This window comes from Octopus sinensis, linkage group LG6 (assembly GCF_006345805.1).
Source record: "Octopus sinensis linkage group LG6, ASM634580v1, whole genome shotgun sequence".
In the NCBI taxonomy this organism is placed as follows: domain Eukaryota; kingdom Metazoa; phylum Mollusca; class Cephalopoda; order Octopoda; family Octopodidae; genus Octopus; species Octopus sinensis.
The window spans coordinates 72,804,373-72,876,461 of record NC_043002.1 but is presented as its reverse complement, the minus strand read 5'-3'; the positions used below and the strand labels follow the sequence as shown (position 1 = coordinate 72,876,461).

The 72,089-nt window shown below is 36.3% G+C and overlaps 2 protein-coding genes and 1 pseudogene across 8 annotated transcripts in view; 2 read left to right on the top strand and 1 right to left on the bottom strand.

The window, feature by feature from the left end:
* The window catches only part of LOC115212918 (bromodomain-containing protein 7), a 29,254-nt gene extending 18,210 nt beyond the window's left edge, over positions 1 to 11,044 (top strand). For both annotated transcript variants that reach the window (XM_029781743.2, XM_036503998.1), the window contains exons 11-16: positions 1,275 to 1,386; positions 1,974 to 2,063; positions 3,728 to 3,809; positions 5,420 to 5,578; positions 7,048 to 7,088; positions 8,390 to 11,044. In XM_029781743.2, the coding sequence (XP_029637603.1) occupies positions 1,275 to 1,386; positions 1,974 to 2,063; positions 3,728 to 3,809; positions 5,420 to 5,578; positions 7,048 to 7,088; positions 8,390 to 8,662 (757 nt within the window). In that variant the 3' untranslated portion in view covers positions 8,663 to 11,044. The remainder of the gene's footprint in view (positions 1 to 1,274; positions 1,387 to 1,973; positions 2,064 to 3,727; positions 3,810 to 5,419; positions 5,579 to 7,047; positions 7,089 to 8,389) is intronic.
* On the top strand, positions 1,575 to 1,692 carry LOC115213633 (annotated as a pseudogene).
* An 8,421-nt stretch (positions 11,045 to 19,465) lies between the features above and the next one.
* Positions 19,466 to 68,550, bottom strand: LOC115213380 (probable E3 ubiquitin-protein ligase MID2). Of its 6 annotated transcripts, none has more exons than XR_004999728.1 (9): positions 49,869 to 50,280; positions 44,418 to 44,465; positions 39,986 to 40,138; positions 37,417 to 37,955; positions 27,952 to 28,047; positions 25,300 to 25,598; positions 23,230 to 23,351; positions 22,709 to 22,857; positions 20,476 to 20,602 (listed from the first exon to the last, which is right to left on the bottom strand). XR_004999728.1 is itself a non-coding variant. In XM_029782323.2 (8 exons), the coding sequence occupies exons 1-8, from the start codon at positions 68,406 to 68,408 to the stop codon at positions 20,043 to 20,045; spliced, it is 1,851 nt and encodes a 616-aa protein (XP_029638183.1). In that variant the 5' UTR covers positions 68,409 to 68,550; the 3' UTR covers positions 19,466 to 20,042. The 6 variants fall into 6 exon arrangements, 4 of the variants coding, with proteins under 4 accessions (XP_029638183.1, XP_036359890.1, XP_036359888.1 ...); XR_004999729.1 differs by having other exon boundaries at positions 20,507 to 20,602; positions 22,714 to 22,857; XM_029782323.2 differs by lacking the exons at positions 22,709 to 22,857; positions 49,869 to 50,280 and adding an exon at positions 68,375 to 68,550 and having other exon boundaries at positions 19,466 to 20,602.
* Positions 68,551 to 72,089: the final 3,539 nt, after the last annotated feature.

Genomic DNA, 72,089 nt, shown 5'->3' with positions numbered 1-72,089 from the left:
CTGAGGGAAATGAAAGAAGAGATATACGAAGCAACGTACTTCATGATTTCATTTTCTGCAGTTTGATAAAACAGTAGCTGAATTTATACAAATGACTTTAATAGAAGAATATTTATGACATAATGCCATCAAGCCATCAAGTAGTTACATGACTTTATCAGACTCTAATTATTTTGGTAATCACAAAAGTGTTTTTACTGAGGGCAGTCATTATTGAAGCTGTTTAAAAAAATAGATTAATGTTAACTTGTTAATGAGATGAAATCAACATAAAAAATATATCAATATTTTGCTTGATAGTTTTGATTGAACATAGATAACATAGAATAATTTTTATGTGGAGTTTTAATGAGAAAATGAAAATATTTCAGTACTTACTCTGAGAAAGCCTCTCATATAAGTATCTAGTATATAAAAACAGATATTAATAGCAGTCAAGAATTGTTAAACACCAGTGGCAGAACTGTTGTATCATGTGATTTCAGCATGTTATGTACTTCATCAGCAACAGGTATATTTTTCAGATAGAATTAAATATATTTAGTATTACTGTAAAATTAAATTAAAAATTTGCAAAGTTATTATTTTATTGTCTCATTAACAAAAAAAAATATGAAAAAATACAGTACATGACTTATAAAATGGCTGGAAAACATGTAATAAAAATCTTTAGCATAGATGAAGGTTGATTGAAAATATCTGTTAAATAGATGATATGAAGTCTTAGATTAATAGACTTGTAAAGTTAAGCTTAAGAATTTTTGTAGCAAGATGGCCAAGCCTAATTTATGGAAAGAAATTACTTGATTAAGACTACAAGATTAATTTCCTAATTAAATGTTCCTGTGTAATAGTTGCTTATCTTCTTGAAATCGTAAAAGTATCTTTTATATTTAGTTTTATGATAATTAAAGATTGTAGAGGTTTTTTTTTTTGTTTTTACTCTTTAGCATTTAAACCAGTCATATCCAGCCCAAATATTTTGGCCATTTTATGTTTAAACTGACCAGATTATGATAAAGCATGATTAATGAAGACAATGTGAATAAATGAGTATTACATTTGAGGAAGGACATCCAGCCGTAGAAACCATGCCGCAACAGACAAATGAAGTCTGGACAGCTCTATGTCAAACCGTCCAACCCATGCCAGCATGGAAAGCAGAAATTAAATGATGATGATGATTTAAATGCTAAAGGGTTAAACTTATATTTTTCATCATTAAAATAATTGATTCATATAGTATTCAAATCTCTTTCTCTTTTTTGTTTTAGTATAATGGCCTTTGCAGATTCTACAGGGGATTACACTATTAAAATGGTTGACAATCTATTAGATGTTCTAACAAACGGAGAACACAGCCGTGTGCAAGGACAAATTGACCAAGTAAGGGAGTGTAGTTGTACTTTTCTTTAACCTATTCAATTCATTTCATTTTTCTCATTAAAGTCTTTCATATGATGAAAGGTATACACTTGAATTTAATAAAGAATGGTATTCATGCAAAGATGATTCCTTGCAGTCAGTGAATCTGTAGCACCAGAAACAATTTTTTAGAACAAGAAACATATCTGAATTGTATATATGCACTTTGAAAGCACCGGTTCTCATCCGATCACCAAAGTTAAGCAACGTCGAGCCTAGTTAGTACTTAGATGGGTGACCGCTTTGAAAACCTAGGTGCTGTAAGTGTCACACATTTAAAGGCAGTGCTCCAGCATTGCCACAGTCAAATGACTGAAACAAGTAAAAGAGCAAAAGCGTATAGGGAAAAGTATTATAAACACAAGGTGCAGTTTATACCATTTATTCCCCATATACGTTTTGCCATTGTAGCTATTTCATCCTCTGCACTAGCTGTTCATAGTGCAGTTGAATGCTGGTTCACAACAGTTCTTCTGAGGAACACTTTATTACATTATGTTATATGTATGCGTTGTGTGTGTCTACTTATGTATCTAATTTTATTGTAGCGGAAGAAAGAAGAAAGTAAGAAACAAGCTCAAGCTGCAGCTGAACTTGACCAAGCAATGGCTGCTGCTAGTGCAGATACAAGCTCACAGGTAATTAAAGCTTTCAAATTAATTACCTTTATCAATTATTATTATTGTTTCCAAGATAAGAAAATCTTTCTAATCTAATTCATCCCGTAATCTGTACCAGTAATATTCTCATGCAAATTTGTCTGATCTCTAGTGGTTAAGCTGTTTATTATTATTATTATTATTAGTAGTAGTATTAGTATTAGTATTATCCCTTTGATCCCCAGTCGTCAATTTGTTTATTATTATTATTTTCAGCTTCGCCTCGTATTGCATATTATGTATAATTTATTAGTTATCGTTGACCATCGGTTCCAGCCTCATGTCTCGCTAAATACAGAATAGATATTTAAGTTTCTCCATACAGGGGTTTTCAATGGCGGCCGATTTTCGCGGGGTTCCACTATTCCCTTTCTCTCTCTCCCTCTTTTACGTTGTCTGCCCTCCCCCTCTTCCTTCCCCCTTCCATTGCTAAGAGCATTTTTAAGCCAACCCGTCAAGTAACGTGCCTCATTTCTTGATTGTTTTTATCTATCTATCTATTTTATCTACTTACTAATTACTAATACGCTTAAGCAGTTGTCATTGTATTCCCTAATTCCTCTCATCATTATGTGCCGATAATTTCTCCATTTCTCCACCATCCCTTTATTAATTTTGCCCGTCCAAGTCCTCGCTCTCTCGTCTTTCAACCTTCGCGTATTCGCGGTGCACCCGCCCTTGCCCACCACCAGTACCGGATATCTCTATATTTTTGCTCCATCTATACCGGATGTCGCTTCTCCCACCACCATTATAGGTGTCTACTCTTCGAACCCCCCTCTTCAATACGCTATTTCACCATGCATTACCCCTCGTGATATCCTACGTTCTACTTGTCTAGAACCTGTCATCGTTTCTCCGAACACCCTTCCCCACTGGTGCTCCCCTATATTTCTGCACCCCCACACACACACACACATAAAAAGCACCATCCGAACGTGGCCGATGCCAGCACCGCCCCGACTGGCTTCTGTGCAGGTGGCACATAAAAAGCACCAACTGACCGTGGCCGATGCCAGACCCCTCTGGCACCTGTGCAGGTGGCACGTAAAAAGCACCCACTACACTCGCGGAGTGGTTGGCGTTAGGAAGGGCATCCAGCTGTAGAAACACTGCCAGACCAGACTGGAGCCTGGGGCAGCCCCTGGCTCCCCAGACCCCGGTCGAAACCGTCCAACCCGTGCTAGCGTGGAAAACGGATGTTAAACGATGATGATGATGATGGTGACCTCCACTTTAGCAAAGGCAAGGCTATTGTTTTCAGTCACGTTTGTTTGTCCGTGGACAAGATATCGCAAGAACCGCTGGATGGATTCAGATGAAAGTTTCAGGGATGTTTGGCATTCTGACTGACATGAACTGATTAGATTTTGGGATTGATTGGGTACCTGACAAGGATTCAGGATTATTTTTCCTGGTTTTTTTTTTACTCAAGTTTTGAGAGCAGTTGGATTCATTTTTAGTATTCTCGTTTGTGAGAGCAGTCGAGTTTTATTTCAGATATTCTCATTTTAAAAATCATCTCTGGCTAATCATTGAGAGGACGTTGGTGTTGCCTTGGCAAAGATTTGCGCTCTCTGAGTGCTCTTATTATTATTATTATTATTATTATATCTAATGCTTTGTTTGATTATTTTCATTAGGACCCATACGATGTTGACTTCGAATCTCTGAAAACTTTGTCAAGTGACCTTGGAATGGATCTGTCATTCCTGGATCATTTTGGTAAGTTCCCAAATGAGTTGTTATCTTTCAAACTTTTAACCCTTTAGCATTTAATCTGGCCATATCCGACCAAAATATTCTACCTGCATTATATCCAAACTGGCCAGATCTGACATCTCACACCTATCCTAGAATGTCATTTCATACATGAACAATCCCATCATCGATATCTCAGGGTTACAAGATAATGCTGGGTAAATACAAAACAATGTGAATAAACAAGCATTACATTAGACAGAGTAATCTGAAGGTGAACAGATTAAGGAATCAACATGAGTGTGCTTTTCTCTGACATAGGTACATGACAACAAATCTGAAGGCAATAGTTTTACCTTTTACATCAGTCCAGTACTTGCTTGCTTAATTTTTATCTACCCTATAAAAACATAAGGCAGAGTTGAACCTGATGAGATTTGAACTCCTTTATTGTTGTAAGGAGGATAAATAAATAATATTGCAAGACAATTTTTCTATTTACTGATTTTGCTAATCCACTGTCCTGATTTAAAATTTATGTATTAACACTAATTTTTAAGCTCCTACAAGCTCAATGAGGGAACTTCAACCGTGAGACTCAAACTACTAGAAGTAGCAGCCAAATCTCTATTATTTCACCTCTCTCATTAAGTTCCTCAAAAACATTGGGATTTAAAGACATTTTTATATCACATTATTAAATTCTTGTTGAGTTTATATATGTTTGTGTGTGTATATATATATGTATATATGTATGTAATGGATCTTGCAGGCATGAAGTGGATTCAATCCACCATAGCCAAATTCCAAGTAACAGTTCAATAGAACTTTTTTCACGGTGGAACAATGGTTTTTCTTTGACAGTAGTTTTACATTTGCCAGATTGCCTTAGCTAGACCAAAATAATGTTCACCACTTGACCTTTCTAGCCTCTCCTAGACTACAAAAGCTCAAAATTAACATAACAAATACCACCAACTAAATTCATTGTTCTAAGTGATATGTCTATCCTTCTGGATAGTTATAAAAGCAAGAACCCCAAGCAAAAATCAGTTAGTTGGCTCATGACAACTCAGTCAGTTAATGAATGACAACTCGAGTCAGAGACTGCTACCATCAGTTAGGGAGCGGAACGCTAGAATCATGATCACAAGCAAGGCAGCTACTAAAGATAATGGTCAAATGGAGAAATTAAATTTACTGTCAGCAGCTATGAGACCCAACTTCCCACCCTCTCTCACTTTCACTAACTCACTTTGTCTACTCTGCACATTACCATATCTCTCTCTATGGTTTACTACTACAATAAGAACACACAGGCCAAAATTAACTTTTTTACTACTTTGCACGCTCTAGGATTTTATCGCCTGCCTGTTGAGGCAAGGTATATTCGATGTAATGGTAAATAAATATTTTCTTCATAACTTCAATCACTGTTCTTTCATCTTTACATAATGGCAATCAACGAAGAATCAATCCTTTACAAACAGATTACATTCCATCCTACTGTGTATCAACTATCATTTACCACACTATCGTCCTCTCATGCTAATGTTTACAAATATCAATCGTTACATATATATACTTAAAAAAATAAATGGTATACTTTGAAGTAATTTTGTAATCTTTTACAGAAAAGGAAATCAGCAAAGAGAAGGAATTACAGCAAAAGTTGGACTACACTGCAGGTCTTATTCAAGATCTTCATTCCACACAACATGATCGTCTCAGTGCTAAACCACCAGTTCATCTAGCCTTTGTTCCTGGGCCTTCACAAAAGGAAGCACAACTTGGTGAGTAAACTAATTCTGTAAATAAAAACCAGAATCCATAGAAACTAGGAGTGCCACTTCATTGGCAATAGTTATTTAATAAGGTTTACAAATTTGGGTAAGTTTGTATATTGTAAATTGATTCTCCCCAACCAAATAAAGATAGATTCTACAAAATCCAGACACTGCTCCAAACATGACATGCATGCAAACTTTGCTAAAGTATGTATTCAGCACCTAACATGGCTTGAACCTATGATATGGGCTGACTAGTTAGGCATCTTAACTACTCAGTCTTTCATTTCATAGTAGAATTTTTTTGTTTGGTCTCTATTTAAAGAATATTGGGGTCTTAATTCTTTGTGGCTTAATTTTGTAACATACCATGGTTTGTTCGCTATTCATCATCAGGTTCCACATGATGTACAGGGTGTCCACAAAATCTGGGTACATGGAGTAAATAAAATCATAACATAAACAATTAAATATAAGAAATAATAATTTCTTAAAGTATGTGTTAATCTCCATGTACCTAGACTTTGTGGACACCCTGTATAATGAAGAATAAAAAGTAAACTGAAATACGGTGTCTGAAAAACTATTTTTAAAAAATTAACTTAACAGTCCTTCCAAAAGCACTAATAATGATTTATCTTTAAAAAAAACTTTCAGGTACAATTTGTCTTCATGAGGCATTAAGTCTGAATGTTTATACAATGTGAATGTGTAGTGCTTCAACCCAAGAATTGAAACATGATCAAACATGGACTGAGCATTGCGTCTTTCTCTCTCTCGTTAATTACATATTTTTTTTTAATATATAAAAGGTAGAACAGCATGCTGGCACCACATAGAAAGCATCCAGCACACCTTGTAAAATGGTTGGCATTAGGAAGGGCATCCAGCGATAGAAACCATGCCAAAACAGACAACTAGGGCCTGGTACAGCCCTCCAGCCTACCAGCTCCTGTCAAACCACCTAACTCATGCCAGCATACAAAATGGACATTAGATGATGATGAAGGAATGTCTATACTTTATCAAGCATTAAATATATCTTCTAACAACAATATCTGAAATGTTATTTTGTTAAATAAGATATCACTGGACAGAAATGTAGTATTTCTTTGTACACATTTTGTTCAAGCACCATCCAAACATGGTTCCATGTAAAAAGCACTATCCGAACATGATTGATGCCTGGCCGGCCTGACTGGCTCCTGTGCCGGTGGCACGTAAAAAGCACCCTCTACACTCTTGGAGTGGTTGGTGTTAGGAAGGGCATCCAGCTGTAGAAACGTTGCCAGATCAGATTGGAGCTTGGTGCAGCCGCTGGCTTTCCAGACCTCAGTCAAACTGTCCAACCCATGTCAGCATGGAAAACGAATGTTAAATGATGATGATGATCAATTAAGAATCCTGTTGATGTATATTAGCAACATCAAAAGCTGTTAAATAATCTTTAATTATTTTTTTTTTCCATTTTGCAGCCAATAAAGTAACTCAAGAACTACGAGAATTAGCCAAACAGGTAAACTATTTTATTATATTCACCTTCATCTCTAGTGTCCTTCAGTAAGACTCTTTATTTCTCCTTGTTGTAGTTCACTCAGCTGGCAAAAATATGTTGTACCTGTAATTGAATGAGCCAGCCTTGTTACATTCGGTGTCACACTGAATCTCCCTGAGAACTACATTAAGGGTACACATATCTGTGGAGTGCTTAACCACTTGCACATTAATTCCCCAAGCAGGCTGCTCTGTTAATCAGAAAAACTGGAATGCTTCTCATCATAACCGACAGAGAGCCAGGCCATTCTATTATCATTGTCTGCTACCAAACATAAACTTATTTTTACCAATGAAATTTTCTTGTAAGAAAATATAATGAATTTAGTGCTTTTTTTAAAAATAGAAGCTTGTGTGTTAATTTGATATTATTCTTACAACTTATGGTGGTGAGCTGGCAGGACCATTAGTATGCCTAGCAAAATGGTTGACTTTGCCTTTCATCCTTTTGGGGTCAATAAAATAAGGACCAGTTGAACACTGGGGATCAATGTAATCAACTAGTCCCCTCCCTCAAAATTTCAAGCCTTGTGATTTTAGTAGAAAGAATTATTATTAGTATTGTTATTATTATTAAGACAGCGAGCTGGCAGAATCATTAGCATGCCAGGCGAAATGCTTAGCGGTATTTCATCTGTCTTCATGTTCAGAGTTCAAATGCCACTGAGGTCAACTTTGCCTTTCATCTTTACAGAGTCGATAAATTAAGTACCAGTGAAACACTGGGGTTGATGTTATCAACTAGTCCCCTAAATTTCAGGCTTTGTACCTGTGGTAAAAAGTATTATTATTATTATTAATATTATATTTAGGATGTTGAGCTGGCAGAATCATTAGTACGCCTGGTGAAATGCTTAGCGATATTTCGTCTATCCTTACGTTCTGTGTTCAAATTCCGCTGAGGTCAGCTTTGCTTTTCGATAAATTAAGTACCAGTTACGCACTGGGATCGATGTAATCGACTTAATATCTTTGTCTGTCCTTGTTTGTCCCCTCTATGTTTAGCCCCTTGTGGGCAATAAAGAAATAAAAATTGTTAGCATGCTAGGCAAAATGCTTTGTGGTATTCATCATTATTCTGAGTTTAAATTCCATCAAGGTTAACTTTGCTTTTCATCCTTTCTTGGGTCAATAAAATAAGTATCAGTTGGGTAGTAGGACCAATGTAAATTGACTTACCCGCTAGCCCAAAATTGCTGGCCTTGTGCCAAAATTTGAAAGCAATATTATTTTGATGACATATATTTTTTATGAATTTTTCAGGCTAATCCAGGTGCTGTTGTCAGTGTCAAAGCTCTACGTAATGCCATGGGGATTTCAAATAACCCCATTGATGATCTCCTAGATCCTTACAATCTGGATGATGATGATAACGGTCAAGCTTTGTTGTCTGCTGTTGGACAAGGGGAAGAGTCTGCTTTACCAATGGACATAGAACAAGAGCTTAACGAATTTCTTGAACAGGGTTCCTTGTTGAAGCCTAGCCAGTCACCCAAAGATACCAAAGTTGGTTTGGATCAGAACACTGCTCTTTAAGTTGACTGAATTAATTATTTTGATTTTAAGAAGAGTGACAAACCATAAACGAATATACAAACAAACACAAAAAACATTCATATTTGATTGCCTATTATTTTAGTATTCCACCACAGTTTATCATAAATTTTTTTTTGTTTTTGTTTTTTAAACCATTCCCATTGTTGTATCAATATATTTGGAACTCATTTGTTTTTATATACAGATATTGATATATTTCTCTCAATGATTATCTTTCCAACATTTACACATGTATTTTCATATTCCACATGTACTTTCTCTTCCTCTTCCTTCTTTCAGAAGTTATTAGTCAAGTTACCCAATTTACACATATTGTTTATTTCCTCATCCTATTTAATCCCGAGCCATTAAGACCAGCTAAAGTTCAAAATCTGTTCATCATTTGTCACACTCACTCACCAACAGGGTATGAGACGTTTTGGCACAGCTGTTTTGGCATCTCTGGTTCAATGCTGACTTACTTGACATCGGCTGTTTTAATGTTTCTCTCCTTTTGATTTTACTCTCACCTCCCCTCTCTCTCTGTAAATGTATTGAAGAGAGGGGGAAGTGCTTAAGTCACTTGCATTCAATTAATGAATTCTTCTCTCTCTCTCTATATATATATATATATATTTTATAATTCTGTACATGTGTGTGTGTGCATGTATGTTTACCTCCAGCACCATAAAGTACCATCAGCAAAGCAGACTGAATGTCCAGTCAGCTGTGTCAAACCATCAGCGCCCAAGCAGCTGCACCCAATCGTCTCACTCCATCTCCAACACCTATTTGTTATGCATCACCAAAATTAGCATTATTCAAACAGCCGACACTTCATTAATGTCGCAATTAGTGCTCGAATCTTCATTTGGACCTTATCAACTTGGATATATATATATATATATTCTACTTTTCTCATCACTCATCAGCAAGTTCTTAATTTTTTTTTTTCCTCCTTCATTCAAACAATTTTGAAAGAAGAATCTTCTCTGTCTTCTAATCTTTTTAAAATTTTATTCTTTCTTAAGAACTACATCGTTGATGAACCCTTACAGAAAACACTTCACCTTTCATCTGTTGTTAATATTGTACATCTATTTATTGGTGGTTGTTTCATTTAGTATTCATTGCTGCATTTTTCATTTATTTTTTTAACGAAAGAAAAATTATATCAAACTTATGTACAGAATAGAAGTAAACTGAAATTATTATCATTATTTTTTTTTTTTACATTTTACTTCTGAAGAATTGTAGTAGCAATAGAAATAATGCAGATGGTAGCAGGCCAAATGCAGAGGGTAGCAAGCCAGTACAGTACAGAGGGCAGCAGGCCTAATCAGATTCCTTCTTGTATCTTGTTCAGTGGCTCATAGTTTTTAAAACATGGATAGCTTTTGATCCATTGATTCAATTATACTCTATCTGCTTCTGTTAATGGCCATGTGACTAGCTAAAACAAAACAAAAACAAAAATGAAAATAAGTGTAAAAAAAGAATACACTGATTTCTTTTTAACTTTCTATTCTTTGATTGTTTAACAAAAACAAAAAAATTATCTTGCACAAGTGTGATAAATAGGACCAATTGCTTAACTTTTCCTGATCAGATATATTTCTTAATCCCTGTTGATTTCAGGGGAGATAAGGAAGGATGGCTTCTTGCCATCTGGGACAGGAGGATTTCAAGTCTACATTTGCAAGCAATTGAAACCTCTATCAACTTATTGCTGCTGCTTATAATGAAATGTACCACCTCTTGGAGTCTATTTATGAATAGGAGGGTCATTGATACCTGAGACTCAACTATGAAAACCTTCAGCTTTCCACTGAAAATCCACTGAAACTTTTAGATACCTGGGGTTGTAAACCTTTCTTCTTAAAGGTCAGAAAGGCTGTGAGCTGGCAGAATTGTTAATATCAGAAAAAATGCTTTGTGGCATTCATTCCTGTTCTTAACATTCTGAGTTCAAATCTTTGCCTTTCATTCCTCTAAGGTCAATAAAATAAGGTACCAGTCAAGTACTGGGGTTAATGTTATTGACTAATTCCCCCCTTCCCCTGAAAATTGCTGGCCTTGTGCCAAAAATTAGAATTCTTTCTTAAATGTCAGAAGTCTGAAACTTTAAAATTTTATCACTTACAAATTAATATTTTCACTTTAAGAATTACCATTATCAATCATATTAATTAAAAGCATCATCAACATTTTTCTTTAACCAAAGTTCAAACTTTGGGAGAGATTAACCACTTTGATACTGTCTATCAATTCAAAAACTGATTTACTATTAGTTTCAGTTTACACAAAAAAAAAAGAAAAAAGCAAATGAAGTCTCTATTACCAATTTGAATTAAATATTTTGCTTAATTAATAAAAACAAAATCTTTCCAATAATCATTTGTTTATTCTTCAAAAGTGATTTTTAAAGTTTTTTTAATGTATTCTTTTCAGGTTTATTTTAAACAAAACTTGAATTTCATTCAGTTTCAAGATTTGTTTGTTGTCATTATACTGGAGCAGGTGTAGCTGTGTGGTGAGAACTTTGGTTCCCAGCCACAGGGTTTTGGGTTCAGTCCCACTGTACAATAACCCAAGCAAGTGCCTTCTGCTACTACACACACACATATATATATATATATATGTGTGTGTGTGTGTATAATGGAGTGTTAAAAAGTTCCTGGCTTAAAGGTATCACAAAAGCCTAGTTGGAGGCTCAATCTTCCAATTTCTTTTATAGGGTTTAGGAAAATTTAAGGACTGCTGCAATAAGTGTGTAAATCTGTGAGAGAAATATGTAGAAAAAAATCATAATTAACCCCTTGCAGACGGGAAACGGTACTGACCACATCAAAACACTGTGTGTGAGCAATGCAATGTCTCGTTCTGTGTGGCACTCATCATCATCATCGTTTAGCGTCCGTTTTCCATGCTAGCATGGGTTGGACGGTTCTACTGGGGTCTGTGAAGCCAGAAGGCTTCATCAGGCCCAGTCAAATCTGGCAGTGTTTCTACGGCTGGATGCCCTTCCTAACGCCAACTACTCCGTGAGTGTAGTGGGTGCTTTTTACGTGCCACCTGCACAGGTGCCAGACAGAGCTGGCAAACAGCCACGAATGGATGGTGCTTTTTATGTGCCACCGGCACAAGGGCGAGGCGAGGCTGGCAACGGACACGAACAGATGGTGCTGGCAACAGTCGCGAAACGGAAGGTTCTCTTACATGCCACCGGCACTGGTAACACATCTGCAATTTCCATTGATCGATTTCGATTCTGATCCTCACTTGCCTCAACAGGTCTTCACAAGTAGAGTTTTGTGTCCCAAGAAGGGAAGGTATGCATACGTAGGCTGGCTCCATCCCATGTAGAAGGCCACGGGTTATGGACTCACTTGACCTGCCGGGTCTTCTCGCGCACAGCACACTTCCAGAGGTCTCGGTCTCTAGTCATTTCCTCAGTGAGACCTAAAGTTCGAAGGTCGTGCTTCACCACCTCGTCCCAGGTTTTCCTGGGTCTGCCTCTTCCGCAGGTTCCCTCAACAGCTAGGGTGTGGCACTTTTTCACACAACTATCTTGTGTTTTCAAATAAACCACACTAAGAAAAATCTGTAAATACACTGTAAAATTACTTGTATGAAAAGTTATGTAGTTACTGAATACCCTAATACCAGTATATAGCACAGTGTCAGTACTAAATCCGTCTGCAAGGGGTTAACTAAACTTCCTGTATTTTCTTGTACCCAAAGCCAGGAACGTTTCAGTACCCACTCATGTATGTGTGTGTGTATATGAGGCAATGACCGAGATCCATCAAGCTGAGCCAAATCACAGTCATGGCAGATACTGGTGGCACATAAAAGCACTCGTTACACTCTTGGAGTGGTTGCCATTAGGAAGGGCATCCATCCATAGAAAACCATGCCAAATCAGACTGGAGTCTGGTGCAGCTTACCAGCCCCAATCAAGCCATATCAGCATGGACAACGGACACTAAATGATGACAATGATATATTTGTCACAAAAAGGTGGTGAACTGGCAGAAATGTTAGCATGCCAGGCGAAATGCTTAGCGGTATTTCATCTGCCTCAAATCCTCAACTAAAACCAGACTAGCATGAAAAAGCAAAAAGTAAAATATATATGTATTTGTGCAAATAATGAACATTTTTAATTCAAACACATTGTATTCAGCACACAACTGTGTTCAAATTTGAACTTTTTTATCAAGGATTTTTCATATTTCCTTATTAGTTGCTTTATATTTAATTTCAAGAGATAGCTTTCCTGAATCCTTTGGTCCATTAACATTTTAAATCTTGCTCTGCTCATCATCAGAACAAAGTGATGGTAATAATGGTGTGTCATTCGCAAGTTTTGGAATAGGTTGCAAAGAAGCATTGCAATACTATTTAAAATAATAAAAGCTCACAATTTTAACTTAGAATGAGGTGTGGTTGTGTAATTAAGAAGTTTACTTCACAACTTAGTACTTTGAGATTGTCCCACTGCATGTGTCTTCTTCGGTAAGCGTCCACAATGTCCTCACGCAATCAATGCTTTTATGATTGAGTTTGATAGATGGAAACTGCACAAAGCCATTTGTATGTGTTTCTCTTTCTCCAGGGGTGGACCGAAGGTGGGGGCCTGATGGGGTATGGTCACCCCTCAAGAAAAGTCCATCCTTCTAAATAATGTTATTGTGCCCTTTTCTCCTGGAATTGTATGCCCTTCTGAACTTGTGCCCTCCCTTCGAAGAATTCCTGGGACCGGCCCTACTTTCTCTCTCACATTTATATGAGAGAGAGATCGGTATAATCTGCACAGATGAAAAAAAGAAAGTCACGGTGACATCAACAAACATCTTTGGTAGCCGACTTCCCTGTCAGAAAACTGGCTGATGATTCTATGCTTTCAAGAATGAGTGGAAAGCAGTTATTAGGGGCACTAGCGACAGCAGGCTGTAAAAAAAATTTTTAAAAAAAAAACAATATTTTGATGTCTTCTGGTAACCCGTGCTAGCACAAAATAAAGGACGTAAAAGGAGCGAATGAAATGAAAACATCCATTAGATCCAGTTCAGCTCTGATCGAGCAGGTGTATAACTAAAATGTTCTAACCGTGACCATCTCGCCTTTTTGTATATCAGGGTCGATATTGTCTAATAACACATTGCGACAAAATACAAAGTAGAGCTTTTCTTTTTGGGAAGAAAAAAAAAGGGGGCGAATTCCGATCAAAAGGGATCGTGAAAAGAAGGGAAAAAAGATAGACAGATGTATATATGTAACGGTGGCAAGAAATTTGCCTATTTATATCGTCAAACGTAGGTTCATAAAAAAAAAAAATGAACGAATTCAAGGGAAGTAACTGAATTTTATAATTTCTTATTTAGTGTTGTGTCCCTTGTTAACTCAGTAAAATATTTCTAAACTAAACACCGTATAAGTCTGTAAAGTTTAATAATTCTTATTAATAAAAAATAAGGGAATCTGACCATTGAAATTTCGGAATTTTAAAAGAGTTTGATTAACTTTTTAACATTTAATTAGACCCAAATATTCTACCTGTTTTATGTTAATACTGGCTAGATCTAGCCTCTCACACCCACCCTACAACATCATTCTAAAAAGTAAGGGAATCAAACCATTGAAATTTCAAAGTTATTTGATAATGCATGATTAATTTAAAACAATGTGAGTAAATAAGCAATACATTTGATAGAATAGTCTGAATACTAAAGGGTTACCTAATTGTTCATATTAATTTTCTTTTTTTTTTTTCATATTCTTGTTTGCATTTCATTTAATGATTATCTACTTGCAGATGGGCTGCTCAGAGGAACATTTATTTTTTAAATGAGCAGACTGTGAAGATAATATTGTGGGTGAGGTGTCAAATGAATTTATACTTGTACTTTTTTCTAAAAATACAAAAAAAAAAAAGCAACAAAATAGGAGTTATTTAAATATACGTATAATTTTATTAAAATTTTTGTAAATAGTTGTAAAATAATTTTTAGGTTTTGCTTTATTAGAATTAAACATTACAAAAATCTGGACAAGTATTTAGTATACACTGTCACAATCGTCTGCACATGAAGCAACAGCTACTCAATAAAACAGCTTCCGTCACATACCAAACTTTACAAATAAAATTTATATCATTCATGCGTACCTTTATGCAGTCACTTGATCAAATATTCAACTCGCATCCTACCACCATCAAAAAAAAAAATGCAAGGACACATTCACCAATGCAGTCCTTGTTATACAATAAATAAGCTGGATATTCATGGTTGGAATGCTTTTGATGTCAATTATAACCAATATGGTGCTAATCAACAATGCAGTTGAATTCCAAGTTTACCATTGCTGCTCTTCGAAAAACCACCTCTCAAGTATACTGCATAAACATTTAGTAATGGAACCAAATATGCTATGATTATAATAGTTAGTTTAAATTATAATCAAAGTTGAAGGTTCTACATTTCAAATTACCACAGAGTTTCATTTCTATATTTTCCATCCATTGGCATATTTACATCAACTGACTAGTAAAATTTGATTTCAAACAATCGCACAGCCACAAATTTTCTGGGATGGATACAGTTGATTATATTGACAATATCTCATTGGTATTTATTTTACAAACACAAAAAGACCAGACAATAATATCGTTGGCAGCAGGGTTTGAGCTCAAAACTAGATACTCTGCATTGTTTTGTCTGATATTCAACCAATCCTTTGCACTTGTTTGACCACAAATATCGAAATATATTTTAATTAATATCTTATTTCCTATCATTTAGAAAAAATTTTCTAACAGATATCCCTACATCTATCATGCTTCTTTGTAAGATATAGTTTAGCTATCTCTCACAGGTGTTTCAATAAGCCTTATACATGGAATGCAGGTACAAATGTGTGGTTCAAAAGTTTGCTTTACAACTACATTTGTCTGGGTTTGATCCCACTGGGGGCAACACTTTGGGAAAATGACTTCTACCAAAGTATCTAGTTGATCAATGTCTTGAAATTAAAAACTATGCAAAAGCATAGTTTATCATTGAGTATGTTGCAAACATGCACTATATATATATATATATAGGGTCATCCCATAAAAATGCGTTTTTTTTATACTTTTATTTTTCTAAATTAAGATAAACAAAGTTTCTTTTAAATCTAAAATATACTCTCCTTCATTTTCCACAATGCTCTTCCATTTATCTGGTAGACTTGCATGGCCCCTCTTCCAAAATTCACTTGTCTGTAATGAAAAATACTCTTCCAGTACTGTCCTGACCTCATCTACAGAATAAATTATAATCAGATGGGGCAATGTTTGGCAAATATGGTGGGTGAGGCATCATTTCCCATTCAAACTGCTCCATCCTTTGGAATGTCATCCGCACTGTATGTGGCCAAGCATTATCCTGATGGTAGAACACCTTTTGTCTTGAAACCAAAGATGGTTGTTTTTCTTCTAGCGCTGACTTAAGCCACTCAAGCTGCTTGCAGTAGATCTTTGTTATCACTTGGTTTGGGTTTAAAAGTTCAAAGTGGGCTAAACTTTTCATATCCTACCAAACAAATAATAACACCTTACATGGGTGAAGACCTTCTTTAGCTTGGGGTGTTCCAGTCTTCAGCACTTGACAATTTTCATAGAGAACTCATTTCTTGTCACCAGTCCCTATTTGGTTCAAAAATGGTTTATTCGTGAGGTATGACAGCAAAGAAGAGCACACATTCCCTTTCTGTACATAATTAGACTCAGAAAGTTTGTGAGGAACCCATTGACCCAATTTGCTGACTTTTCTGATGGCATGCAGGTGTTGATGAATGGTTGAATGACCAAATCAAAGTTTCTCTGCTAGTTCCTCAACAGTTATGTGATTTTATGCCACCAGGGTTTGCAGGACCTCCTTGTCAAGCTCTACAGATCTTCCAGGATGAGGCTCGTTTTCTAGGCTGTAGTTTCCGGCTTGGAATTCCTGGAATTACCATTGACACTGGCTTACACTGATTGTCCGATCCCCATATACTGCAATAATATTCCTTGCATTGTTGCCTTTATTGAACTCATAAAGCAAAATATACTCCTTTGTCACTTCCATTATAGCTTTGACAAATAACTTAAAATCGAACCACACTCTTCAAAACTTGCACTAAGAATAAGTATAAGGTAAAATTACTACCAGCTTTTATAGCAAGTTGGTGCAGGTAGTTTTTCCTGTCCCCCTCCAGCTTTTAGTTCATGCAATTGAAAAAACTGCATTATTAATAGGATGATCATATATATATATATATATATATATGTGGAGGTGCAATGGCCCAGTGGTTAGGGCAGCAGACTCGTGGTTGTAGGATTGTGGTTTTTCAATTCCGAGATCAAGGCTCCGGCAGGGGTTGGTGGCAATCCCTGCTGTACTCTTTCGCCACAACTTCCTCTCACTCTTTCTTCTGTTGGCCTGCTTGCTTAGACAGTAGGGTAGTGTCATTTGAAGGCTAAAACAATGTGAAGCACATTGTGACCAGCGATGTGTAGCAACATCTGATAGCCTGGTTGGTCACGGTGATATATAAAACATGTATGTATAGTATGAAGGCATGTGGCTTAGTGGTTAGGGCATTCAGTGTACGATCCTTAGGTCGTGAGTTTGATTCTTGGTTGTGCATTGTGTTCTTGAGCAAGACACTTTGTTTCTCATTGCTCCAGTCCACTCAGCTGACAAAAACGAGTTGTACCTGTAATTTCAAAAGGCCAGCTTTGTCACATTGTGTGTCACGCTGAATCTCTCCGAGAACTATGTTAAGGTTACATGTGTCTGGAGTATTCAGCCACTTTCACATTAATTTCATGAGCAGGCTGTATTTTTTTGATCAGATCAACAGGAACCCTCATTGTCATAACCGACAGAGTGTCAGTATGTATAGCAGTGACACTTATACATAATGGAGAAAAAAAACAAAAAAACAATAAGATATGTCAACCAAAAATAATTTATGGTATACATTCTGTCTATCAGATTCTCTTGACACTTTCACCATTATAAATGCAACAAACCATTGACTGACTCGTTAGAAAACTACAACCATTAAAACTGTTGTGCATATAAAAATAAAAACATGTAGTTTTTGATACAATTAACTTGTCTTTATTCTGGTTTCATTTAGCTCAAGAGATGATTTTATTTTTTCTTTGGCTTCAAAAGGAAAGGGAACTAGATAACCTTTCTACTGTCATCCACTCCAATGTGAAGTAGGAATGGAACCATTATATATATATATATATATATATATATATATATACACATGAGCAAAACACACCCACCCCCCGTCCATGGACAGTGCTGAGTTGTCAAACATTTAAACCAAATTTTCTCAAAACAACTTGTCCGACTGTCCCATAGGCCTCCCCTTTGAGAAACACTGATTTAACCTAAATTTGAGACACCAGCAAAAGAAGAAATAAAGATAGACTTTTTTTCTATTCCAAGAAAAACGATTTTACACATGTACATTCCCACGGATTTATCGATTGCATTCTCATCCGGAATCGATTTTTGTAATTTTTTCAAGACTTATACATGCCCTGATACCGTCGGTATCTACATATCAAATTTGAGTGCAATCGGATGGAGGATGCCCAAGATCCTAGAAGGCGCACACACACACACACACACACACACACACAGAAAGGATTTTATATGATAGATATATACACGTGTGTGTGTGTGTGTGTGTGTGTGTGTGTAGAAATGTGGCCCAGTGGTTGAGTGTGTTACACTCAGGATCATGAGGTCATGGTTTTGATTCCCAAGTTGGCTGCACATTGTGTTCTGAGCAAAACACTTCATTTCATGTTGCTCCAGTCTACTCAGCTGTAAATGGGTAACCATGTGACAGAAACACCTTTTGATCAGGGGGAAAGTTGGCCTGCTCACCACTGTTATTGTTGGCTACAGGATATTCGGGATATTAAGATAGTAAGATGTAATTTGCCTTTTACTAGAATTGTTCTTAATATTTCAAATATAGCACTGTGTAGATTTCCTTTCTTGGCTCGATTTTATTCAAAAGATTTGATTATTGAAGCATTTGAAAACTAAAAGGATGCAAAGTGCATTGTGACCAGCACGGTATAACAAATCTGATAGTCTGGTCAATCACATAGTTATATATATATCATCATGTATATATATATATCATGATATATATATCTTATACATAATTATCATGTATATATATATCATGATATATATATCTTATACATAATTATCATGTATATATATATCATGATATATATATCTTATACATAATTATCATGTATATATATCTCATGATATATATATCTTATACATAATATCATGTATATATATATATATATAATATATATATATATATATATATATATATCTCATGATATATATATCTTATACATAATTATCATGTATATATATATATTATATATATATATATATTATAGATAATTATCACGTGTATATATATATATATTATATATATATATATATATATATTATAGATAATTATCACGTGTATATATATATATATATATATATAGATATATATATATATAGATATCTTATACATAATCATCATATATATACACATTGGCCAAACTAGTTTGGGATTTTATACTGACTTGCAAAATCCACACAAACAAATTAGAGAGAAGTGTGGACATTTACTCTATGTTGGTGAAGCAGCATCCTTGATCTGAGTCAGTCCACTCAGATTAGCAAGGAGGATGCATGTGATATTCAGAAGTCTGTTTTTTTTTTCTTTTCTTTTCTTTGACAGCCAGGTGAGAAAGCAGTGGCCATGACCTTTACGAGGCAAGAAGTTATCTTGACTGAGACTAAGAAATGATAATTAATGGCCGTTCTAATTAATGATGCAAACAATGCAGATATTCTTTTCTACTCTAGGCACAAGGCCCAAATTTTTGGGGAGGGGGCCAGTCAATTAGATTGACACCAGTATGCAACTGGTACTTGATTTATCGACCCTTAAAGGATGAAAGGCAAAGTTGACCTCGGTGGAATTTGAACTTAGAATGTAAAGGCAGACAAAATACCGCTAAGCATTTTGCCTGGCATGCTAGTGTTTCTGCCAGCTCACCACCTTAAACAATCCAGATATTCTTTACATATTAAAATATGTGACGCATAAGAAACAGGTATTCATTGATGACTTAAAATTTTATGTGTGTGTGTGTGTGTGTGTGTGTGTGTGTGTGTGTGTGTGTGTGTGTGTGTGTGTGTGTGTGTGTGTGTGTGTGTAAGATATAAAACCAGCAGTTTATAACAGATATCATTAAGAAGATAAGAGATTAAATATATATTAAAAATATCAATGGTCAAACATCTCTAGAAAAAGTCATCTTCACTTTTTGACTAACCGTAAATACAGGATAAAGATTTTCAGCAGTTGAAAGATCTTTTATAAGCTTTTTCCCTGACAAAATATTACCCCAGCTGCTATTAGCTAATTTGTATCCAAAGACAATCAGGTTTTCATAATCAAAACGTATAAAAATTGTAATTGTTAGTGGAGGTTTTTGTAATGCCATGAGAAACTCTGAGGTTCCATTCTTGCAGAATTGGAGAGAGCCAGAGCTACAAATTATGCCAATGGACTTCTCATGAAGTCCCACTTGGTCTTTGTAAGATAAGCGTTCGGATGCTATTCCAACTCCAAATATGTAGTTTGACACAAGATCACCCATATGAGAAGAATTACATTCCAAGTTTACCGACCAAAATGCATTACCATTTAGCGCTTCTGCAGTGAACGTTGTAGAATTAAATCCCCATGTCATTAGGCACTTATTCTGCACTCGAACACCACTTAGTTTGCTTGGGGTTGGTGATGCCTGCATCATAGGTACAATATGGTCACATTTGTTTTTATCATCATCTGAAAAATGCAAAAATAATTAGAATCAGCTACATGTGTATGAACGTGTGAGTATATATATGAATGAATGAATGAATGTGTGTGTGTGACTATATATATATATGAATAATGTGTATGAGTATATGTGCATGCATGCATGAGAGTGAGAGTGAGAAAGAAAATGTGAGCGTGTGCATGACTGCTTTACTGTTCTTCTTAAAATGTAAAGAGAATTACTCAAAGAATGCTATATCCAATTACATAACATATTACTTTTTCATTCTAAAATAGACTAATAGAAGACTATATATTTAAGGCTATCAGTATCGCTAAGATACAGTAACCATTCAGCTAATATTCACCTACAAATGCTATTAACAGAAATTCGATATAATTGTTAGCCACCATATCTTAAATAATTCAATTGAACTGAAGTAGATTTTCTTTCAAAAACAAAACTGATATCAACAGGTCTTGGAAAGTAATGCTACAATTAGCATTATTACTGCAATGCCAAACTCTTCTTTTAGATATCTTTAGCTCTTAAATTTAGAACTAAATTGTAAACTGTTAACACTTTTGAAGAGGACTGGTTCCTAGCTACATTTTGGCATAAAAAATTGAGATTTGGTCCAATAGAAAAAAGTTTACATCGAAATTTGTAACTATGTTATAGGAAATTAAGTAATGCCTCCAATCAAGTTTAGATCTATATGCATTTTAGCTTCAATGATAGAAGAAAGCATGAGGTATTTTCTAGTTTTAGTCTCATGCAACAAAAGTTTGTATCAAGAAAGTTGTGAGGTAAAATATGAAAAAAAATATAAGTAAGGCAAAAAATTAGATTTAAGTATAATTAACTTTTATTTTAAAAACAAACTATACTTTAATTGAGCTTAAATGATAGAGCTCAATTCGAGGAATTTCATGGCATCAGTCTCATGCAAAGAATTTTTAAAAGGAAAAAGTTATGAGTGTTTGTTTCCCAAATTTGAACGTGATAATATAGTTCTATACCCTTTTTATGAATACAGTTCTATAAGGGGACTTTTAATATGTCACCGGCATCATTGAGGTAAGGAAAAAAATGATCAACGACACCACTAATTTGCAATTAATTTAATTAGGTCATCTATACTAATGCAATTATATCATATAAAGTCCCATAATATCTGAGACAAGATAGAACTTTTTAAAGAAAAAGTTATGAGTGTTTGTTTCTCAAATTTGAGTTTAATAATATAGTTCTATACATTTTTATGAATATAGTTCTATAAGGGAACTTTTAATATATGTCACTAGTATCATTGAGATAATTTTAAATAAGATAAAATCTTAAACTATTAATTGACACATTATTAATCATCATAATAGCATAGCCCAGAAAAAATATGGATTACATGGAAAAATGCAAGCAAGAGAAACAATATTCTTAAGATTATAAACCTGGAAAAGTAAAGGACAAGTTATTACACATGGCAAAGTTCAGGACAAGTTATTACCTCTAGTAAACAAGAAAATTTTTACTTAAAATATTCCAGCTAAGGATAAAATTTGAATATCAAAAATTACTTGATTTTAATTTACAAAGTAACACTAATTAAAAAAGGTATCATTTTGTTAAAATATTGACATACTAGAATACTTAAAAAATGAGAGCCAGAAATACCAATGTAGATAAAGTTTTATGCAAAGCAGAATAGTATATGTGGTAGGCAAATGTATTACGTAAAAAAATAGGCTTTGGGTCAAGACTAAAAATGTGAAGACTTGGCAATAACATTTTATTGTGAACTTGTTGTTATAGGTAGATTTTACTATAATATATAACTAATTTTTGTATTATTTTATTTATTGTACTGACTAATTATGTACTACTATTATTTTCAAATTTCTAATTATTAATTGATAATTTAAAAAATGAAATCTTTTTAAGTGCAAAAAACATTTTAATTGAGCTATTTTTTTTATTTTTAATAGAAGTAACAAGTAATAACAAATAGAGGTAATAACTTGTAATAAAAGTGTTAGTTTTAATAAAAGTTAATATTTTCTGAATCTAAATATTTTATTTGAAATTTTATCCTTAGCTGCAATATTTTAAGTAAAACTTTTCTTGTTCCGTACTTTACCAGATGTAATAACTTGTCCTGTACTTTTCCAGGTTTATAATCTTCAGAACATTATTTCTCTAGCTAGCATTTTTCCTTGTAATTTTAAATGGTTTCACAGCTGTTTAAACGCGATATCCCACAGAAAGTACTCGATACACGATTCTGTAAAGAGATTAGAGGTGCACATTGACAAGAACAAATATTAGTTTCAAATTTTGGCACAGGGCCAGCAGTTTTTGAGGGGAGGGGGAAGTTGATAACATTGAACCCAGTATATGGCTGGTACTTATTTTGTCAAGCCTGAAGGATGAAAGGCAAAGTTGACCTCAGCATAATTTGAGCTCATAACATAAAGCCAGAAGAGAACTATTAAGCATTTTATTCAATGTGTCAATGGCTTTGCCAGCTTACTGCCTTTACAAGAACAAATAATAGCCTATTCTAAAGGCAAAAATTCTTCAGAATTACCTAGCTGGCAGGGTGTAATTAAACAAAAATAAAGATTTTAAAATGACCATTTTGAAATATACATACCAAGAAAAATGATCAAATCATCAAAGGTTGTTTTTCGAAAGCGAGTTACAACAGATCGGAGGCATTGCTGAGCAGACTTTTCAACGATTAGCTCCTGGTAAAAAGATTCCATCTGTTTCAACCTAATAAAGACAATAATTTCTTTAGAAGACTCATTTTAGGACAGATGTCATCACCAAGCTAGATATTTTCCCATGGCCAGACATGTTTTTGCAGAATACTGAAAATTAATGACACTGCTTGTATGTCAGTGACACTCAATTTACAACTACAATGAGATGTCATGACAAAATACAAACATACATATATACACATATACACATACATAAATACACACACACACACACAATGGGCTTCTTTCATTTTCACCTACCGAATGTATGCACAAGGCTTTGGTTGATCTGGGACTAAAGTAGGAGACACCCAAGGCACTACACAGAACAAATTTTTACTTGGCTTTTCAGCCTCTTTTATTATTATTATTTGTTTCAGTCATTTGACTGTGGCCATGCTGGAGCACCGCCTTTAGTCAAACAAATCAACCCCAGCACTTATTCTTTGTAAGCCTAATACTTATTCTATTGGTCTCTTTTGCTGAACTGCTAAGTTATGGGGACATGAACACACCAACATCGGTTGTCAAGCAATGGTGGGGGGGACAAACACAGACACACACACATATATATATATATATACGAAAGGCTTCTCTCAGTTTCCATCTACCAAATCCACTCACAAGGCTTTGGTCGGCCCGAGGCTATAGTTGAAGACACTTGCACAAAGTGACACGCAGTGGGACTAAACCTGGAACCATGTGGTTGGTAAGCAAGCTATTTACCACACAGCCACTCCTCTGTTTGCATTTAATGGGAAACTCAAGTTACAGAAGATAAACTTTAATCTTTAATTCATTTATTTAGTGGCTGTTTTTCCATGCTAGCTTGACTCAGATTGAAATTGATTCTGAAGCAGGATTTTATGGCTGAATGCCTTTTCTGTCACCAAACCTCACCTGTTTTTCAGGTAAGGAATTATTATATTTCACAAGTCTTTGAAACAAAGCATGACCTGTCACAATATTGACACTAAACGTAAATAGCACTACCATTTTGTTCAAATAAAAAGAAGTAAAATAACAACTTTCACATAAACACACATGCATAACATACATACATCTTCTAAAATAGTGGTTAATATATAGTTTGAAACCCGTTAATGAAAATGGAAAAAAAAACAACCTACTAGGTACAAAATGAATATGAAAATAAAAATTTGCGCAAATGAACAGAGGAGAGGATTTTCTGAAAATTTACAAGATCTGATTTTTCCCTTGTAACTTTCAGGAAAATGGATATATTGATGAAATGTTATAGGAATACCATTCAAATGGCACAGATTATGATTATAAAGAAAATTCCAATGAGAATGTTTTCCGAAGAGGTGGGAAGAGGACTGTTGGAAAATTCATAAGATCCGATTTTTCCCTCATAAATGGATATATATTAATGAAATTTCGCAGAAACAACTTTCAAGAAGCATAAATTACAATCATAAAGAAATTTGTAGGGAAAATATTTTCTGAAAGGGTGGGGAGTGGACTGTCAGAAAGTTCACACGATCCGTCTTTTTTTCCCTCCTTACTTTCAGGATCTAGTTCAGCACCCAGTCACACACACACAAAAAAAAAAAAAGAAAAAAAAAAGAAAAAAAAAAACAGTCTACTAGGTGTAAAAAAACATGTAGAAAATGAATACACCTAGTAGGCTGTTTTTTGTGACCAGGTTTTAAACTATATATTAACTAAAATATTGGATTGGTGCATAATTACTGTGGTATTTTTTTCAACAAAAACAATAACAATATTTAACAAAAAAATCTTTAAATGATGGTCTGACCGTCTGACAAGCAAATGGGAAGCAGTAATTGAAGTAGATGGTGAATATGCTCTGGAATAATCATTTAAAGATGTTTTTGATGAATAAAATTTGTTGAAAAAAAGCTGCAATAATTATGCACCAATCTAATAGTTACTAAAAAAAAAAAAAATCAATAAATTTACAGCAGACTTACTCATTTGTCAGTTCCATTTCTTGAGCACGAATTGTGAAAATGTCAGATGCTTGTTCTAATAATTCTCTTTGACTTTCTTCCTTTGCTATTCTTTTACAACCCTCAACCATTTCATCTATTGATTTAGTCCTCTTTATGCTATTATTTAAATGTAATTCAAGTGATGCTATAGCTTTTGATTTTATTTCATTGAGGTTATTGAGGTGAGCTTCCTTCTGTTGACTGAGTACTGCAATAATATCATTAAGTATGTGTTGATATTGTTCCGAAACCCTTTTTGATGCCTCATCATGCAAATGCTAAAAGAAAAAAGAAGAAAAAAAATCAATTTAAATAAACCAACCATAATCTTGACAATAGGAAAGATATAATAATGAATAAACCAATGAGGGTGTAGAGGTGCTTGACTTAGTGGTTAGGGTGTTGGACTCATGATTGTAAGATTGTGGTTTCAATTCCTGGACTAGATGATGCGTTGTGTTCGTAAACAAAACAGTCCACTCAACTGATACAAATGAGTGATCTTGCAACAGACCAGCATCTCATCCAGAGGCGAATATATATGCCAGAGAAATTGGTAAACCGGCTTTGTGCTCCATGTGGGGTAATGTGGACTAAACAAACTAATGAGAATATGAAATGTTTCAGCACAGCTATTTTGGTGCCACCTATTTGGTAGGACTGATTTGATACTAACTTATCTGACAGATGTTTTAACCTCCGTCTACCAAATCCACTCACAAGGCTTTGGTCAGCCCGAGGCTATAGTAGAAGACACTTGCCCAAGGTGCCATGCAGTGGGACTGAACCCGGAACCATGTGGTTGGTAAACAAGCTACTTACCATACAGCCACTCCTACCATGTGTATATCTCTGCATGTGCACATGCATATGTGCTTGCCTCTCTTGCCAAAACAAGCCAAATGTCCACTCAGCCATACCAAACCATCAGGGTCTAAACAGCTGCATCTAACTACCTCATTCAGAACTAATGAATGGGTTTGTTAGAAATGGGAGTGGAGTCAAAAACAAAGCTAAATAATGACCTGATAAATTATCTAGAGTATGGTTGTGTATTCACAGGAGCAGGTGTGGCTGTGTGGCAAGAAATTTGCTTCGCAACCACATGATTCCAGGTTCAATCCCACTGTGTGGCAACTTGGGCAAGTGTCTCCTGCTATAGCCTTAGGCCAACCAGAGTCTTGTGAGTGGATTTGGTAGATGGAAACTGAAAAAGGCTGGTCATGTGTGTGTGTGTGTGTGTGTGTCTGTCTGTATTTGTCTCCCACCAATGCTTGACAATAGGTGTTGGTGTGTTTAGACCCCTGTAACTTAGGAGTTCAGCAAAAGAAACCAATAGAATAAGTACCAAGATTGATTCATTTGACTAAAAGTTCTTCAAGGAATGTTAGATGAACTTAAAAGTATGTGTTACTCAGTTTTAATGTGAAAAGGTTCTTTTGTGGTTTAACCACAGTCCACTTCTTCAGAGAGGTAATTTTAGCTAGTTTCAACTTTTATTGAGACTGTCAGCAATTGGTTACTTATTCTTGGTCACAGAGAGGAATAGCATACAACTATTTATATTCTTTACACATTCAGGGGAACTAAATTGGTTTGTCTAATTTGCATAACACTGCAAGCTCTGGCAGCATGAATTAATAAAAGCACCAAGATAAAGCAAACTTATAAGCAATTGTTTATTAGTAAACACACAACCTCACTATCAAAAATTAAACATTAGTTGGATTAAACTGTTTCTGGTAACTGAGGGAATGTCCTGTGGTTTACTCATAATCTCTACCTTTTTATAGCAAGGCTAAAGAGCATTTACTAAAATCACATGCTGATAAGTTTACCATACAATGTCTACCAAATGAAATAATTGTATTGGCATGGAAGAGTCAAACTGGTCATAGAAAAAGCAGAAAATAAAGAATAAAGCATATTGGTGAGCCACAGATTTAGTTTCAGCAATATGTTGCTGAGTTTCACTTCAACTACTTTTCTTCAAAGTATTAAGTGTTGAGGATGGATTAAAAAGGTACAGTTCTATATTTAAGAGATGAGGAATTATGTACATTATTTACATAATTTATATTTGACAGATATTTGTCGTCATCTTGTTTGTTGTTAACACAACGTTTTGGCTGATATACCCTCTAGCCTTCTTCAGGTGTCTTGGGGAAATTTTGAACCCGAGTTCTCATCCCTAAGGTATTTTTTTGATATTATTGTTATTATTGTTGTTGTTGTTGTTATTATTATTATTAAGGTCACAGCCTGGAATCGAACTCAGAATCTTGGGATTAGTAGCCTGTGCTCTTCAGCACTATGCCATATGCCCGTGGTGATGAACTGCTCTATATGCTACAATACTTATAAGTATGATCAATCTGGGCCTCAAGTACAACCAATGATAACAAGACTAATATTGGTTTCATATTTTGGCATAAAGCCAACAAGTCCGGAAGAGGGTGTAAGTCAATTATATTGACCCCACTGCTCAACTGGTACTTATTTTATTGACCCCGAAAAGAAGAAAGGCAAAGGTGACCTAGGCGGATTTTGAACTCGGAATGTAAAGATACATGAAACGCCACTAAGACAGCAAGACTAATAAAACCAATCATTACAAGTTTAGAATCATACCTTAATTTCATCTTTTGTCTCTTCCAATTTTGAGGTTTGGGCCAAAATTTCCCTGAATATCTTATCTAAATGTCCTTTTGTTTTCTGAACAAACTCCTAGATAATGAATGATAAAATTGATAAACCTTTAAAAATTATTTTAATTTCATAAAAATATATTGAAGATTGAAAAAAAAAAAAAAAATTTTTAGAGATCAATCTTCCTTTTTATATGCAAAATAAGTGAGTGTTTCAGTTTATATTGTTAAATTAAGGTCATCCTTTCACAAGTAAAATTGATCTGTACAATGGTAATGTGGCATTAATATGTTGCAGATTGTCTAAGCAGAGTGAAAGAGCTTACATCTGTATTACTTCTCCTTTAGCAACAGCAAAAAGAGCATGAAAGAAAGAAGAGAGAAAAAGAGAGCAAGCAAAAAGCAAAAGCAAGAGACAGAAGAAATCATTAGTTAGCTGATAAAGCCTGCATGATGTAACAGCCCACTCCATGGACAGTATAACCCCATGCATAACATAACAGCCCACCCCATAAACAGTATAGGCTCCATGCATAAAGATAAACCATGTCATCAATTATTTTCCAATAGCTTTTATAAATTTTTCATAAGAGATAACATATAAATATCTACAGGTGTTTATTTTTCCTTGAAGCAATCTCAACACAATGTGAATATACAGCTGTCATATTGAAACATTTGAAAAAATATATACACATATACAGGGATTGGACAAAATAATGGAAACACCTTTAAAATTCCAAACAAATTTATTTTAATATGGGGTAGGACCGCCTTTGACAGTAAGTAGAGCTTGAGTTCAATGTGGTATGGACTCGTGCAAAGTTTGAATTGTTTCCAAAGGAATCTTTGTCTTTTCTTCAGCTAAAACAATCTCCAGTTCTTGTAGAGATGATGGTGGAGGATATTGACTTCTTACTTGATTTTCTGAAATGTACCATAAATGTTCAATAATATTGAGATTTGGGGACTGTGGTGGCCAAACAGTAACAACTTTAGCTGTGTGAATTGGTGCATTATCATCATGAAAGATTGTGTTTCTCTCCGAAAACAGTTCTGCAACCATAGGATGAATTTGATTAGATAACATGCTTAAATAGTCTTGACTATTAATTCTGCCATGAAGGAAAACCAGTGGGCTGGCAGATTTCCAAGATATAGCCCCACAGATCATCACAGATCCTCCTCTATATTTAACAGTTGGAAGAAGACAATCTGGGTCAAATGCTTCTTTTGGCTGTCTCTACATGTATACTCAGCCAGTGGTCAGAAATAAAGTAAAGAATGCCTTGTCCAAGAAAATAACATTCTTCCACTGCTCTAGGAACCAATTCTGTAGGTCTTTACTCCACTCTAAATGCTTTGCAATGTTTGTTTTTCAAAGTAGTAGTTTTCTGATGGCAGCTCTCCCATGAAATCTGGCTTTCTACAGCTCCTGATAAACAGTTTTTGTGGAAACTGGATTCTTGAGGTGGTCATTAAATTCTGCAGTAATTTTGGGAATAGTACTTTTGTGATCTTTTCTTACAATTTGAGTAAGAGTCTGATGGCCTTTATCTGAAAGGTTTGGTTTTCTTCCAGAGTTTTGTTTCAACGAGGAGGTTTTTCCCTCTTTATCAAAGGCTGTCATTACTTTCGAGACAGTACTTCTTGATACACTAAACATTTCAGCTGTTTTCATTACGCTAGTGCCTGCCATATGAGCACCAACAATTTGACCGCTCTGAAAGTTTGATAGATCTGTCATTTTAATTACCTTTTTCTGATGATATCTGAAAAGAAACAGCAATTTTAGAAAAACATTAAGCAACACTAATAAACCAAAAAAATTTAAATAAAGCTTTTGATGGTTTTATAGATATTTCAAAATTATGATGCTATGTGTTTCCATTACTTTGTCCAACCCCTGTATGTATGTGTATATATATATATATATATATATATATATATATATATATATATATATATATATTGGGTCATCCCATAAATAATGTGTTTTTTTTATACATCTTTTATTTTTCAAAATTAAGATAAAGTTCTTTTTTAATCTAAAATATACTCTCATTCATTTTCTACAATGCTCTTCCATCTATCTGGTAGATTTGCAAGGCCCTTCTTCCAAAATTCCCTTGTCCATGACAAAAAATATTCCTCTGATACTGTTCCGACCTCATCAACAGAATTCATATTTTTTCCATTCAAATGATTTTGAAGACTAGAATAAATGATAGTTAGATGGGACAGTGTCCAGCGAATATGGTGAGTGGGGCATCGTTTCCCATTCAAACTGCTCCAGCCTTTGGAATGTCATCCTAGCTGTTTGTGGCCAAGCATTATCCTGACAGAAGAACACCTTTTGTCTTGAAACCAAAGATGCTCATTTTTCTTCTGGTGCTGACTTAAGCCGCTCAAGCTGCTTGCATTAGATCTCCTTTGTTATCATTCGGTTTGGAACTAAATCTTTCGTATCCCACCACACAGATAAGAACATCTTACGTGGGTGAACACCTGCTTTAACCTGGGGTGCTGGTGTTTCTCCTTTCCCTACCCACTCACTTCGGCGCTTGACATATTTATAGAGAACCTACATCTCATCACTTAACAAAAAAAAAAGTTTATTTGTGAGATGTGACAACAAAGAAGAGCATACATTCACTCTCTGCATGTAATCAGACTCGGGAAGTTTGCGAAGAACCCATTGACCCAATTTGCTGACTTTACTGATGGCACGCAGGAGTCGATGAATGGTTGAATGACCAATCCAGCTTCTCTGCTAGTGCCTCAATAGATACAATGGAATTTTATTCCACCATGGCTTGCAGGATGTCCTTATCAAGCTCTACAGATCTTCCAGAATGACACTTGTCTTCTAGGCTGTAGTTTACGGCTCAGAATTTCTGGAACCACCGTTGATACTGGTTTACACTTATTGTCTGATCCCCATATACTGCAATAATATTCCTTGCATTTTCCATTGCGTTGTTGCCTTTATTGAACTCAAAGCAAAGTATGCTGAATATGCTCCTTTGTCACTTCCATAGCTTTGAAAAATAACTTAAAATTGAACAGCACTCTTCAAAACTTGCACTAAAAATAAGGACAAGGTAAAATTACTAACTGCTTTTATAGCAAGTTGATGCAGATAGTTTATCCTGTACCCCTCAGACTTTTAGTTCATGCAATTGAAAAACTGCATTATTTATGGGATGACCAACCCCCACCCCACCACACACAGAGTATTAATATTTTTACTGGGATACTAATACACTATGGGTTACAAATAAACAAACATATGGAGCGATACCATGCAAGGACAAAACCTGTCACTGCCAGTTTTCAGCAGCTTTGCCCAGGACCACAAAATTTCTTCTTAATGTGACCTCATGTTTCCCATACACTTATTCCATGTGTGTGATTTTTTACTTTTACAGGTATCATGCTTTTTTTCTGAAAATATTTCCAAATTTTTTGCTGTAGATGATTTCTTTGGCATCAATTTGTTAAACAGCAATGAACAAATAATTACCACAAATAATATACTCCTTAGATTTATGTTTTGTTTCCAGTCTTCTTGTCTCTTTTAGCTTATTCTTTTCTCTTTTTACTTGTTTCAGTCATGTGACTGTGGCCATGCTGGAGTACTGCCTTTAGTTGAGCAAACTGACCCCAGGACTTATTCTTTGTAAGCCTAGTACTTATTCTATCGGTCTCTTTTGCCGAACTGAAATACCGCTAAGTATTTTACCTGGCATGCTAACATTTCTGCCAGCTCGCCTTGTTGCTGGTTTTTCTGGCAGTATGGAACTTTGCATTGTCTTGTTGAAACAAAGCATGTTTTTGATGAACACAGTGCATCACCATTGAACATAACATGAATTGAGTGAACACACATACCAAAAATATATATATATATATATATATATATATAAAGCATTGTTTTAACATGGTGCACAAACTTTTTCCTCGACCTAATAGAAACAATGGAGATTCTACAGTAACTGTGATATTCAAGGACAGACAAGCTGCGCAGCAGTTAGGGTATCTAGAAACCTTTCAAATAAAAAGATACTCTTCAATGTGGAAAATGGTACTTCTAAGATAATTGCAGCTCAAAAGAATCAGGGTACTCATCCTGTAGATATTGGCAACAAACAAATAGATGAAACTATTCTACTTCATCTCAAAATATTTCCATAATCTTTGACTTAAATTATCAAAGTTTATAAATCACACCCACAAGTAAAATACATCATATAAAAAAAAAATACAGTATATAGTTTTTGCTTGTGAAATTTTCCAAATGAAAACCAATACATGAGTAGATCTTTACTAAGATAGCCTTTCACAATAAGAATTGTGTTGTAGGGGAAAAGGGCTTTTTGGCACAATGGCCTATTACATCTCTTTTTATGGAGAGACAATCATAATCATTGAGAAAGGAATATATCTGTGCTATTCAAGATCAATAAAGCTCATACAAAGTATGTGCATGAAAATAGGTGTTACCAATACATATTTGCCTCTTATGATTAACAGAAGCACCAAGTTCTCAAACAAGACATGAACATAACAAGAAATTGTATTTATTGCAACTTTGCAATAATATTGAGAAGTGATTAAATACAATATTTTTGTACTCTTTTACTTGTTTCAGTAATTTTGACTGTGGCCATGCTGGAGCACCACCTTTAGTCGAGCAAATCGACCCTAAGACTTATTCTTTGGAAGCCTAGTACTTATTCTATCGGTCTCTTTTGCCGAACTGCTAAGTTACGGGGATGTAAACACACCACCATCGGTTGTCAAGCGATGTTGGGGGGAGAAACACAGACACACAAACATACACACACATACATATATACAACGGGCTTCTTTCAGTTTCCGTCTACCAAATCCACTCACAAGGCTTTGGTCGGCCCAAGGTGATACGCAGTGGGACTGAACCCGGAACCATGTGGTTGGTAAGCAAGCTACTTACCACACAGCCACTCCTGTGCCTATATATAAAAATTCATATCACTTATAATATAGTTTGCCCATCCTTTATAGTTTTCTTTCCTGGGCTGCCTCAAAATACCGACGCTGTCACTTAGTCACATTTATATGAATATACCTGGCCTTAGGAAGGGCATCCAGCTGTAGAAACATTGCCAGATTAGACTGGAGCCTGGTGCAGCCTTCTGGCTTCCCAGAACCCCGGTCGAACCGTCCAACCCATGCTAGCATGGAGAACGGACGTTAAACGATGATGATGATGATGATGATAGTCTCATCCCATGTAGATTTCTTTTGGCAGCTGGAACGAAGGATGAAACTTACTGTATTCATTGTGACGTAATTCATGAGGATCCATTTGTTTCTTCCCCAGCTGCCAAATGAAATTAGGAGACTCATTAAAATTCTTTCCTACTCTAGGCATGAGGTTCAGAATTTTGGGGGAGGGGGCCATTCGATTAGATTGACCCCAGTATGCAACTGGTACTTAATTTATCGAACCCAAAAGGATGAAAGGCAAAGTCAACCTCAGTGGAATTTGAACTCAGAACGTAAAGACAGACGAAATACCACTAAGCATTTCACTCAGCGTGCTAACGTTTCTTATTTCTTTACTACCCACAAGGGGCTACACACAGAGAGGACAAACAAGGACAGACAAATGGATTAAGTCGATTATATCGACCCCAGTGCATAACTGGTACTTATTTAATCGACCCTGAAAGGATGAAAGGCAAAGTCGACCTTGGCGGAATTTGAACTCAGAACGTAGCGGCAGATGAAATACCGCTAAGCATTTCACCTGGTGTGCTAACGTTTCTGCCAGCTCACCGCCTTGAGACTCATTAAAATTAAATGAGCACATGTGTTCCAAGGAACAAATTCTTTGACATAATGTACAAAAATGGTTCATGGTTTCACAATGAGACTAATTACATACAGAAATGAATTCATATATTTCTTGGTCTTTTTTAGAAACATAAAAATAAATGGATTTTAAAATGCCAAAGAAAGACAGACAATACACTGCAGCCCTGCAGTACCTTCTTTGCTTACAGATTTTGCAGCAGAACTTGCTCATCAAACATGGGCAGGATTGGCCATGCGAGAAGCTGCTGGAAGAAGACTATGAGTACCTAATTAAGACATTCCCTGCTGCTTAGACGGTCTGTCAAGATGTAAAGATCCACTTATGCACACATATGCTTGCATGTGTGAGAATATTAACTCAAATACATTTAATAATTAAATATACAAGGAAGAGTTATGACAATATATTAGTAGATGAAAAGCAGAAAAAACAACAATGTCACACACATACACACAAAAAGATATTCCAAATATAATTTCATAGACCATTATCATTATTTGTGGAGGCGCATTGGCCCAGTGGATAGGGCAGCGAACTAGCAGTCAGAGGATCACGGTTTTGATTCCCAGACCAGGGGTTTTGTGTGTTTATTGAGCAAAAACACCTAAAGCACCACGAGGCTCCAGCAGAGGGTGGTGGCGACCCCTGTTGTACTCTTTCGCCCCAACTTTCTCTCACTCTCTCTTCCTGTTTCTTGGGTAACGCTGCGATGGACTGGTGTCCCATCCAGCTGGGGGGGAACACATATGCCACAGAAACTGGGAAACTGGGCCCATGAGCCTGGCTAGGCTTGAAAAGGGTGCATAAATAAATAAATAAATAATTATCATTATTGTACATCTTCTCATACTACCGACAGAACAAAGTGAGTTATTTTCTACGTTCTAGTATAAGCCGGTTTCTCTACTACATGTCTTTCAGATCATATCTCCATATTTTATTTTCCCTCCACTGAGTCATTTACTTTCAATTTAAGATTAAGAGTTAAAAATAAAAAAATGGACAATACAAGCATTTATTCCAGAAATGAAACACTAGAAAGGTGAAGTCAGTTATGACAAATTTATTAGATTTAGAATCTAATGAACAACTAGATATAAATTCATTGTTACTTCTACAATGAAGAGCTGTGTGGTAAGAAGCCTGCTTCCAAACCACATGGTTCCAGGTTCAGTCCCACTGCATGGTACCTTGGGCAAGTGTCTTTTACTATAACCTCAGTCTGACTAAAGCCTTGTGAGTGGATTTGGTAGGTGGAAAATGAAAGAATCCCATTCTGTGTGTGTGTGTGCATGTCTTTGTGTTTGTCTTCACGTCGGGCAAAATACTTAGCGGTATTTCAGTTCGGCAAAAGAGACCGATAGAATAAGTACTAGGCTTACAAAGAATAAGTCCTGGGGTCGATTTGCTCAACTAAAGGCGGTGCTCCAGCATGGCCACAGCCAAATTACTGAAACAAGTAGAGAGAGAGAGAGAGTACCTCCATAAACCTGTTATGTCTAGATCTTCTCTAATGAGAAAAAAATTGACCAGGAACTGGACAGTGAAGAGGAAGAATGACAGGAAGCTCTACATCTGCCACACTCCTGTGGGGCCTCAGGATCAATGGCACTACTTATATCAAAGTGCCGGACATTATGACCAAGTCCTGAATCAAGTGGTGGTTTAGGTAAGCCTGTATGTTTCAGAAGGATGGTTAACTATTACATAGGCCTCAATATCCAGAGCTGATTGTCCCAGAATTTTCATAATCATGGTGTCGGTGGCATGTAAAAACCACCAACCGATCATAGCCGTTGCCAGCCTACCCTGGCACCTGTGCCGGTGGCACATAAAAGCACCATCCATACATGGTCGATGCCAGCGCCACCTTGACTGGCTTCCGTGCCGGTGGCATGTAAAAAGCACCCACTACACTCATGGAGTAGTTGGCGTTAGGAAGGGCATCCAGCTGTAGAAACACTGCCAGATCAGACTGGAGCCTGGTACAGCCTCCTGGTTCCCAGACTCTGGTCCAACCGTCCAACCCATGCTATGACAGACGGACGTTAAACAATGATGATGATGACTGCCAACATGTGGGTTCCGAGTACTCCTGATTGACTACATTTAAGGAGTCATCAAGAGGAAGACCAACCAGTGGCCATGCAATAACAAGGACTTGCTGACAGCTACTTTTCTGACATGAAGAGCATTCAGTTGTTTCTGCAGCTTCACTGAAACTGGGAGCAGTTTTTCTGAAACAGTTGAACATTTTCTTAAACAATATATTGTTTTCTAGTATTAAATCTCTGTTTTTCCTTATATTTTATTCAATTCTCAGTTATTTATTACATCCTATATTTTTTATTGTGACTGATCTCACTCTATCTAGAATTAAAAGAAGCATCTACATCACTTCCATTCATGATATACAATTTATGTAAATAGATGTATGGTTAAGCAGTTTGCTTCCCACTCATGTGGTTTCATGTGCAGTCCTATATAATGGCACCTTGGACAAGTGTCTACTAAAGCTCTGGGCCACACAAAGCCTTGAAAATGGATTTGGTAGCGAGAAATGGAAAGAAGCCCATCATATGTGTAGATCTCCTTGCTTTGACATCATGTGATAGTTACAAAGAAGTTTCCCTATCATACAAGCAATGTCCAGTGTTTTCAATCTTCTGTGGAAAGATGTCTAATCATGGGGTAATATTGTCTTGCATAGGAACAAGTGAAGGTTAGTGAGTTTAGCAATAGAAAGGAAATTCGATCATAGAAAATCTGCATCAGCGAATTCTAAAATGATAACGATGAAATCTAAACTTTGGAAGCCAAGAACTTAAATATCTTATTTAAAATGATTACAGCAAAAGACTGAGAGAGTGACAAAATTTGGCTGTGACATCATCAATGAACACTTCAACAATGACATAGTTAAAGGACTGGACAGAAGGTTTGAAAATACAATATATATATATATATATATATATATATATATATTATATATATATATATATATCAGAGGGAGATGAGAAATCATCCCAACTGAAACTAGCAAGAACACCAGATGCATTCTGGCCTTTTTGGGCCTTGTCCGTGACATCCTCAGGCTAGATATTGTGAACAGCCACTGAGCTAAATAATCTGGTAAGACCAAAATGCATCTGATATTCTTGCTAACAACAGCCAAAATGATTTTCCATCTTACAATAAACATATGTATACATGCTATGTTTTTAACCACAGCATATCCACAAGAGATTTTTATCTCAAGTGAAAACTGCAGTAACTTCATGTTTGTGGATGGTGTATGTCAAGTATGATATATAGAAAGCTCTTTAACCTGTCCAGTTTTCAGCTGCTACTAGAGATTGTTCTTTTTGCATTATATTACAATAGAAAAGAAGGAATTCTGAAATAACGCAATGATATATTTCAATATATTACAATTGAAAAGAAGGAATTCTGAAATAAGGCAACAGAAATAAACTTTAGCAAGAAGTATTTAAAATAAAACATTCATCTTGGTGATCACTGCTAAGTCTACAAAGAATTTAATTTCTCACATTTGCTGTTGAAAGTTTATTAAATACTTACCTTTATTTGTTCTGAAGCTACATCTTTAGTGAGTATCATATGTCCAGCATGTTTGCCAATGCCATCACAAACACAGAGAGGACATGCCAAAGTCTTACAAGAATCACAAAATACACTGGTCATTTCAGACTTATGATCACCACAAAATATTGGCTTGCTTTCTACTGTACTTTTAAAAGCTTTACAAATCCGGTGGTGACTCAGCGATCCCCTGCGGGGATGAAATTTGTCTAAACAATCCTGACAATAAAGCACTGTACATTGTTGACAAAACCATTCAGCTTTGGCACAGAATTTACCTTCACATAACTCACAAAATTCTTTAGATTCTTCTGAAATTCCTGGAACATTCAAATCTTCTTTATTTAAAAGAAATTGTGATTTTGAAGATAAATTATGGCTTTTGCTCTTCATCAAAGAATTGCTACAGATTTCTTGAAAGCGAATTACTATGTTTTCCAAAGCCAAATTTCGTGGTAATGTATCAATGTTATTTTGTGACAAAAGCAAGGGGTTTCGACAGGTTGGACAGCAAGTCTCTGTAAGTAAGGGGAGAAAAAAATATGTGATTAAATACAAAGTACAACTTTGTGTTACAGTGGAAATTTAAGCCCCTGGAAATACACACATTTTAATATTAGTCATCTATTTCATGTTGTGAGAGATATTTTGAAAGGCTGCTCTCTGAAGCATACACAGTGTTCCTATATCTATTGTTCTAACATTATAGTGTCCAGGAGAATTTAATTGTAATCATGTTTGCTTTTGTTTCTGATAGCATGAGTCACATATGAAATAATCACTACATTACATAAGTGATAAAATCAAAGCTTCCCATATGTACAGACAAATGCACACGCACGCACACAGAGTAAAAACTTAATTTCACCATGTTAATACATCAAAACACACCAGCAGTTATGGAATTTAGGTCAAAGGCCAAAGGATGAAATATTTACTTTAAGGATATCTGGAATATTTGTTGTATGAAATGATGGAAAATAACATTACAATAGTATCATGACAGGATTAGACTAAAAATAAATAAAGAAATAAAACTAAGCAACCCAAATATTTATCACAGAAAAACTACAAGGCAGAAAGTTGAAGTTTGAAATTAGATTTACAATCTAATGAACGGTTTGTCAATTACATAATCTATATTATTGCTTGCCTATTGAATCAATGATCTTTCTTTCAAATCTTATTTTGTTTTGGGGACAGTATGCACAAACATCCAAGATTACATCTAGAAGAGGCCCAGCCAATGGATTCATATCAAGTTACTCACAGGTACATTCCACCCTCTAGCCCCCATGAATGCATTGTTTTCTTTCTCTACCTTTTCTACTACTACTATAATGGAACTCTGCTCTTTGTCACTGATTAGGCTCATCTCAGCTCCACTAAAGCATTTCTTTTCCACTCTCTCCATTCCTCCCATCATTCTTGTTTGTCCAACCCCTAGACCTTGCACTAATCACTACACTCAGTCCTTCCTTTCCAGAACACTGACATTCTGCAACTCCTCCCTCCTTATTTCTTTCCTGTAAATGTTGACTTACAAAGATACAAATGGAGTATTAATGACATCAGTCCCACTGCTCTGAGAGTCTGTGAAGGCAATAAGCACTTCCCATTTCTCCAGACTCAGCTATTAAAAGATGAAATTCAGTAATGAGATATATGGTGCATTCATCACCATGTTCAATGCAAGTTCCCTTGTTTTGGTACCTCAGTTTCTGATGGAGTTATGACATGTAACAGGTCTTGGGTATTTTAAACCTGGTGGAATCATCTATCTCCAGATCAGAACAGAGGTGATTTCTTCCAGTGTCACTGGTACTTTATTTGCTGACCTAAAAAATATAAAACAAAGTTCAGCTCAGAACACAGAGAGCTGAATGAAATCTGCAATGCATATAATCCAATGCTCTGGTGGCAATTACCTCAACAGCTTAACTGAAAGTTGCTGACAGATGAATCCAAATAAAGAGTGCTGGCAAAACTGTTAGCATGCTGGGCAAAATGCTTAGTATTTTGTCCATCTTTAAATCCTGTGTTCAAATATCATTGAGGTTGACTTTGCCTTTCATCCTTTCAGGGTTGATAAAATAAGTACCAGTTGAGCACTGGGATTTATGCAATCAACATAACTACTCCTGGCTGTGAGTATAAAAACTGATGCCCTCTGCCAAGCTGTGTCAAGCCAGTGTGGCTAAGTAAACTCATCAAACCAGTATGATCTCAAGCTCAAATTCATGGCCTTCACATGGACTGTGGTTGGTGAAGAGAACATACTGAGGCCCTTGTCCTGAAATGGGCTGGGCATGGACAATCCAATCCAATCCAATCCAATCCAATCCAATCCAAAGGAGCAGATATTTAATCAATTCTCTTACACTATTATAGAAATCTACCCAGTTTAGTTTGCATATACAAATGTGTTCCCTTGGTATTGCGGCCTGCTTAATAAAATTCCTCCCAAATAAAATAACTATGGTGCCACATGTAAAGAATGATTCAATCAATAATAGACCAAAATGAACTATGGAAATATTTCTCTTACCTTCTCGTCCAAGTTGGCCGTCAGATGCTACTAAATCTCGCAAACATTTTTTACATATGCTGTGTGAACACGGCAACAGTAAAGGATCTGCAAAGAGCTCCAGACAAACAGGACAAGATAATTCCTCCTCCATTACAGTGCAGGAAAACAGGTCTGTATCAAACAAGAATATGTAAAAAAGAATTGTTACATTATTTAAATTACTTTTAGATGTGAAAAATCAAGTTGCTGCCTACATTGGCTAGATTACTTTGAACTTTTAATAACTCACTTCGCAACTTCAAGATTCAGCTTCCATCTTGCCGTGTGGCACCTTGGGTGAATATCTTCTACTCTAGCCTTAGGCTAACCAATGTCTTGTGAGTGAAATTTAGTAAATGAAAGTGAGCTTGAGTGGCACAAATGTGAGTGTGCTCCTTTGTTTTCACATTGAAACTGTCGGAGTAACAGTGATGTTTGTTTACATCTTCTATAAGTAATTTGTCCCTTACCTTAGCAGTTTTGTTGGTTTGCATTTGTGAAAACCAGTGAAAAGAGTACCTTATTTGAAAAACAAGGGTTGGTAGCAGAATATTGCTATAGAATACAGCATCAATAAGTCTCACACAGCTCATACTGGGATGGTAAAAATCAACATAAAAATGATGATGATGAAAGCTGTGAAAACCTAACTGTTATGCAGTAAGGAGAAACAGACTCATTACATACCAATAGGTGCCCTACTTTACTCTTTTATAAACTAATTAGAATAACTTACTGCTACTGCTCTTTAATTCAAGCAGCAGTTCTCTCATTGAACTGATCTGCCATTTATTTATTAATCCTTCTACTTCAGCAGAATTTGAACTCAAAAGGTAACAAGTTGGAAGAAATACAGTTGAGAGTAAACATGATAAATTTTGTCCTATTAAAAAATATCTAACTGTTGAAATACCTAACTTTGTTTCAACTGATTTTGAAAATGAAGAATTCAACAAAATATTTGTCATTATTAAGTGAAGTTCTGGAACATAAATGAACATGTGATTTTGATGGAAGCTTTTAATTTTAATCACTTTGTAACAGAGTTTGTCTCATTGAACAGGAACTGTTTCAGGCAGGTTAGTATCAAAAGGGTTAAGCCCGACAATTCAATACCTTTGTTAGCCTGTGTTTCTGGATTCAACCTTATTGCTGGTGAAAGCTTTAAAACCTTATACTTACCACACAATCTTAGTTAGTCTCTGCTGCCAACTGTTTTTTTTCTGCTATCTTACACACACAAAATTGCAAATCCAATATATATTCTGAAATCATTCCTATCCATTTGATGATCTTGCAGTGGACTCTCTCTCTGTCATATATACATAAGTACGGATGTAGTAGATAACAGCTAGCCTTCGGCCACCCTTTTGCACCCTGTTGTGTCCACTACTCTGATTGTGGTTGGTATTGGCGCACTTTTGTCTCTTGCTCTGTTACGTGCCAATGTGCATCCCACACAAGAGACAGTCTCTTCCAAACATCAGGTGAGCTGATAGCATGGTATAAAATGGTAGCATCAACACCGTTTCAATGTCTTTCGGTTCCAGACCTCTTAAGGTCTAGCCACTGACCACACAGGACACAGCCAGTTCCTGCAACAGCACAACAGCAGCCACATGGAGACGCAACAACACTCGTCCAACAGCATATGGCAGTTTCTTTTTTCGTCGCCTCTATCATTTTAACATCGTCAACAACATCTCTCTACATACACAGCAACCAGCAATCCTCGCACAGGTTCTATCTCAACACTGTTTGTGAATTACTTCACCATGGCTAACAGCAACACGTAACCACTCTGCATTGTAGTCACAACTTCTTGTTACAGCACTTCAACTATCATGTACCTTGACTACGAACTGGTATTTATCATCCTTGTGTCTGAACAGTCTTCTAATGTCCTATTATAAACTCTTTCAATACTCTATTTTATGCACACATACACACATACTTTGTATACATGATGGCCTATCTATTATTATGTATATATGACACACACACACACACACAGGTTAACATATAAATAAAATCTTCTCTTAAACATTCTACTCGGTTGTGTCTCTCTTTTCCTTCTGGCACTTATATGCATTTATCCTTTTCGTATTCATTGTATCGACTGTGATGTACTAAAGGAGCCATTCTCATCACCTCTCCTTCACACGGTCGTTTACAAAAATCTCTTGAACTCTCTGCTCTCCAGTGTTATACGGAACCAGTTTCAATTTGCTTTTCTATATCAAGGAAGAAACTCTTTATAATCAACATAGCTAACTGGTCTCTGAGAATCTCCCATTCTTTAACACTAATCACAATATTTTCACAGATCCATTTCAAGTACTAATTGTTGTTGTTTAACTCCAGATCAGCCAAAATCAAGCAAACTTATGATCCGAGACATTCAAGCCTGAACAATCCTATTGTTTTAAGAATATCCAGGAATACATTATCCGACGTAACTATACTTTTCAAGACCATATGCGTGATCTGAGTGAGATTTGGCTGCTATTTCTAGCAGGTCTAGCAAACATTTGGAGGCTTACTTCTTGATTTGTTGAAATTTTTTTTTTTTTTTTAATTATAGCAAGCTGTCTAAACAGTCCCTGATCTTCAACTCATTATGCCTGCTACTAACTGTTCCACTGCATCTAGAGCATTTTCAAAAATCAAGTTTCATATCAATCTACCAGGAATCCTACCAATTTCCTGCCTACTTACTTGCTATAGCAAAGTAAATTTACTTCTGAGTTACTTTTAGACTTTTGTGTCCTTTGCTACTTACCTTCATCTTAGTCTGTCATGCTAATCATGTATAATATATATTTAATCCTCTTCTTAATCCTTTTGAAATCAACCTGCCTGTGACCACCTCTGGTGCTGTGATACTTTTTGATTCCAAGAGTTCTAAATTAAAACCTTCCATCAAAATTTCATATTAATTTAGGTTCCAAACACCAGTTTAATAATTACAAAGTATTTTACTAAATTCTTCATTATTTTCGAAATTAAAGTAAAGAGTGTAGAAATTTGGTAAGAAAAGAGTTAAGGCTCACAAGAGTTTCAGTGCTTCCAATTTTTCAAATGGACCAGGTATCAGTATAGTAAAGTTGTTTGGAGCAATGATATGAGACTGTGATCAAATGTACTCAAAGAGCAGGGTAAAAATAAAGATACTTAGAAGCATACCTAGGTGTAGGCATAGCTGTGTGGTGAAAAACTTGCTTCCCAACCACATGGTTCAGGGTTCAGTCCCACTTCATGGCACCTTGGGCAAGTGTCTTCTACTATAACCTCAGGCTGATCAAAATCTTGAGTGAATCTGGTAGATGGAAACTGAAAGAAGCCCACTGTGTGTGTGTGTGTATATATATATATATATATATATATATATATATATATATATATATAAGACTAGAATTGGTAGCATACCATGATAATACTACTGGCTATTTGGGAATTCTAAGGGTGAACGAGCTCTATTTGTACTCTAATACATTCTTAATAGAACACACCTCAACTATATATATATATATATATATATATATATTTGTGTGTTTGTGTCTGTCCTCCCACCATTGCTCGACAAATGTTGGTGTGTTTACATCCCTGTAACTTAGTGGTTCAGCATAAGAGACCAATAGAATAAGTACCAGGCTTACAAAGAATAAGTCCAGGGGTTAATTTCTCAACAAAAAAAGGCGGTGCGCCAGACATGGCCACAGTCAAAATGACTGAAACAAAATATATAATTGTTAAATTCTAATATGAATTTTGCTGGCAATTTTAAACCTACTTTTAGCTATCTGGTATATGATCTGAAAAGCTCTGTGTTTAATTCTCTCATTCCCTCTCAAGCTGTAAAGTAGTGATTCCTAACTAGGGTCCATATGACCTTTGTGGGTCCTTATAAGATTTTGCTATCAAAATTTATGTGCAATAAATTGGTTATACTTCTATGATACAAAAATATTTCAACACTTTTTTTTATACAATTCCTAATAATATTTAATCATAAAAATATAAGATTTTTTTTAAAATATTGAATGGTTACAAGGGTCCATTCAAGTAAAATACGAATTAAAGAGTGTCCATAGATGATAAACGGTTGGGAATCACTTCTGTAAAACTTAGTATTTTGTAAGACATCATCAGTAGGACAACACACAGAATTTGTTGTCCTTACCAAGAATTCCAAAAAACATCCACAATTAAAGACATTACAAAATTAAACTAAATTCCATCCAATGAAACTATTTTGCTCCAAATTTGCCAAGTCGCTTTTCCATTTTCTCCACAACTTAAGCCTCTGATCAAAGGTTTGTGATCAAACAAGCTTGGAAAATAGATGTTTACATTATAATAAAATAAAATGAATCTATGAAAGCAAACATTTAAAAAGGCTGTTACTTACATCTTTTCTTATTGAACCATTTAAGAGAATCAAGTTTTGGTGAGGGTGCTGAAAAAGAACCCAAGCAATCAGTATTAAAAAGGATTTTAAATATCCAATTTGTATTAAAAAAAAAAAGGGAGAGAAAATGAAAAATCATTAAGCCATTAGCATTCAGCTTACTCTGTGAAACAAAGCTTTTTTAAAAATCAATCAATTATCTTGTAACTTAGGGATTTTGAAGATGTAACTGTTTATTTTTGGAATGATATAGCAGGGTATGTGTGAGATGCTAGAATTGGCCAGTCTGAACATAAAATGGGTAGAATATTTGGGCTGGATATGGCTGGTTTAAATGCTAAGGGGCTAATGGAAGAAATTTTAATTCCATGTAAGTTTAACATTGAAAGAAATTTACAGTGAACAATTAACTGCAAGTTCCTGGTGAAATCTAATAATCACTGTTATTAGTTGTAGCAGTAGTTGAAAATAGTAATTTGAAATATTCAGATAAATATAGAAAAAATATTTCGTTCATTGGGTGAGTCACATTTGGAATTTACTCACTATAAACCTTTTGTGATCATATTTTGAATGAAATATAGTGCCTAGATGTTTCCATTATTTCATTTTAACTAATGAAGGATTTAATCAAATAACTATTACTTGCTACACTTTGGGAGGTTCATACTGTCAATTAAAACATGTACAGTGAGTGCATTTCATTTCAATTTTATCACTTAATTAGATAAATTAATTTATTAATTGGTTTGAAAATGTTCTTTTGACATAGCTTGTAATCTTATCCATGATTATGTGCCCCTCCTGCAGCTGCACACTACCACACAGTCACGCCTGTACCACACATACACACACACATACAGAGTTCTTTATTTTGAAATGGAACTAATTTTCATATTTATGTTTGCATTGAAAGTTTGTTTAGAACATAATTCAACATAAGATTCTTAATTATCATCATCATCGTTTAACGTCCGCTTTCCATGCTAGTAGGGGTTGGACAATTTTACTGAAGACTGGCGAACCAGATGGCGGCACCAGGCTCCAATCTTGATCTGGCAGAGTTTCTACAGCTGGATGCCCTTTGTAATGCCAATCACTCCGAGAGTGTAGTGGGTGCTTTTACGTGCCACCGGCATGAGGGTCAGTCAGGTGGTACTGGCAACGGCCACGTTCAAATGGTGTTTTTTATGACGAAAAGTATTTATCTAAAAATAAATATATTTTAAAATGAGAAATTTTGTTTCAAAGAACTAAGGCTCATCTCTGATTGGTTGGTATCAAAAGAATTAACAACACTGCCACCTCGTGCTAAGATATCTTTAGTCGAGTTCATTATGCAAGGATTGAGACAAGACACCTGGTTCTTTCCCAGTTTTCTTTTTTTTTTTCTGCATGCAGATACTCAGAGTGAACAAAGGTCCCATCAAGCATGAATAGAAATCTTCCTTGACCAAGTTGTGTGTGTGTGTGTGTGTGTGTGTGTGTGCGTGTGCGTGTGCGTGTGCGTGTGTGTGTGTGTGTGTGTGAACATCATTTATCATCTGTCTTCTATGCTGGTTTGAGGCGGACATTTTACAGGAGCTGGTAAGCCTGGGGGCTGCACCAAGCTCCACTATCTGATTTGGTATGTATATATCAGGTTATTAAGAATGAAATGTCTGATTTTGAACTGAAAGTTTATTTTACTTTATATCAACAAAAAGCAATGCAGTTAATCAATGTATGCACCTAAATTATTCACACAATTTTGCCATTTTATCGGTAGCTTATTTATGCCAGCAGTAAAGAATTCTGGAGAGCAAGAGGTGATGAAATCATGAAAGGTTGTTTTTGCATCTTCTTCAGATTTGAAGTTTTTTCCTTGCAAAAGTTGTCTAATGCCTGGAAAATGTGATAGTCAATTGGTGCAACATCTGGTGATTAAGGTGGATGAAAGAGTACTTCCAAGTTCAGTTCCTGTAACATGAATAGCATTCTTTGTGCAACATGTGGTCGAGCATTGTCTGTTGACCAATCTCAGTTGTTTAATTGTAAGTTCACTCATCATTTCTTCCAATTGGTTGATGTATAACATCTGCTGTAATTGACTTACCAGGTCTCATGAAGCTGTAGTAGATGACATTAGCACTGGACCACCAAACAGACACCATTAGCTTTTTTTGGGTGAATATTCTTTTCTTGATTGTATTTTGGCACTTCGTCGCTATCCAACCACAATGCAGAATGCTTGCTATTGTTGAAAAGAATCCATTTTTCATCATATGTAACAATGCGATACAAAAATGGTTCGCTTTATGCTGTGACAACAAAAAACAGCAAGTCTCAAGATGACTTGTCGTTTGATGCTCATTCAGTTCATGTGGTAACCACTTGTCCAGTTTCTTTACCTTGCCAGTTTGTTTCAGATGGTCCAATACAGTTGGAATTGAAACATCAAACCTTGCTGCTAACTCATGCATAGTTTGAGAAGTGACCAACTCCACTACAGCTTCCAGCTCATCATTATCCACCTAGATCTCAGGTCTACCACAGGGCTGATTTTCAAGAGTAAAGTCACCAGACCGGAACTTCTCAAAACATCGATGTACAGTGCACTCATTTGCCACATCGTCACCAAACACCTCATTGATGTTTTGAGCTGTCTGCGATACACTGGTTCCATGGTGGAACTCATATTCATAAACAATACCAAATTCTGATCCATCAATGTGTTCACAAAAATTGATTTACAAGAGAAAACTCACAATATAATCAGAAACCATGAATTGCATTTCGAAAAGTAATCATGTAATGCTTCAATGTTGTAAAACAAAGAATTGTCAGGATAAAACAGAGTAAATGAGTCAAACTTGGTACAAAAGAAAATTGGACATTTCATTCTTAATGACCTGATTATATATATATATATATATAATCATCATTGTTTAATGTCTGCCTTCCATGCTGGCATGGATTTGGCTGGTTTGACAGGAGCTGGCCAGGCAGAAGACTGCACCAGAATCCTGTGTCAGTTTTGGCATGGTTTTTACAGCTGGATGCCCTTCCATACACCAACCATTCTGCAGAGTGGACTGAGTGCATTTTATGTGGCACCAGCACAGGTGAGGTCAGTTTTGGCATGGTGTTTACAGCTGGATGCCCTTCCTAACACCAACCACTTTACAGAGTGGGCTGGATCCTTTTTACATGGCACCAGCAATGCACAACCAGAGTACAAATCCATGTTTACTGTTTACATACATACATACATGTGTGTGTGTGTGTATAAAGAGACAGAGAGATAAAGAGAGAGAAAGAAAAAGAGATACTAAGATAAACAAAAGTTTATATTATTAGTTCCTATGTACATTTCACAACTTTGGTTGTTTGGAACCCTTGGATTCTTAAGCAGAGAACTAATGTTTTATATATATATATATATATATATAATATATATATATATATATATAATACAAGCAAAACGCCCCCCCCCCCCGTCCAATGGATGGTGCTGAGTTGTCAAACGTTAAAACCAAATTTTTAATTTTTTGGTCTCTTAAATATACTGCATTTTGTGGTATTATTTCAAGCCAGCTGGCTTTTTTTGCGCAAACTGCATGTGCATTTTTCTCGCACACATAGTATCAATCGCAACATCTGATGTACTTGTGCGTACAAATGCATGTTCCCACGGCTTTATCAATCGCATTCTTACCTGGAATCGATTTTTGTAATTTTTTCAAGACTTATACACGTAATTTGAGCACAATCGGATGGAGGATGCTCGAGATCCTAGAAGACATACACATAGACAGACAGAATGGATTTTATATAATATATATATATATTATTCCTTCATCTATTTTTTTTTTAATCTTAATACTATCAGAAGTCTTTTGTTGACTACTTACAACTTGGTCAACTTTATTAAAACAATTTACAGAAAGAAAGAAAAAAATACAAAAAAAAACTCACAGAAATCAGACAGACACAATGGAGTTAAGTATTGGTGCTCAGTAAAAGTTTGTAATGAAACTGTTACTTTGTTACTTCATTCTTTTCTATAGTTAACAGGTTTGTAATAAATAGGTATGTTAATAAATAGCAAAATGTGTGACAGACATGGCATGACAAACTGAGACTGAATATGTGGTTTAAATATCTGGTTGAAGCTACTTCATTTCCCTTCACATGCATCACTAATAACTACTACACATGTGTCTATAAGGAAGTCTATGTGGTGACTGCTTGGCTTGCTAGAAATCACAACTAAATTACTACCCCTCAATTACACATTCAGACCTGGGTGTTTAGCAACATGTATACATAGTAGAAACCAAATAAAGACAAGCAACATGACACGTTAAAAAAAAATTGGGGTTTATTATTGTTATTCTTCTAAAACTCAAGTTCAGTTCAAACTTCATGTAAAGAAAATTTTAGAAACAAGTGAATTTTCTTTAAATGGTTTATTGTTGAATTATGATTTAATTACAAGGCAACAAAAAAAAAAAAAAACAGTGGGGGATTAAGCATGAGAAGGTAGTGAGAGGGGACAATGGGCCACACACTCTAGAACAAATGGTGTGCTCAGCCGTGGTCATGACTGTGATGGCATTGCTGTAGAGAATGACCAATGAAACTCCCTGCAGCAGCCACTCCATCTTGTGGAGCTCATTTCTCAGATGGGCTGCTGTTATTCCAATTTTTTGAAAGAAAATGTGGTGCAGGCTCCAAGAACAGTTGAGGTCTCAATGGTAACCTGCACAAACTGATAGCGGTTGGTCAGGCCCCTGTATTTATTTATTTTTTTTCATTTCCTGTTGCAACTTTCTTACTAAATATTTAGTATAGAGATACTTAATGAATGAGGTGGAAATAAAATTATCAAGAGGGTAAGAGAGACTCCCTATTCATAGTCCTTGCATTTAAAGTAATGTTTTTTGTTTTTTCAACCATTTCTTAGGGCAGGACATTCTGCATAACTTGGGGTTACCTAAACAGTTTGTTATAGGAAATAGGGGTCAGATCTAAAAATTATAACTGTGATAGCCCAACACCCAGAAAAAGCCATCACACGTTTCACTCTATGGAAGCTACAAATCTAGCAGGGGTCTCTACCCAGGTGCTCAACATGTTAGAAATAACAACCTCGAAATCTGCCTCAAAAATCACCAAAATTATCAATAGGCAAGATACATTGAATAATGTAGTCTTACATACACACTAAGTAATAATTATACCAATAGACATATTCTAGCCATGTTTGATTAAGTATGACCAAGGTTTAAACAATAATAATTTAGAATTAAGCCCCAATTATTATCTTTCTGTAATTTATGCTGACATTATTATTTGAAATCAATGACTTAAAAAAAAAAAAAAAAAAAAAAAAAAAAAAAAAAAAAAATGGATGTCATATTTTCAGTCATTTATTCAATTAAATATGTAATAAATTCTATAACTTACCAACTGACTGGAATGTCTGAATGTATCCTGGTTTTAAAGAACCTACATCTACAGAGGATGGAGAAGTCATGTTGAAGGAGTTTGTATTGTAAAGATATTTTACTTTCAAAATAATTATCACTTGAATGATATAAAATTTGAGTGGCCCAACAAATTATTATACCAAATTTGATTCCTTTCATGTGCAGGGACTAGGATGATGAGTAAAAGTATCCCTTGGTGGGAATGTTAGTTTCACAATGAGAGAGACATGCACAAAAGCTAGCTGTTTTTTTCAGAGTAAACTTCAATATAAAAGCTTGAAAGAAGCCTTTGGCTTCAAACATTCCTTTCTTCAGTCAGATTGCTATCACTATGAAATAAATTATAGTCGGACAGTTTAGGAAGACAGTCAAGAGACTTAGTATGTGATGTAAAATGTGTCCCAGTATTATCTACTTATAATCATAGCTATTGCTGTTCAGATAAGTACAATCAGCTACTGGAATGAGAACAAAAGGAAAATTGCTAGTCAGAAAACTGGTTACTCATTCAATATAAATAGTACAAAAATAAATGTAATAATAATAATGCTAGTTGTGGTTACCAAAAGTAAAAATAAGTACTGACTTTTTGTTGTGTGTTTCTTTATTTTTTATTTTTATAGTTTCTTATCAGCAAAGAAAATTAACTATGGCATTAGAGTAACAAACTAGTTATACCAAAGTTACTTTTAGGAGAAAATAATTTTATGCTACTTACAGCTATTCCATTATTGTGATACAAAAATTTTATTTATAGTTTGAAGTAAACAGGTTTAGTAAAATAAAATTTGACTAAGGAAAGAAGCAAAATATTTTGATCAAAAGTTGAATTTAAAAATAATTCTTAATAGACATAGCTGTGTGGTTAAGAAGCCCAATTTGTAACTATGTAGTTTTGAGTTCAATCCCACAGCATGGCACCTTGAGCAGGTATCTTTTATTATAGACTTGGGCTGTTCAATGCCTTGTGAGTTCTTGGCTATCCAAGTATCTAAAACAATTAGTGAAAGCATGGTACATGTCAAGTGAAGGCACATGGCTTAGTGGTTATGGTATTCAGCTCACAATCACAAAGTCGTGAGTTCAATTCCTGGCAAGATACTTTATTTCTTGAGCAAGATACTTTATTTCACCTTGTTCCAGTCCACTCAGCCGGCAAAAATGAGTAGTACCTGTATTTCAAAGAGCCAGCCTTGTGACACTGTCTCATGCTGAATCTTATCAAAAAACTACGTTACGGGTACATATGTCTGTGGAGCACTCAGCCACATGCATGTTAATGCCACAAGCAGGCTGTTCTGTTGATCAGATCAACTAGAATCTTTGTTGTACCTGACAAACTAAGTCAGTTAGGTACATGTCACCAAGCCTTACCTGCCCATAAGTGACCGCTGGCTGTACTTGTACACACACAAAAGATTAATAGATTTCTTCTGAGAGTATTGTGATGAAAAACTACAACAGTTCAATCATTGGCTGTATGGCAGAATGCATGTAAAACAAATTTTAAAAGATGAATAAAAATGCATGTAAAAGAATGAATAAATGATGTGCATAGTATTTCAAAAGCAACTAGGAATTATTTCTATACTCTCTTTTACTTGTTTCAGTCATTTGATTGTGGCCATGCTGGAGCACCACCTTTAGTCGAGCAAATCGACCTCGGGACTTATTCTTTGTAAGCCCAGTACTTATTCTATTGGTCTCTTTTGCCGAACCGCTAAGTGACATAAACACACCAGCATCGGTTGTCAAGCGATGTTGGGGGGACAAACACAGACACACAAACATACACACACACACACACATACATATATATATATATATATATATATATATACGATGGGCTTCTTTCAGTTTCCGTCTACCAAATCCACTCACAAGGCTTTGGTCGGCTCGAGGCTATAGTAGAAGACACTTGCACAAGATGCCACGATCATAATATTTGAAACTATCCTTAATAATAAGCCATTCAATTACCAAACAAGAGTAAACAAGGAGACAGTTATTAAAAGTACTTAACTGGTACTTTCTTTCATTGATCCTGAAAAGGTGAAAAGCAAAGTTGATTGTGGTGGTATTTGCAATCAGTTCATCAAGAACTCGAAAAAATTATGCTAAGCATTTTGTCCTATGTGTTAACAATTTTGCCAGATCGCTGCTTTAACATCAGCTTAATAATCCTTTCTACTATAGGCACAAAGCCTGAAGTCATGGTGAAAGGGACCAGTTGATTATACTGACTCCGAAATTTCACTGGTATTTAATCTATCAACCCTGAAAGGATGAAAGGCAAAGTTGACCTCAGCGGAATTTGAACTCAGAATGTAGCGATGGGCAAAATACTAAGCATTTCGTCCAGCATGCTAACAAGTCTGCCACCTCGCTGCCTTTAACATCAGCTTAATAATCTTATCTACTCTAGGCACAAAGCCCCAAAATCAACTAGATTGATCCAGTATGCAACTGGTACTCAATTTATCAACCCCAAAAGGATGAAAAGCAAAGTTGACCTCAGAACAAAGACAGACAAAATATCGCTAAGTGTAGGAGTGGCTTTGTGGTAAGTAGCTTGCTTACAAACCACATGGTTCCAGGTTCAGTCCCACCGTGTGAAACCTTGGGCAAGTGTCTTCTACTATAGCCATGGGCTGACTAAAGCCTTGTGAGTGGATTTGGTAGACAGAAACTGAAAGAAGCCTGTCGTGCGTGCGTGCGTGTGTTTTTGTCCCCCACAACATCGCTTGACAACCAATGTTGGTATGTTTACATCCCAGTAACTTAGCGGTTCGGCAAAAGAGACCGATAGACTAAGTACTAGGCTTACAAAGAGTAGGTCCTGGGGTCAATTTGCTCGACTAAAGGCAGTGCTCCAGCTTGGCCAGAGTCACATGACTGAAACAAGTAAAAGAGTAAGCACTTAACCCGGCATGCTAACATTTCTGTTAGCTCACCACCTTTAACATCAGCTTAATAATGACTAAGTTCTCTTACTACATTTGTCATAGTGGTAAGGATTCTTGGTTTTCATTCAGATTCTGGGTTGTTATTCTTGGACCAGGTGATGGGTTGTGTTCTTGAGCAAAACACTTCATTTCACATTCCTCCAGTCCACTCAGCTGGTAAAAATGAGTAATCCTATGACAGACTGGCATCCTGTTAGGGAGGAGTGTATATGCAAGGGAAACCAAAAAAAAACCAGCCCTATACTCCTTATGGAGTAATACTGTTTTCTTTTACTCTTTTACTTGTTTCAGTCATTTTACACTGGCCATGCTGGAGCAACGCCTTTAGTCGAGCAAATCAACCCCAGGACTTATTCTTTGTAAGCCCAGTACTTATTCTATCGGTCTCTCTTGCCAAACTGAAAAGTTACGGAGACATAAACACACCAGCATCGGCTGTCAAGTGATGTTGGGGGAAGGGGAGGGACAAACACACAAACACACACATATATACGACAGGCTTCTTTCAGTTATCATCTCACAAGGCTTTGGTCAGCCCGAGGCTATAGTAGAAGACACTTGCCCAGGATGCCACATAGTGGGACTGAACCCGGAACCATGTGGTTTTTAAGCAAGCTACTTCCCACACAGTCACTCCTACGCTTAGCCATCTCGCCGCCCTGAAGCTAAGTTATATTTTTTTCTACACTAGGCACAAAGCCTGAAATTTTTGGGAGTGGTGGGGGGGTCATTCGATCAGAATGACTCCAGTATGCAGCTGGTACCTAATTTATCAACTGAAAGGATGAAAGGCAAAGTCAATCTCGGCGGAAATTGAACTCAGAACGTAAAGACAGACAAAATACCGCTAAGTATTTCACTAATGTTTCTGCCAGCTCACCAAGTTATATATATTGACCTGATTTGCTACTGTTTATAGTTTTGCTTGATGCTTTAAATGTTTCATTAGGTTAATGAAATTAAATATTTTCAATCTAAACAAATAGGTCAAACATCTAACTCAAAACAATTATGTCATTTGTTACATGGTTAAGAGATTTAATAAAACTGACAGTAGCAATATCATGACTGGTGGTTAAACCATGAAGCATTATCCTTTATCCAAGAGTGGCAAAAATAAAAGGCAAAAAGACAGGTTCTACATATGCACCTAACTTACTAAATACAACCAAATATTCTTGAGTGAGGATTAACGAATCATGTAAAATCTATGACAGTATAATACATTACTCAGCAATTTCACCTCTTCTGTTAATAATCCTTTTGATACTGTTACAAATGAGAAAACTGATATCTCTTTTTACTCATTTACTTGTTTCAGTCATTTGACTGCAGCCATGCTGGAGCACTGCCTTTAATCGAACAAATCGACCCCAGGAGTTGTTCTTTGTAAGCCTAGTACTTATTCTATCGGCCTCTTATGCCAAACCGCAAAGTTACGGGGATTTAAACACACCAGCATTGGTTGTCAAGCGATGTTGGGGGGACAAACAGACACACAAACACACACACACATATATATATATATATATATATATATATACGACAGGCTTCTTTCAGTTTCCATCTACCAAATCCACTCACAAGGCTTTGGTCAGCCCGAGGCTATAGTAGAAGACACTTGCTCAAGGTGCCACGCAGTGGGACTGAACCTAGACCCATGTAGTTGGTAAGCAAGCTACTTACCACACAGCCACTCCTGCACCTATATTTAAGATTTTAGATAAAAGAATATTTATTCTTTTCATAAAGAGAAAATGGTTGTATATAGTGGTACTTTGGTTCAGAAGCACACCAAAGATGAAATTGTTGTTGGAATCAATACCACAGAAAGTCTTGATTGGTCAGATTTTTTTAATGATGTAGGTAATATTTAAGCGAATTATGACATCGGATATTGTGATCTGATTGCTAAATATTTTTGATACAATACTAACCACACTGAGACCACCCATGGTCCTATGATACAAACTTTCTGTTTCCACCAACTTAATAGTGGACAAAGTTATTTTACTAAATTCTTCATCATTTCAAAATTAATTCAAACAAAGGCAGTCCATTTCAATAGAAATTTGGTAACAATGGTTTAAATAGTGATCACAGCATTACATCAATAACATCAGACATCTCAGAAATAAAAGTTTAAAAATTATTTTTTGTATGGCTTAATGAGAGAAATGATAGTACCATGATCTTTTCCAGAGTCCCTGAGATAGGCAAGTAGACCAGTGACCTGGTCCAAATGCTTGTAATAGAGCAGACAATTAAAATGGACCAAGAACCAAATGTTGGTGCTAAGCCGAGCAACAGACTAACCTACCACTCCGAAACAAAAACAGTCCTTTGATGGGTTTCCAGTGTGTAACAGGAATCCTGGCAGAGTCCTAAATGCCAACTCACGACCAAGAAATTGACTGTTTTCAAAAGTATAAACAACTAAAGACTTTAATAGGATTCTGTCAAAGATTGGTGATGTCAGTAACTTGCCATTCAGGTTTCTGGTAGATACATTAAGTTTTTATCAGTAGCTACTTGACCAGTGATTAAAAAAAGAAAAAACAGATTTTTAACTCTTCAACATTTAAATTAATCTGCCAAATGTAATATTTATTTACATTGTTTTCAATTAATCATGCATTATCACTTGATTTATGAGATTTCAATGATATGATTGTTTATTTTTAGAATGATATTGTAGGGTAGAGAAGCTGGATGTAGTTGGTTTGAACATAAAACGTAGAATATTTGGACCGGATATGGCCAGTTTAATTGCTAACTCATTAAAATCCCAGTTATTGTAAACAACCAGTTTAGATAGACAACATAGAAATACTAACAATCTTATCTTTGGCACCTTTTCTTTGCAAGATGGAATTAAACCAAGGAACAGATTAATCCAACACTTCAAAACAGAAAGTGCTTTTGACAGGATTCTAGAGTTGGACAAATGATCGGATGATCATAGCTAGAATGTTCTTTGATTATAGGTCTACTCTATCAGAGGTAACCTGGGCTAAACAAACAATGACAACCAAAATTAAATCTGATCAACAATGATAAATTTAATACAAATTTCCAACCCCATCCCTTTGCATGTGCTGGAACAGTTGTGTGGTTAGGAAGATTGCTTTGCAACCATGCTGTCTCTGGTTCAGTCTCAATGCATGGCACTTTGTGTAAGTGTTTCTAGTATAGCATCAGGCCAACCAATGCATTCCAGGTGAATTCAGCAGACAGAAATTGTGTAGAAGCCTATCTGGTGTGTGTGAATATGAATATATATATACCTGCGTCGCCTTACTAGCACTTGTGCCGGCAGCACATGAAAAAAAACATTCGAGCGAGTTCGTTGCCAGTGCCGCTGGACTGTCTCCTGTGCAGGTGGCACATAAAAAGCACCATTTGAGTATGGCCGTTGCCAGTACCACCTGACTGGCCCTCATGCCGGTGGCATGTAAAAGCACCAACTACACTCTCGGAGTGGTTGGTATTAGGAAGGGCATCCAGCTGTAGAAACTCTGCCAGATCAGTTTGGAGTCTGGTGTAGCCATCTGGTTCGCCAGACGTCAGTCAAATCGTCCAACCCAAGCTAGCATGGAAAGTGGATGTTAAACGATGATGATGATGATATATACACACACATACATACATACATACATACATACATACATTCATATATATAAATACATACATACATATACCAGTGTTTGATCTTAGCAGTTCAGCAAAAGAGAGAGATAGAATGAGTACCAGACTGAAAATTAACATAAGTATTGGGGCCAATTTTTTTTTGACCAAAGTCTTCAAGACAACACCCCAGGATGGTCATAGTCAAATGACCAAAACAAAAGATTCAAGGTTATTGCAATTACACACTGTAAAATTTCAACTAGTTTTTATAGCATTACATAGAATTTATTTCACACACACACACAAAATATCCAGCGAATAAATAAAACCATAATAAATCTAATAATTTCCCTGTAAGAATTCAATGCTGAAATTTCCTTAAAGTCTTCATTTGTGACATGAAACCAAAATATATGTAATTATGTTCATGTAAATTAATACTTGCCAAAAATAGAACAATTTAAAGTACTTTTGACACTAAAGCAACAAATACTTGTCACTCAATAATACTTCTTTTCATGGTTGAATAAGCTTGAATCACATTGACCAGAGGCAAATTTAGTGTAATGAACACATTCTAGATCTATTATTAATTACAAAGGTAATCAATGGCATAGGAGTGGCTGTGAGGTTAGTAGATTGCTTACCATCCACATGGTTCCGGGGTCAACCCCACTGCATGACATCTTGGGCAAGTGTCTTCTATTATAGCCTTGGGCTGACCAAAGCCTTGTGAGGGGATTTGGTAGACAGAAACTGAAAGAAGCCCGTCGTGTGTATATATATATATATATATATATATATATATATCTATATATATCATCATCATCATCATCATCTAACGTCCGCTTTCCATGCTAGCATGGGTTGGACTGAGGGCTGGCGAACCAGATGGCTGCACCAGGCTCCACTCTTGATCTGGCAGAGTTTCTACAGCTGGATACCCTTCCTAATGCCAACCACTCCGAGAGTGTAGTTGGTGCTTTTTACGTGCCACTGGCACGTTTACAAAGTCAGAAAACAGCACAGCTACCATGACTTTCGGAAACATTTTTTCACACTAGGAGTTGCTGAAGCATGGAACAAACTGCCGGCGTCAGTTGTTAGAGCACTGCATCCTTCAAAACTTCTATGCTTCCTGAGATTCGCCAACACTACACCTGATTTTCTCCCCTCCATACACACGCAAGCATATATCTGACTCATACGCTGTTCACTTTCTGGACATTTGTACATTACTGCATATGCTTTATATGCACTGTATACAATAATTTCATTATTATTATATTATTATTATCATATATAATTATAAAAAATAAAAAATTAAAAAAATCAGAGAAACTGAAAAACCTGCAAACTTGATAAAATAAATTCTAAACTGGTAGCTGAAAGAGGTTGGTAGATTAATTAGTTTTTTCTGTTTATTTAATGAGCATATACAGCTAGCTAGAACTGATCCACTTTGATGAACACTGCAAGCATAATTGTAACTTAATGGAAATGTTTTCAAACAATAAATAAATAAACCAAGCTATGACCTACATTTCACGGGAATTCAACAAAAGGAATTCTATAGATTCAAACGAACTTGTATATCAATATCTAAGAGTACATGTTAGTCAATCTTGCAGTCTTTAATATCCTTTATTTAACAGGTACATATTATATCCTCTTATGACAAATGTAATCTTTTCTTTGGTTTTCTTTTTTATACACTATTCATTTCCAAACTCAAATTGTGGCCAACTCTTTCACTTGTTTCAGTCATCTGACTGCGGCCATGCTGGAGCACTGCCTTTAGTCGAGCAAGTCGACTCCAGGACTTATTCTTTGTAAGCCTAGTACTTATTCTATCAGTCTCTTTTGCCAAACTGCTAAGTTACGGGGATGTAAACACACCAGCATCAGTTGTCAAGCAATGTTGGGGGGACAAACACAGACACACAAACATACACACATATATATACACACAATGTATACACACACACACATACACACATATATATACACACACACATGTATACACACACACATATATACACACACACATGTATACACACACATATATACACACACACACACACACACAATATATACACACACACATGTATACACACACACACACATATATATACACACACACACACACACGTATACACACACACATGTATACACACACACACACATATATATATATATGATGGGCTTCTTTCAGCTTCCATCTACCAAATCCACCAACAAGGTTTTGGTCAGCCCGAGGCTATAGCAGAAGACACTTGCCAAAGGTGCCACATAGTGGGACTGAACCCAGAACCATGTGGCTGGTAAGCAAGCTACTTACCACACAGCCACTTCTACAACTTTTATTTTCCTGAAACAAAAGCACCAAAAGTAAGCATTCTATAATCTCTAAGGGATAAGAGGATTACAAGAATGCTAGTTTGACCTGATGTTCAATTGAAAAAAGCCAGAACTCATTTAGATACAAGGTCAATAATTTTAGAGGAAGGGCTTAGTTGATACCACCAACCCCAGAATTCGTCCAAAACTCTATTTTATCAATCAGTGAAGGAGTGTGGCTTAGTGATTAGAATATTCGGCTTATGATCATAAGGTTGTGAGTCTGATTCTTGACCGTGTTGTGTCCTTGAACAAGATACTTCATTTTATGTTGCTCCTGGCAAAAATGAGTCGTACCTGTGTTTCAAAAGGCCAGCCTTGTCACATTCTTCCTTCAGTGATTCAGTATTCCTCTTCATCCTAGTCTATTGTTCACTTCCTGTCTCCTTTAGCTTCACCCATTCTGTTCATACTTTCCCCTTACATTGGATAGTCCTAGATCCCACCCCTTATTCAACCCACCCACCCTGTCAGTGTTTCAACTATTCATCATTCCCATTTCCCAGTCATGTGAAAGCACATGGCTTAGTGGTTGGGGTATTTGGTTCACAACCTTACAGTTGTGAGTCCAATTACTGGCAACACGTTGAGTCCTTGAGCAAGACACTTTGTTTCACATTCCTCCGGTCCATATCTTCTATTGGGAATTGCGTATTAATTCTGCCATGAAGGGAAACCACTGCCCCCCCCCCCCTCCGATCATCACAGATCCTCCTCCATGTTTAACAGTTGGAAGAATGCAGTCCAGGTCAAATGCTTCTTTTGGCTGTCTCCACATGTATACTAGGCCAGTGGTTGGAAATAAAGTAAAGGATGACTCGTCCAAGAAAATAACATTCTCCCACTGCACTAGCAACCAATTCTGTAAGTTTTTATTCCAGTCTAAATGCTTTGCAACATTTGTTTTTGAAAGTAGTGGTTTTATGATTGTAACCCTCCTATGAAATCCGGCTTTGTGCAGCTCCCGGTGATCAGTTTTTGTGGAAACTGGGTTCTCAAGGTGGTCATTAAGCTCTGCAGTAATTTTGGGAGCTGTACTTTTCTGATTTTTTCTAACAATTTGCATAAGAGTCTGACAGTCCCTATATGAAAGTTTTGGTTTTCTTCCGGAGTTTTGTTTCGATGAGGAGGTTTTTCCCTCTTTCTCAAAGGCTGCCATTACTTCCGAGACAGTACTTCTTGATACACCAAACATTTTGGCTGTTTTTGTTACATTAGTGCCTACCATATGAGCACCAACAATTTGACCTCTTTGAAAGTCCGATAGATCTGTCATTTTAATGAATTTTAATTACCTTTTTCTGATGTTATCTGAAAAGAAACAGCAATTTTAGCAAAACTTATTAAGCAATACTAATATTAAATCAAAAAAACATTAAAAATAAACAACCTTTTGACGGTTTTATAGATATTTCAAAATTATAATGCTATGAGGCTAGGTGTTTCCATTATTTTGTCCAACCCCTGTATACACACACACACACACACACACACACACAAATACTGGGTCAGTAGATAAATTCATTTTTTTAAAATTTTAATCTTTATTATTTTGAATTATTTTAACAATATATTCTCCATTGTTCACAACTTCTTGCCAACTATCCACTTTGACAATAGAAATATCACCAGTTGTTGATTAAAATAACATTGGAAAAAAACAAATTTATCAGACAATCCAATGTAAAGAGATACATATATAAAACTAAAATGTGTGTGTGTATGTGCGTTGGCATGCGTGTTTCCCTTTATATCATTTAATTAATTCTGAAAACAATTCAGATGTGTTAAAAATAGCAACATCAATAGCCTCATTAGTAATAAAGTTTTTGTTAGAATGGCTGCCACCAAATGTCACACATCACGTATAAACATTAGAATCTAAGTTTGCAGTCAACAAAGGATCTTCATAGGATTGCTTGACCTAGAAATAAATCAAATATCCCTTAAAATCATTCCCTACATTGACAACTATACTGGATAATACAGTATTAGATACATAACATTGCTTTGGACCACAGGTCAGTCAGGACTGATCTGGGGCTCAACAGCAAAAACACAAGCATGTACAAAGAGATAAACTGGTTAAAAGACATTGGTTATGACAAAGTCTTGGTGTCAGTTTCATCATCATCATTTAACGTCCGCTTTCCATGCTAGCATGGGTTGGACGATTTGACTGAGGTCTGTCGAACCAGACTCCAATCTGATCTGGCAGAGTTTCTACAGCTGGATGCCCTTCCTAATGCCAACCACTCCGAGAGTGTAGTGGGTGCTTTTACGTGCCACCGGCACGAGGGCCAGTTTGGTGGTACTGGCAACAGCCACATCCAAATGGTGCTTTTTACGTGCCACCTGCACAGGTGCCAGTCCAGCAGCAATGGCGACATTCTTGCTCGAATGTTTATATACATAATTTATTGCTACGTTATTACAAAGCTTCATGGCATACAGATAGAGACAATCTTATATGGACAGAGTTTTATAGTTGCCGGAGTTCTTCAATAGATAATTTATAATTAGGCTGATTTTTCACATGGCTGCAATTACATATGACTGTGTTGATTCTTCATCCATCTTTGGGCTGTGCATAGAACTGTGAAAACAGCTATTAGGAGAATTGTGCTGGTTTGAGTATGAAACTGTGAAAACAGCCATCAGAGAGAAAATTCACCCAGAACTAATGCAACAAAATCTGAATTCCCTCTGCTTTTTTTTGCACTAAAAGCCTCTGTATTTAAGGCCTTCACTGAAGAGAAGTTCTAGAACTTATCACAAGAACAAAATGTTCTGATTGACTGAAATGGGGTCTGCATGCATGATAAACTTGTAATTGGGTATGGAGTTTGAAACAACTGCCATAGGCAAGTAAATCATATTTAGTTACTTTTCTGGTAGCACCTTTTACAGTCATTCAAGCAAATTTTCAAATCATACAACCAGGACAGATTTTTTGAATAGCTATTCCACAAAAGTTGGAATTTCTCCACTTCAAAATTAAATCAAGCAAAAAACAAGAATATATTAACATCTACCTGATTTACATTGACATAATCCCCATCAAATTTAATTTTATACACCATTCTTTTTAATAATTTCCCACACAAGACAAAACAAACAGAAATAACTGTACCGTTTTATTTAGGACTATTATACTTTTTAATTTTAAAAAAAAAAGAAAATTCTTTTCTACATTTTAAAAGGCTGAAATTGTCGAATTATGGATAGAAACTTCTTTCAAAATTCTTATCTTGTTTTTCCCGCATTTACTCGTCAATGTTTGAATATTATTTTTTCCCATTGTGAATGGTACAATAAAGCGGGTGGAGGCAGGGATTAGATTCCCATTATGCAAATTGCATGTGTTTCAGCGCGTGGAATACGATAAAATGGGGGAAAATAACGAAATATATCTAATTTTTGAGTTGACTGTCGTTCCAAATCTAAGATTAAACAAAATTAAATTTTCCACAATCATTAATCTCCTTTGCCATAATTTTGAAATGTATGACAAATAAAAAAAAGTGCGGAAATCACGACCAAAACGAAAAATTTTCAACTTATATGAGATAGCTTTTCCGAAAGTCCGCCGCGACCAATACTAGAATTCTATTCGTACCTCCAATTACTATTATTGCGGGAAGAAAAGGAAGGAAAATTAGCCATTTCGAGCAATTAATATAGTAATTAACAGAGTTACGTCCCCTGTCATTCAATAAAATGTTTTCTAACAAGTTTTCCGAGATTTAAAGTTTATGCACATCTCGGGTTACTTTATAGAACCAGATTAGAGTACGAAGCGTGTAGTATGACTATAGCCGGGGAGTTAATCAATCACTAATGGCTGATAAAAACAATGGGGACGATACGGTGCGGAATTACATAAAAGAGAACCCCTAAAATGTAAATAACAAAAACAAAAATATAATTAAGTATAACTGAGTGGAAGCGCGTGGCTTAGTGGTTAGGGTGTCAGCACCATGATCGTAAGACGGTGGTTTCGATTCCTGGACCGGCGACGCGTTGTGTTCTTGAGCAAAACATTTCATTTCACGTTGCTCCAGTTCACTCAGCTGGCAAAAATGAGTAACGCTGCGATAGATTGGCGTCCCGTCCAGCTGGGGAACACACACGCCATAGAAACCAGGAAACCGGGCCCATGAGCCTGGCTAGGCTTTAAAAGGGTGCATTTATTATAACTGGGAGCATATGCTTTCAGTCTTATTTACTGATTTCCTCCCATTTTCTTAGTTAACACTTGTAAATCTGCAACAAATGTATTCAACAATTTATTACAGATTCGAGGGTAAACACGGAAAATAAGAAGCCCCTACCATTCTTGACCCACGAAAGATTAAGTACTTGTTCAACCTACGGAAAACAGTTGTTTCACACAAGTTGAATTTTTTCCCCGATTTCGTTGGGATTTTTCAAATTTTCCTTAAAAAAAGTAAATCTAATTTTTTTACCGTTACCCCCTTCCTCGTATCTTCACGACAACCATCATCATAATAATTCCGCCCTCGCCCCTCACGTTATAGCATTTCATATTTCGGAATATAATGCACTCAGCATTTTTAGAGGGTAAAAAATATAATCAATATGGTCGCAGAAAGACAAATAAATATTTTAAACGTCGCTCTCTCCACGTTATAGTGGAATCAGAAAGAGCAACCACCACTAAAATGATGTTTTTCTCATTATTTAACCATTCTGGAATTCGCATTAAAAAAATTTAAATCCTCTTTCATCGTACCTTTTTTTCGTTATTTTTGGTCTATTTTATTTTTCAGGCTTATAGCCATTCTGTTAAAATTTTGCTCTATACAACATCAAAATTAAATTAAGAGGAAAATAGGAATATATTAACACCAGATTGACGTTGACATTGTTTCCATCAAATTTAATTTGACATTATTTTCATCTCGAGCACAAGACAAAAATACAAATGAATACAGGAATGGCTGTGTGGTAAGTAGCTTGCTTACCAACCACATGGTTCCGGGTTCAGTCCCACTGCGTGGCACCTTGGGCAAGTGTCTTCTACTATAGCCTCGGGCCGACCAAAGCCTTGTGAGTGGATTTGGTAGACGGAAACTGAAAGAAGCCCGTCGTATATATGTCTGTATAAGTATGTGTGTGTGTCTGTGCTTGTCCCACCAACATCGCTTGACAACCGATTCTGGTGTTTACGTCTCTGTAACCTAGCGGTTCGGCAAAGGAGATCAATAGAATAAGAACTAGGCTTACAAAGAATAAATCCTGGGGTCGATTTGCTCGACTAAAAAGGCGGTGCTCCAGCATGGCCGCAGTCAAATGACTGAAACAAGTAAAAGAGAAAAAAAAAAATAAGGTTTTGCTTAGGACAAGGTGTTGATGCGACAACTGTTGCTATGACAGAAAAAGGGCGGGGGACGAGAACTTTTTTGTTCCTTTATACTTTTTTCAATTAAAAAAAAGTATTCTTTTCAACATAACAGAAACTATTGTTTTATAGATACCTCTGTTATTTTTTTTTTTTTGTAGTTATCAACACGCTGTATTAGATTCATTATTTGTTTTTATGGTGAAAAAGACGATGAGGAGAGGATTTTAAAAAATGTGAACTACAAGTATTTCAGAATGTGGAATACAATAAAGTAGGAGAAAATAAAGATAAATATTTTAGCGGTGGTTGCTTTTCCAAAAGTACGATGAGGGAGAAGGGACCATTTTTTTTTCTGAAGTGTGTAAGTACAATAAATATTTGAAAAGTCCCGTAGAAAATGGATAAAATCCAACTAAAGTTGGACAGCCATTCCAAAAGTCAGTCGGATAATATAGTTCTGGTTACAGAGGATACACAGAAGAAAATTGTCACAAACTGAACACTGAATATCTCTGATCGTCTTCCTACTTGATCGACACTCCCTGGGCTAAACAGCATCATAAACGCAATAGAAACGAAGTGAAATTATGGAAGACTTGCAGCATCAAAATTGCTCCATCTCTCCCATAGTTATAGCTCACTAAATATTTTCCCAAATAAAGATATTAAATATCATAGGCGCAGGAGTGGTTGTGTGATAAGTAGTTTGCTTACAAACCACATGGTTCCAGGTTCAGTTCCACTGCGTGGCACCTTGCGCAAATGTCTTCTATAGCCTCGGGCCTACCAAAGCTTTATGAGTGGAGATGGTAGACGGAAACTGAAAGAAGCCCGGCGAGCTGGCAGAAACGTTAACACGCCGGGCGAAATGCTTAGCGGTATTTCGTCTGTCGTTACGTTCTGAGTTCAAATTCCGCCGAGGTCGACTTTGCCTTTCATCCTTTTGGGGTCGATAAATTAAGTACCAGTTACGCACTGGGGTCGATGTAATCGACTTAATCCGTTTGTCTGTTCTTGTTTGTCCCCTCTGTGTGTGGCCCGTAAAGAAATAGGAAACTGAAAGAAGATCGTCATATATATATATATATATATATATATATATATATGCTGGTGTGTTTACGTCCCCGTAACTTACCGGTTTGGCAAAAGAGACCGATAGAATAAGTACTGGGCTTACAAAGAATAAGTCCTGAGGTAGATTTGTTCGACTAAAGGCGGTGCTCCAGCATGGCTGCAGTCAAATGACAAACAAGAAAAATAATAAAAGAATAATTAATTTAACTGGTTGTTTGACCTTAGATCGGGGAGGCTTTAATCAAAAGCTTTCCAGTTGTAACCAATTTTTTAAAGTCAGTGACTACACTATTCAGTGCATCCCTCTTTTAAGACAAGGTATGAGGCGGCGAGCTGTGAGAACCGTTAGCACGCCGGGCGAAATGCGTAGCCGTATTTCGTCTGCCGCTACGTTCTGAGTTCAAATTCCGCCGAGGTCGACTTTGCCTTTCATCTTTTCGGGGTCGATTAAATAAGTACCAGTTACGCACTGGGGTCGATGTAATCGACTTAATCCGTTTGTCTGTCCTTTTTTGTTCCCTCTGTGTTTAGCCCCTTGTGAGTAAAGAAATAGGTATTTCGTACGTCTTTACTTACGTTCTGAGTTCGTCAAATTCCCCCGAAGTCGACTCTGCCTTTCATCTTTTCGGGGTCGATAAATTAAGTACCAGTTGCGTAAAGGGGTCGATCTAATCGACTGGGCCACTCCCCTAAAATTTGGGGCTTTTTGCCTAGAGTAGAAAAGATCATTATACGCCGAGTGTAAGGTGGCGAGCTGGCAGAAACGTTAGCAGGCCGGGCGAAATGCATAGCCGTATTTCGTCTGCCGTTACGTTCTGAGTTCAAATTCCGCCGAGGTTGACTTTGCCTTTCATCCTTTCGGGGTCGAAAAATTAAGTACCAGTTACGCACTGGGGTCGATGTAATCGACTTAATCCATTTGTCTGTCCTTGCATGTCCCCTCTGTGTGTAGCCCCTTGTGGGCAGTAAAGAAATAGGTATTTCGTCTATCTTTGCGTTCTGAGTTCAAATTCCGCCGAGGTCGACTTTGCCTTTCATCCTTTCGGGGTCGATAAATTAAGTACCTGTTGCGTACAGGAGTCGATCTAATCGACTGGCCTCCTCCCCACTAATTTCGGGCCTTGTTCCTAGAGTAGAAAAAATGATAAGGTATGATTTAAGGGAGGTTTGGCCGCTATTTCTAGTGGGCCGCATGGACCACATAAAGGCTTCTTCGTTTGTTTAAATTTTATAAGTTAAAACAAATAAATACTACGTCAAACAGAATTCATTTGATATGACATGCATTACACTGCAGGCTTTGTAAACTTTGTCAAGTTAAAAGCTAAAATTAGAAACAAAACAATCTCAGACTTATTAGACACCTCACTTGTAAACAATATTTTCCGCTGTCATTAGTGACAGAATTTGAAACGCACCAAAGACGGAACCACAGCTCGATGTGCTAGAAACAGCAGCCAAATCTTCTTCCAGTTACTCCCTACCGATGTTCCATCTAAGCTGAGTGCGTGCACTTGTTCTACAACTAAGGTGTTTATGTATGTAAGAAGAATTGAACACGCTGTTTTCAAGATGAAAGCGGATTTTTTTTTTAATTGAAGACGCGCAAATACTTGGCAATGAAAGAAAAATTCACACATAATGCAACTTTCTGCGTATACCCACACAACCAGCTTACATAAAGTGCTTATTGTAGTGTACAGTACTCAGATTCATTACAAGGAAACACAGGATAACGTGGGCGAATACACCTAAAAAGGGACAAGATGGTCAAAGAAAAATACGTTTGAAAATGGGTCTGATCACTTAAGGTTGACTTAAGAGCTAAACGACAATAACTGAATTTAAGATATCGACAGATTATATAATAAAGTAGTCCATATAGTTAGTCAATGATTACTGAATTATAGACATTTATAAGAAGCTATGTGTAAATTACGATAGTTATCTAACTAATGAGAACAAACCAGCTTCGTTGAAATAAAATTACTGAAATTTTAGGCGACTTGGGGATTGTGTGTATTAGTAAGATTCAATGAACTTGTTTAGCCTCTTTTCGGCTTGTAGTCAAAAGCGCTTCAGCATTGTGTATAGGAATTGTGTATAGCCTTAGTTAAAGATGCGACTGTTGTTTCTAGGAGCTCGAGTAACCACGGAGCATTCTCCACTTGCACATGTACGTACGTTCGAGCACTTTGACTGCTGGTTATGAATCAAAAGCGTTCCCGCGATGACCATCTCGTCTTTTTATATTGACGAGACTGCATTATCCAATGTGTCCTTCCTTTAAGACATTATTTAAGAAAACTTAGCTGTTATTTTTAACAAGTCATACGACCATGTAGAAGTTTCTCGTTGACTAGTTAATTGAAGAAATAAGTTTAACTTGACACAAAAGGTGAAAATAATAAGGTCAGTAAAGTATTTCGATGCCCCTAGGACGGGCATAACATCAAACCTTATAAATCAAAAATTGTTAGAAGCAGTATTCCAGTGACCAAAACACTGACAATAAAATATTAAATGAAGTCATTTACAAGTAAAACACATATTGCATACAGTACACGCATGAAGTTAATTATATATGTTAATATGGCCTACCTCAGTCAAGCTGTGTCCGTCTGATGTAGATATGAAATTATCAGTATTTATTATGTTTGACAATAAACTAGACAGCTGAAGCAAATATGAACTCTTCCAAAAATACAAATTCTTAACGTGACTATTTTATAATACAGTTCTATATTTTATGTCGACAACGGAGGTGAAGGCGTGCAAACAACGAATGAAGCAAAGAAAAACTCTTACACAAAATGTGTATATATGCACGTTTGTACACATATATACGCCCATATAGATGTGACCACTGGTGTATTTAGTGCATAATGAAGTGTTTAAACAATGATTTATAAAAGTTGTGGGATTTCAGGTACAGGAAAAGAACAACGAATTAAGTGTTCCGCAAAATAAGCAGTGAATTAGCTAAATCAGTAAAGTATCGGGCTAAAAATCTGGCAATATTTAATTGCGTTCGTTGGTCTTTACCTTCTGAGATCAAAGAGTCGACTCTACCATTCATGCTTTGAGTATCGATAAAATAAGTACCAGCTGAGCACTGGGGTCATTGAAATCGACTTGGCCACTTCTTCCGACATTGCTGGCCTTGTGCCAAAAATCTGAAATCAGTATTTGGTTGCGTTTGTTCACGTTCTGAATTCATCTTCCTCTTTCGGGGATCGTCAAATGAGTGCCAGTCAAAATATTAGTTTTACATTTCAGTACAAGGTCAACAGGTTCGAGGTGGGGGATAACTCGATTACATCGAGCCAGTCTGCAACTAATACTTATTTTATCGACCCCGAGAGGATGCAAGGCAAAGTCGACCTCGATGGGATTTGAACGCAGAACGAAAAGACGGACGAAATGTCGCTAAGCATTTTGCCTGTCGTGCTAACAGTTCTTTCTTTATTGCCCACAAGGGGCCACACACAGAGGGGACAAACAGATTAAGTCGATTATATCGACCCCAGTGCGTAACTGGTACTTATTTAATCGACCCCGAAAGGATGAAAGGCAAAGTCGACCTTGGCGGAATTTGAACTCAGAACGTAGCGGCAGACGAAGTACCTATTTCTTTACTACCCACAAGGGGCTAAACACAGAGAGGACAGACAAACGGATTAAGTCGATTACATCGACCCCAGTGCGTAACTGGCACTTATTTAATCGACCCCTTAAGGCAAAGTCGACATCGGCGGAATTTGAACTCAGAACGTAGTGGCAGACGAAATACTGCTAAGCATTTCGCCCGGCGTGCTAACGTTTCTGTCAGCTTGCCGCCTTAGTACCTCTTTTACTTTGTTTCAGTCATTTGACTACGGCCATGCTGGAACACCGCCTTTAGTCGAGCAAATCGACCCCAAGACTTATTCTTTGTAAGACTAGTACTTATTCTATCGGTCTCTTTTGCCGAACCACTAAGTTACGGCGACGTAAACACACCACCATCGATAGTCAAGCGATGTTGGGGGGAACAAACACAGACACACACATATATGTATATACGACGGGCTTCTTTCAGTTTCCGTCTACCAAATTCACTCACAAGGCTTTGGTTGGCCCGAGGCTATAGTAGAAGACACATACCCAAAGTGCCTCGCAGTGAGAATGAACCCGGAACCATGTGGTTGGTAAACACACCACCATCAATAGTCAGGTGATGTGGGAGGAGGAGACAAACACAGACACAATCATATACACATATACATATATACGACGGGCTTCTTTCAGTTTCCGTTTACCAAATTCACTCACAAGGCTTTGGTTGTCCCGAGGCTATAGTAGAAGACACATGCCCAAGGTGCCACGCAGTGGGAATGAACCTGGAACCATGTGGTTGGTAAGCAAGCTACATACCACACATGCGACCAGTCAAAAAAATATTGAATCTATCTAATTGATTATATTTCCGTTTCAAATTTGCGGCAATCTCCGTTGATTAGGAATCAATTTGTATTCTGTAAATTCGGTGTGTTAACAGAACTGTGAAAAAATAAAATACTTTTCTAATACTTAATAGTGTTTAATTGGTAAATTTAGTGTTTATATATTTAATGAAGTAAATATCAAAAGTTTAAGTAGATATACTGTACTTATATGGTGAGGAAAAGAAAACAGCACGAATCGTTTTCGGCGAGTAGGGGAGACAACTTTGAAAATGTTTCAGTATTATTAAACATCATCGACGAAAACATAATCTTCACAATACTTTGCCGAAAAGGTGGTGAGATAATCACCAAATAGATACATAATATTGTATACGAGTAAACGTGGAAATTAAACAATTTTTTTAAAAAATCACCGAAGTTAAATTACTTAGAGATGCTACCTGCATGAAAAGCAATAAAATTAACGTTAGTATGTGAAGGCGCATGGCTCAGTGGTTAGAGCATCGAGCTTACGATCGAGAGGTTGTGAGCTCGAATCCCGGACCGGGCTGCGTGTTGTGTTCTTGAGCAAGACACTTTATTTCACGTTGCTCCAGTTCACTCAGCTGTAGAAATGAGTTGCGACGTCACAGGTGCCAAGCTTATCAGCCTTTGCCTTTCCCTTGGATAACACTGGTGGCGTGGAGAGGGGAGGCCGGTATGCATGGGCGACTGCTGGTCTTCCATAAACAACCTTGCCCGGAATTGTGCCTGGGAGGGTAACTTTCTAGGTGCAATCCCATGGTCTGTATCGTAACCGAAAGGGGTCTCAGTATGCTTACTATAATAAGCATAAAAAATCTAATTGGAAATACTTATGCATTGAGGAAAAGACAACTGGTACTGATAAAATTATACCGGCGAACTTTTGTTTCTCAGTTATTTTATTATTTCTTTATGGGTTGAATTTGTTTTTAGTTCGAATTTGCGCACTCGACAGTAGTTAAGAGAATTGGGACAAATTCGAAGTCGTCGCAATGGCATGGGAAGAGAGGGACTGAAAGCAACTGTCAAAGGAGGTGTTCATTTCTTAGACTCCGAGTCTTTCTTGCCGTAATTGTCTTGAGCTTACGTGAAGGAAATGGATGATCAGATGTTGTCAAAACAAAATCAGCTCGGATCAAATAAACCTGTTATCAAGGCATTTGAACAGTAACTATCTTGTCTTCTTTTTTTTAATCAGGTAATGTGTATCAAGGATTAGAATATTCAATGTCACTTTTTGTATTAAAGAGAATACGATCTGATACGAGGCAAATTTTACTACTATTTATTGCGGGTTGAGCGACAACGTAGTTATATTTTCGGCACAGGAACTGAAATAGTTCATTTTCCATGCTGGATTTCTTTTCCACTCCATTAAACGTTCCTGAATCCAAACGGCACGAAAGCGGATCACGCGTGATAAATCACAAAACTTCCTAGAAAAATCTTGCAAGATGTAGCAGAATGATAAAGAACACCAAAGCGTCCAGTCGAAAAGCCATGTTTTGGAGTGCAATATCAGATTACAAAACCGATGGAAGAGGAGCATACGTTCTTTCCTAGCAGCCTTTAATATTTCGTTTGGAGCCGAATGGTTCAGTGCATTGCTGCTTTTAGACCCTTCGCAGTCTCTGTCTCACTTCTTTAAATGTAACCGATTCATCATCCTCGTTGGTCGGTGACACACTGGTCTTCCCCGTGCAGTTTCTGACAATATGCACACCATAGTCAGTTACATCAGATGCCTAATGTCGTTGCAAAGTATACAAACTGCTCCAAAATCAATCGATGTGGCGAGCGTTTGTCATCAAAGTTACAGCTGTTCGTTGACCTAATAGTAGGAGAATGCACTACATTAAGTTCTCCAGCCGTGTATACACACACATATATATGATAGCAGAATATATAGCCAAATCGCATTTCACAGCACTCCCCACGATCATCTCCATTAAGGTTTTATGGCTCTCTCCCACCTAAATTATACTTTGAGGACTACCAAAGGCTGAATTTCTCAGTTCGCTTCACTTGTCCGCATGGATACCTCTACCCTGAATGAATATATACTGCAACTTTAATAACTAAATGTTTCAAGAGACAGGACATTTAGGCAGCAGAAACGTGAATGTAAGAAGTATACTGTAATAGCAAATCTTGAAGACGTAGAATTCTCCATTCTTTTTTTATCATGTTTTATATAGGTATTGTTCAGCGTTACGTCCAACTCCTACTGTAAGGTTGTTTGTTCTTTCTCGAGCCACGCATGGCTCATAGGGCCGGTTTTCCGTTTT

Excerpts from the sequence above, each read along its gene's own strand:
- LOC115213380 (XM_036503995.1), bottom strand. The coding sequence starts at position 49,938 with ATGACTTCTCCATCCTCTGTAGATGTAGGTTCTTTAAAACCAGGATAC. Across the intron at positions 37,956-39,985 it reads CGGCCAACTTGGACGAGAAG|AGACTTGCTGTCCAACCTGT; the intron begins GTAAGAGAAATA and ends CCTTACTTACAG. Across the intron at positions 20,603-23,229 it reads TGATTTGATCATTTTTCTTG|ATGATGATAAAAACAAATGT; the intron begins GTATGTATATTT and ends TGCATTTTTCAG.